This window comes from Rhinopithecus roxellana, chromosome 16 (assembly GCF_007565055.1).
Source record: "Rhinopithecus roxellana isolate Shanxi Qingling chromosome 16, ASM756505v1, whole genome shotgun sequence".
Taxonomy (NCBI): domain Eukaryota; kingdom Metazoa; phylum Chordata; class Mammalia; order Primates; family Cercopithecidae; genus Rhinopithecus; species Rhinopithecus roxellana.
This window is the reverse complement of record NC_044564.1, coordinates 9484673-9553105: the sequence shown is the minus strand read 5'-3', so window position 1 is coordinate 9553105 and position 68433 is coordinate 9484673. Positions and strand designations below refer to the sequence as shown.

The 68433-nt window shown below is 59.6% G+C and overlaps 2 protein-coding genes across 5 annotated transcripts; one reads left to right on the top strand and one right to left on the bottom strand.

Moving 5' to 3' along the window:
• The first annotated feature begins 29369 nt into the window (after nt 1–29369).
• On the top strand, nt 29370–41442 carry EGFL7 (EGF like domain multiple 7). Of its 4 annotated transcripts, none has more exons than XM_030919538.1 (10): nt 29374–29509; nt 33807–33897; nt 37336–37457; nt 37618–37734; nt 38679–38794; nt 38991–39086; nt 39246–39407; nt 40020–40084; nt 40686–40848; nt 41021–41442. In XM_030919538.1, exons 3-10 carry the CDS (start codon nt 37378–37380, stop codon nt 41041–41043), a joined length of 822 nt encoding a protein of 273 aa, XP_030775398.1. In that variant the 5' UTR covers nt 29374–29509; nt 33807–33897; nt 37336–37377; the 3' UTR covers nt 41044–41442. The 4 variants fall into 4 exon arrangements, with proteins under 4 accessions (XP_010371018.1, XP_030775398.1, XP_010371016.1 ...); XM_010372714.2 differs by lacking the exon at nt 29374–29509 and adding an exon at nt 32041–32234; XM_010372715.2 differs by lacking the exon at nt 29374–29509 and adding an exon at nt 32063–32234 and having other exon boundaries at nt 40686–40809.
• Nucleotides 41443–41897: 455 nt separating this feature from the next.
• Nucleotides 41898–57353, bottom strand: AGPAT2 (1-acylglycerol-3-phosphate O-acyltransferase 2). Its single transcript, XM_010372713.2, has 6 exons — nt 57061–57353; nt 46346–46479; nt 45878–46053; nt 45228–45323; nt 43541–43613; nt 41898–42683 (listed from the first exon to the last, which is right to left on the bottom strand). Exons 1-6 carry the CDS (start codon nt 57240–57242, stop codon nt 42508–42510), a joined length of 837 nt encoding a protein of 278 aa, XP_010371015.1. The 5' UTR covers nt 57243–57353; the 3' UTR covers nt 41898–42507.
• Between the last annotated feature and the right edge of the window lie 11080 nt (nt 57354–68433).

The window sequence follows — 68433 nt, the reverse complement described above, 5'->3', positions numbered from 1 at the left end:
GACACCAAGAGAGTGAATGTGTCAGGAACGAGAGGAGGTGTCATCTCACCTCCCACAGACAGAGACAGTGAACATATCAGGAAGGAGAGGAGGTGCCATGTCACCTCCCACAGACACTGAGAGAGTGAATGTATCAGGAACAAGAGGAGGCGCCATCTCACCTCCCACCGACACTGAGAGGGTGAACGTGTCAGGTTTATTAACAGCTTTATGACCACAAATTTTCCAACTTAGATGACATAGAAAAATTCCTTGAAAGACACCAATTGTCAAATCTGGCAGAAAAAGTGCTCATCACCAGAATGGCTGTAGATCTAGTGAAGAAATTCTATTTATAACTAAAACTATCCCACAGAGACAATTCCTGGCCCACACGGCTTCCCTGATGGATGCAACCAAACATTTAGGGAAGAAATAATATCCATTCTACATAGACTCTTCCCAGAAATACCAGTTTACTAGGTCCCCGTTACCACAAGCTCAAAACCAGAAAAGATATCACGGGAAAAGGAAATTACAGGCCAACTTTCCTCATAGACATAGACACAAAACAGTTTCTAGAATACTTGCCTTAAAAGTAAATAGAGGCCAGGTGAGATGGCTCATGCCTGTAAACCCAACATTTTGGGAGGCCGAGGCAGGCGGATTTATTGAGGTCACGAGTTTGAGACCAGCCTGGCCAACGTGGTGAAACCCCGTCTGTACTAAAAATGCAAAAATTAGCCGGGTGTGGTGGTGGCAGGAACCTGTAATCCCAGCTACTCGGGAGGCTGAGACAAGAGAATCACTTGAACCTGGGGACAGAGGTTGCAGTGACCGAGATTGTGCCATTGCACTCCAGCCCAGGCAACAAAGTGAGACTTCATCTCAGAAAAGGAAAAAAATAAATAAATAAGTAAACAGAAAAAAAAATGTTTAAAAAGACAGACACAAAAGTTGTAACGAAATATTAGTAGATCGAATTGCACAATGTATAAAGAGGATAATACATCAAGACCAAGGGGAGTTTATCCCAGGAAGGCAAGGGATCCAGCTTTCTTTTTTTTCGGACGGAGTCTCGCTCTGTCACTGGAGGGCAGTGGTGCGATCTCGGCTCACTGCAGCCTCTGCCTCCCGAGTTCAAGCAATTCTCCTGCCTCAGCCTCCTGAGTAGCTGGGATTACAGGCAACTGCCACCACGCCCAATTAATTTTTGTATTTTTAGTAGAGACAGGGTTTCACCATGTTGGCCAGGCTGGTCTTAAACTCCTGACGTTAGATGATCCTCCTTCCTCAGCCTCCCAAAGTGCTGGGATTTGAGGCGTGAGCCACCGTGCCCAGCCGGTTTTTTTTGTTGTTTGTTTGTTTTTTTTGAGACGGAGTCTCGCTCTGTCGCCCAGGCTGGAGTGCAGTGGTGCGATCTCAGCTCACTGCAAGCTCCGCCCCCTGGGTTCACGCCATTCTCCTGCCTCAGCCTCCCGTGTAGCTGGGACTACAGGCGCCCGCCACCACACCCGGCTAATTTTTTTTTTTGCATTTTTAGTAGAGATGGGGTTTCACCGTGTTAGCCAGGATGGTCTCGATCTCCTGACCTCGTGATCCGCCCGCCTCGGCCTCCCAAAGTGCTGGGATTACAGGCGTAAGCCACCGCGCCTGGTCGCCTTTTGTTGTTTTAACACCAGTGACCCTCTATTGATTCTGACAACTTTCACATTCATGTTAACAGAATAAGAAGAAAATCCATGTAATCCCCTCGGGCAAAACCATAACCAAATGCGTCATCATTCACGGTGCAAACTCTCAGCAAACCAGTAACGGAAGGGAGCCGACTAAACCAGCAAGACCGTCTATCTGAAACCATCGCTGAAGTCATGGCTGACGGTGAAAAACAGAAGGCCCGGCGCCAAGGTGGGGAACAGAGCCAGGGGGCTTCTCTCACCACTTCCCTCTGCACCGTGCAGGACGTCCCAGGGCAATAAGGCAGGAAAGGGAAAGGAAGACATACATGATCCGGCATGTAGAAAATCCTTTTAAGGCCAGGCACCATGGCTCACGTAATCCCAGCACCTTGGGAGGCCGAGGTGAGAGGGTCTCTTGAGCCCAGGACTTGGAGACCAGCCTGGGCCACATAGCAAGACCCTGTCTCTATAAAAAAAAAATTTAAAAATTAGCTGGGCATGGCCCGGTACAGTGGCTCAAACCTGTAATCCCAGCACTTTGGGAGGCCAAGACGGGCAGATCACGAGGTCAGGAGATTGAGACCATCCTGGCTAACACGGTGAAACCCTGTCCCTACTAACAAAAAAATACAAAAAACTAGCCGGGCGAGGTGGCAGGTGCCTGTAGTCCCAGCTACTCGGGAGGCTGAGGCAGAAGAATGGCGTAAACCCGGGAGGCGGAGCTTGCAGTGAGCTGAGATCCAGCCACTGCACTCCAGCCTGGACGACAGAGCCACACTCCGTCTCAAAAAAAAAAAAAAAAAAAAAAATTAGCCGGGCATGGTGGCACGCACCTATAGTCCCAGCTACTTAGGAGGCTGAGACAGGAGGATTTCTTGAGCCTGAGAGGTCAAGACTAGCCTGGCCAGCATGGAGAAATCCCGTCTCTACTAAAAATACAAAAATTAGCCAGGCGTGATGGCACATGCCTGTAATCCCTGCTACTCGGGAGTGGGAGGCTGAGGTGGGAGGATCACATGAACCTGGGAGGTGGAGGCTGCAGTGAGCTGAGATTGTGCCACTGTACTCCAGTCTAGATGACAGAGAGAGACTCTGTCTCAAAAAAAAAAAAGAAAAAAGAAAAAAAATTGAACCTTAGCTTTATTTCACTCTGCACAAAAATGAAATCAAGATGAGTCACATAGACTTAAACATAAAATCCAAGACCTTCTGGAAGAAGGTGAGAGAAAATCTTCACAATTTGCAGTAGGCAAAGACTTCTTTCAGGTCCCAAATCACCAGATGTATAAGAAAAGAAATTGATAGCAAAGTAAATTTTTTTTTGCTGATCAAAAAACATCACGAAGAAAATGAATAGGCAATCCAGAGACTGGGAAAAAATATTAATCGTAGATATCTCTGAAAAAAGATTTGCATTCATGGCCGGGCGCAGTGCCTCACTCCTGTAATCCCAGCACTTTGGGAGGCCGAGGTGGGCGGATCACCTGGGGTCAGGAGTTCGAGACCAGCCTGCCCAACATGGTAAAACCCTGTCTCTACTGGAAATACAAAAATTAGCCGGATGTGGTGGTGAGTACCTGTAATCCCAGCTACTTGGGAGACTGAGGCAGGAGAATCACTTGAACTGGGAAGGCGGAGGTTGCAGTGAGCCGAGATCTTGCCACTGCACTCCACCCTGGGTGACAGAGTGAGACTCCATCTCAAAACTAAATAAATAAAAAATAAAAATAAAGAAAACATAGAAAAGTGCTCAACATCTGCAGACACCAGAGAAATGCAAATTCAAATTATAGTGAGATGCGGCCAGGGACAGTGGAAGGCCAAAGCAGACGGATCACAAGGTCAAGAGATCGAGACCATCCTGGCCAACATGGTGAAACCCATCTCCAAAAATACAAAAATTAGCTGTGCGTGATGGCGCGCGCTTGTAGTCCCAGCTACTCGGAAGGCTGAGGCAGGAGAATCGCTTGAACCCAGGAGGCAGAGATTGCGGTGAGCCGAGATCGCGCCACTGTACTCCAGCCTGGCAAAAGAGCAAGACTCCATCTCAAAAAAAAATGAAAAATGACAGTGAGTTGCCAGTACATACTGGTTCGTCAATGGTAGCAAACACATCTCACAAATATAAGATGTTAAATAATCAGGAAAACTGTGTGCAGGCTGTTTGGAACTGTCACGAGGCAACATTGCAACAAATTAAGCTTAAAAATCTTAATTAGCTTTCATTCATGATTCTAAAATTGGCTCAGAACCAGGACAAATTTGAAGACCCTGAGGCTGCACGTTTATGGAAAAGGAAGTGACGTGCAGAAGCAGTTTTGGTGGTGGCCGCTGGGCGCTTTGCCTTGAAATCAGCGGCCACTGGCAACTGACAGGATGGCAGCTGTGGTGACCTGGACCCAGTCCCTGTGACAAGCGGCCAGCCTTCCGTGGCCTTCAGGCCAGGCCAGGCTGCAGTTTGCAGTAAGGACTCATGCCCCAGACCTCCTCGGTGAAAACTTAGCAGGACTCTAGGGTTCATTTTGAAACCTTTTTGTAAGTCTTGGCCGGGCACAGTGGCTCACGCCTGTAATCCCAGCACTTTGGGAGGCTGAGGCAGGTGGATCATGACGTCAGGAGTTTGAGACCAGCCTGACCAACGTGGTGAAACCCTGTCTCTACTAAAAGTACAAAAATGAGAGGCCGAGCACTATAATCCCAGCTACTCCAGAGGCTGAGGCAGGAGAATCACTTGAACACAGGAGGCGGAGGTTACAGTGAGCCGAGATCGTGCCACTGCACTCCAGCCTGGGCCACAGAGCAAGACTCTGTCTCAGAAACAAACAAAAAAAAAAAAAAAAAAAAGAAGAGAAACCTTTATGTAAGTCTAAATGTATTCTGAGATTAAAAGTTGATGTAAAAATCTTTAAAACATAGCCTGCAGGCCGGGTGCAATGACTCAAGCCTCTAACCCCAGTACTTTGGGAGGCCGAGGCAGGCAGATCACGAGGTCAGGAAATCGAGATCATCCTGGCTAACACAGTGAAACCCCGTCTCTACTAAAAAATACAAAACAAAACTAGCCGGGCGTGGTGGCGGGCGCCTGTAGTCCCAGCTACTCAGGAGGCTGAGGCAGGAGAATGGTGTGAACCTGGGAGGCGGAGCTTGCAGTGAGCCGAGATTGCGCCACTGCACTCCAGCCTGGGCCACAGAGCGAGACTCCGTCTCAAAAAAAAAAACAAACAAACAAACAAACAAAAAAAAAACCTTGCCTGCAGTCACGTGGGGGAAGCCAGAGGAGGAAGATGGGTGAAGCCCAGCTCCGCTCCTGGGAGCTGAAAGCACAGGTATCAAAACCCCAGCCCGGAGCACGGCGGCACACCTGGTCCTGCCTTCCCCAAGTGCTCAGGACGGGATTTTCCATCTGTTTTATTTTTTAAATGTTTGTTTGTTTGTTTGTTTGTTTATTGAGATGAAATCTCTCTGTGTCACCCAGGCTGGAGTGCAGTGGCGCCATCCCGGCTCACTGCAACCTCCACCTCCCGGGTTCATGCCATTCTCCTGCCTCAGCCTCCTGAGTAGCTGGGACTACAGGCGCCCACTACCATGCCCGGCTAATTTTTTGTATTTTTAGTAGAGATGGGGGGGGTCACTGCGTTAGCCAGGATGGTCTTGATCTCCTGACCTCAGGATCCGCCCCCCTCGGCCTCCCAAAGTATTTATTTATTTTTTGAGACGGAGTTTCACTCTGTCGCCCAGGCTGGAGTGCAATGGCGCCATCTCAACTCACTGCAACCTCTCCCTCCCGGGTTTAATCGATTCTCCTGTCTCAGCCTCCTGAGTAGCTGGGATTACAGGTGCCCATCATCACGCCGGTTAATTTTTTGTATTTTTAGTAGGGATGTGGTTTCACCATCTTGGCCAGGCTGATTTTGAACTCCTGACCTCAGGTGATCCACCCAAAGCGCTGGGATTACAGGTGTGAGCCACACACCCTGGGCCATTTATTTTTTGAGGAACTGTTGTACTGTTTCCCACAGTGGCTACATCATTTTACATTCCACATCACACAAGGGTTCCCATCTCTCCACACCCTGAACAACACTTGTTACTTTGTTTTTGTTTTTGTTTTTGAGACGGAGTTTCGCTCTTGTGGCTCAGGCTGGAGTGCAATGGCGCCATCTCAGTTCACTGCAACCTCCACCTCCCAGGTTTAAGCAATTCTCCTGTCTCAGCCTCTGAGTAGCTGGGATTACAGGCGCCCGCCACCACACCCAACTCATTTTTTGTATTTTTTAGTAGAGCAGGGGTTTCATCATATTGGTCAGGCTGGTCTCGAACTCCTGACCTTGTGATCCACCCATCTCAGCCTCTCAAAGTGCTGGGATGACAGGCGTGAACCACCGCACCCGGCCCTGGGGTGGTTTCAATTACATCATTTTTCTCATCATAGGTTCCATTCTCCTGCTTCTCTGCATGCCTGGCAGGTCCTCTTCCCTTTGGATGCCAGCCCTTGTGAATTTCACCTGGCTGGGCGCCGGGGACTTTTCTCTTCCTGGAAATCTTGAGCTTTGTCCTGGATGTGCCGTTAAGTGATCGGGAGGCAGTTTGATCCTTTCTAGTCTTGCTTTTATGGCTTGGTAGGAGGGCTCAGAGCAGAACTCGGGCTCAGGCTATCGTCCCCCGCCGAGGTAAGCCCTTCCCAAGGGCTTCACCCAAGGCCCCGTGAGTTAAGAGATTGTCCTGCTTGGCTGATGGGGAGAGAGACTGTCCTCAGCCCTGCATGAGACGGGTCCTGTTCCCTCTCATCCTTCCAGGGGGCTTTTTACCAACCCTGGGGCGTTTCCTTATGGGAATCCGCAGGGCAGTCCTCTTCTGGATACTCCAGGGGTCCTGTCCAGGTCTTCAGGGTCCCTCCCTGTGCGACGCTCTCCACTCTGGTACTGTGTCTATGAACTGGAGCCGCCTCGGTCTCTCCAGCCCCGGGGGTCCGCTGGGACCTGTGTGGGTTCCTCCTCCCCACCCGCAGCCTGGACTGCCCTCCAAGGCAGTGAGCGCAGGTGACTAGGGCACGGCTGTTCCCGTCACTCAGGGTCACCGTCCTCTAATGCCTAGTGTCCCGTGTCTTGGAAGCCATGTGTCTGCGTTTTGTCTGGTTTTGTTTTGCTTTTTGGCTGTTTCGGGTAGGAGGGCAAGTCTATGACAGCCCACCTCAGCTGGACCGAGAAGTTTTTCCTAGAGGAATGGAAATATTCTCAATGTGGTTTTGGATGGTGGCTCCACAGGGTCTGCAGTGGACACACTCCCTGACCTCATTCGATCCGGCAATTCCGCAGCAGATCCTGGGACTCGTGGCCTCCACCATCACGGGAGCCAGTCCCTGTAATAAACCGCTTTCTCTGCTTACACACATCCTATTGGCTCTGCTTGTCTGCAGAGCTCTGAGGAATACAGTAAGGTCCCCAGAGTGCCAGATCCATAGACGGAAAGTAGGAGGGAAGGTGCTGGGCTGGGGTGGAGTGTGGGGAGCTGGCGTTTCACGGGGACAGGGCTTCAGTTTGTGAAGATGGAGGCGTTCTGCAGATGGGCGGTGGGTGACACAGCACTGGAAATGTGCTTAGTGCCACTGAGCTGTGCACTTAACCATGGTCAAAATCGTAAGTTATGTGTGTTATTTCCGTGATTTTACCACCATAAGAAAACACCCAGCTGGGCATGTTGGCTCACGTCTGGAATCTCAGCACTTTGGGAGGCCGAGGCAGATGGATCACCTGAGGTCAGGAGTTCAAGACCACCCTGGCCAACATGCTGAAACCTTATCTCTACTAAAAATACAAACATTAGCCAGGCGTGGTGGCGGGTGCCTGTAATCCCAGCTACTCAGAAGGCAGAGGTGGGAGAATCGCTTGGTCCTGGGAGGGGGAGGTTGCAGTGAGCTGAGTTCGCGTCACTGCACTCCAGCCTGGGTGACAGAGCAAGACTCTGTTTCAAAAAAAAAAAAGAGAGAGAGAGAGAAAGGAGGGAAGGAAGGAAGGAAGGGAGGGAGGGGAGACTCATTGACCGGAACTCCTTGGGTCCTGCGGCTGGGAGGCTGGGTGGCTAGGGAGAGACCACACCAGGCCTCAGCTGCATCTGGGGGTCAGGAGGTCTCTCCACTGCAGCCGGAGCTGCCTGCTGAGGTTTGTGAAGCGGCGACTGCCTAGTGGATGCTGCTGCAGAAACGCCAAGTGTCACGGCAGCCGGCAAGATGGCTCCATCCTCCTCATTCTCCCACAGGGCGGTACATCTGGCTGCCTGAGCTATCCCGGACTTGAGCTCTGGTTTTAAGGGAGGTTGATAAAGGGCATACTTAGCATGCCAGACTCCTTGGTAGGAGAAGGGGCTCCAGGAAGGGGTGGGACAAGTGCTGAGTGCCAAGTCCCTGCAGCGGCTCCGTGGCTCCAATGGCTGGATGGGAGACCAGGGCTTAGTGAAAGGACACACACCAAGGTCAGAGTGCCAAGGTCAGAGTGCCACGCCAAGGTCAGAGTGCCAAGGTCAGAGTGCCAAGGTCAGAGTGCCACGCCAAGGTCAGAGTGCCACGCCAAGGTCAGAGTGCCAAGGTCAGAGTGCCACGCCAAGGTCAGAGTGCCACGCCAAGGTCAGAGTGCCAAGGTCAGAGTGCCACGCCAAGGTCAGAGTGCTGATAAGATGCAATCCCCGGATTTTTCCCTGGAGCCAGGGGCTCAGCCACTGCTGCCCAGAGAGCAGCACCAAGGGGGCTCAGCCGGTGATAATTTTCTGTAGAAAAGAAAGAAGTGGGCCGGGCGCGGTGGCTCAAGCCTGTAATCCCAGCACTTTGGGAGTCCGAGACGGGCGGATCACGAGGTCAGGAGATCGAGACCACCCTGGCTAACACGGTGAAACTCCGTCTCTACTAAAAAATACAAAAAACTAGCCGGGCGACGAGGCGGGCGCCTGTAGTCCCAGCTACTCGGGAGGCTGAGGCAGGAGAATGGCGTAAACCCGGGAGGTGGAGCTTGCATTGAGCTGAGATCCGGCCACTGCACTCCAGCCTGGGTGGCAGAGCGAGACTCCGTCTCAAAAAAAAAAAAAAGAAAGAAAGAAAAAGAAGTGACCTGATTGGTTCCTCGTGCCTAAGATTGAGCCTCCAGGCCCCTCAGCCTGGTGCCCTTGAGCATCTGTCCCTGCCTGACCTGGGGCTGTCACTCAGCTCCTCCCTGTCTGCTATGCTGCACAAGCCTACCCCACACACCAGACAAGACCTCCTCTTTTCCCCACGTTTCCCATGGACATTTGCACACCAAGGCTCAGTTCAGGGCCTATTAACTAAAAAAAATTAAATGACTTTTTTTTTTTTATTTTTTTTTTTTTTGAGACAGAGTCTCGCTCTGTCACCCAGGCTGGAGTGCAGTAGCCAGATCTCAGTTCACTGCAAGCTCCGCCTCCCAGGTTCACGCCATTCTCCTGCCTCAGCCTCCCGAGTAGCTGAGACTACAGGTGCCCACCACCGTGCCCCGCTAAGTTTTTGTATTTTTAGTAGAGAGGGGGTTTCACCATGGTCTCGATCTCCTGACCTTGTGATCCGTCCATCTTGGCCTCCCAAAGTGCTGGGATTACAGGCTTGAGCCACCGTGCCCGGCCTGATTTGATTTGATTTGATTTGATTTTAAGAAAAGGTCTCACTCTGTCACCCAGGCTGGAGTGCAGTGGCACAAACACGGCTCCCTGCAGCCTCCTTCCGGGCTCAAGCGATTCTCCCACCTCAGCCTCCCAAGTAGCTGGGACTACAGGCAGGTGCCACCACACTGGCCAATGTTTCAATGTTTTTGTAGAGAAGGGGTCTTGCTTGCTGCCCAGTCTGGTCTCAAACTCCTAGGTTCAAGCGAGTCTCCCCCCTCAGCCTCCCAAAGTGCTGGGATTACAGGCATAAGCCATCACACCTGGCTGTGTTTTTTTTTAATTTGAAAGCAATGTGTGCACCTAGTTTAAAAGTTTCCCCAAGACAGAGAGAAAATAGCAACTCCAACTCCGGAAGTGATCACTTAAAATTCTTTTAGCCAACTTAGCTCTTCTGGCCAGCATTACCTCCCTATTTTGAAATAATACGCTCATCGTGCAGGTCCTTGAAGCTTCCTGTTGATTTCCTACCAGAAGATGAGGATCTCACTTTCCCATCTTTCCCGGACCAGTGCATCCACTTCTCCCCTCCCACCTTCAAACAGATGACGGATCCCAAATTCTTCACACAGGTAGGCAGCGCTTGCATTAATATAACTATGTCATTGTTCACACTTGAGCCAAGTACTATATGATAAATGCGTTTCCTTTTTACAACTTTTTGTTTTTCCTGGAATTCGTAACTACATCCTTTTTCACTTGCTTAGTTAGAATATTGGTTAAGTTACTGAGGCAAAGAACCAAAACGCCAGGAATCTAAACATGATACAGCTGGTTTCTCACTCACATGAAAGTCCTGAGGCTGATGGGCTTTCCTGCCACTCTCAACACACGGCTTCTGGCTCAGGATCCGAGGGGCTACTCCACCTCTCACCTCTCCCTGCCTGTAGGAGGGAGGGAAGGGTCAAGAAGACAGTGACCCTGGCCAGGCACAGTGGCTCACGCCTGTAATCCCAGCCCTTTGGGAGGCCGAGACAGGTGGATCACAAGGTCAGGTGTTCGAGACCAGCCTGGCCAATATGGTGAAACCCCAACTCTACTAAAAATACAAAAATTAGCATGGTGGCGGGCCCCTGTAGTCCCAGCTACTCAGGAGGCTGAGGCAAGAGAATCACTTGAACCCAGGAGGTGGAGGTTGCAGTGAGCCGAAATCACGCCACTACACTCTAGCCTGGGCGACAGAGTGAGACACTGTCTCAAAAAAAAAAAAAGAGAGAGAGAGAGTGACTCTTCCTTTTTTTTTTTTAAAGTTATGGGACCAGGTTTGTTAATAATGTATGTTATGAGAACAGTTGATTGCAGTCTCACCGTGAAGGCAAAAACAAACAAAAAATGAAACCCAAAGGATATACAGAAACAATCCTGTCCACCGAATAAACTGGATGGTGTTTATAGCTGGATAACCCAACTAAGTAATCTTTCTCCCCGCTTTAACTTTTATGCACCACCTGCCATTCTAGATATTACCACTCACACTAAACAATATTTATAATAAAAACCAAGGCTGGACGCAGTGGCTCACACCTGTAATCCCAGCACTTGGGAGGCCAAGGCAGGTGGATCACCTGAAGTCAGGTCAGGAGTTCGAGACCAGCCTGACCAACATGGTGAAACCCCGTCTCTACTAAAAATATAAAAATTAGCTGGGCGTGGTGGTTGGCGCCTGTAATCCTAGCTACTTGGGAGGCTTAGGCAGGAGAATCACCTGAACTTGGGAGGCAGAGCTTGCAGTGAGCTGAGATTGCGCCTTTGCACTCCAGCCTGGGCAACAAGAGTGAAACTCCGTCTCAAAAAAAAAGGAATAAACGAAAAAATAAATAAAAACCAACCACCTTCAATCTGATAATTCTAGGCAGAAAACTGGATATAGTTTGGACCAGATCTTTGAGAAAAATTCATATACACCAAATTAACTAGTTCTGTTAAAAAGTTGCTGTAAAGGCCGGGCACGGTGGCTCAAGCCTGTAATCCCAGCACTTTGGGAGGCCAAGACGGGCGGATCATGAGATCAGGAGATCGAGACCATCCTGGCTAACACGGTGAAACCCCGTCTCTACTAAAAAATACAAAAAACTAGCCGGGCGAGGTGGCGGGCGCCTGTAGTCCCAGCCACTTGGGAGGCTGAGGCAGGAGAATGGCGTAAACCCGGGAGGCGGAGCTTGCAGTAAGCTGAGATCCAGCCACTGCACTCCAGCCTAGGTGACAGAGCGAGACTCCGTCTCAAAAAAAAAAAAAAAAGTTACTGTAAAAATACACATCATCACGAAACATACAGAACTTTAGAATCCAGCTAAGAGTGGAGAAATACTGAACTTCTTAATTTATCTGGAGGGAGCTATAAATCCAAAGGTGGAAGGGCGTTTCAGCATTCTGGCATGTTCAGAGATTCTAGTGTACAGTATCTCTCGAACACACAAAGACCATTTTGAAGGTGCTTATGGCCAGGAAACCTCAGGGTGCGTTCTCCCGGAGAAGGACCCTTTCTTTTCATGAGAAGATCGGAAGTGACACCTCCCACTCCTGCCCTGGCCTGATTGGCCAGAACGTGGTCACAGGCTAAGTCAGAGGCTGCAAGGAGGCTGGGAAACATGGTCTTTAGCTGGAGAGCCTTGAGTCCGGTGAAACTCCTTTTACCGTGAAAGTGGAGAGTACAGCTTGGGTGACAATCAGAGGTCGCTGTGGCATGGGTGGTCCTCCCCCAAGCTCTCCCACAGAGCCACAAGGCTCGTCCCCTTATTCTCTCACCCATCAGGTCACCACTCCTTTCCATTTCTTTTCTTGAAGGTGTCTACCGGCCTCCTGGAGACCTTTGCCCCTACCCCCCTCTCCTCTGGACTGGCCACTCTGAGAGCCTCCCCTCAGCTGTGACTCTGCCACTTCTTCTCAGTCATCACGGGATGCCCCCTGTGCGTTTTCCACCTTTGAATCCCAGAGATTAAGGAGCCGGTCCCTCTCCAGAAGAGCGCGGGGTCCTACTGCCCCTGCGGAATCCCCTCGCCAGCCGCAAAGCCGGCAAGCAAACCCTCACCCCAAAGTGTCTGGCATCCCCTGGTCGCCTCAGGGCAGTCCAGGAAACACAGGAGTGGCTGGGACAGCCCAGCCTGCCTCCCTCCTTGACATGCAGGACGTGCCGCTGTGTGACTCCAAGGATTCAGGAGTCAGGGGGCCAGAGTCAGCAGCCGGGCTTTCCCTGGAGGCTGTGCCCAGAGCTCCCCCAAAGATGGAATGTGGTGACAGCGGCGCCAGCTGGCTGCTTGCAGGACCCTGGCAGTGACCCCGCAGGCAGGGCCCCCAGGACAGCCCCTGTGGAGCGCCCAGCCTTGCAAGTGGGGAGGGAGCACAGGATCCCAGGGTCCCAGGCCCCACTTCCCAACCAAGCCTAGGTCCTCTCCCCGCCCCTCTCCTCGAATCTTAAGCGCCTTTGGAGAGAAGCCACGCAGGGCAGGACGCACAGACTGTCAGGGTGGGAGGGATGCATGTCCCAGGGAACCTGGCTCAAGGCTGGCAGCGGCAGGGGAGAGGCCACCGGTCCAGGGCAGCTTCCGCGGGGAAACACTGCCGCCCTGTGTGCATTGGGGGGAACTGCAGTCGCCGCCCCATGTGCCGGCTGCAGCGGGGCGCGGGTGGGGCCCATGCCAACGGGCACGGATCCCCGGAACCCCTCAGCCTTTGTCCCAGGGGAAGCTCCTCACATCCCTGAGTGCCAGGGCCCTGGGAGCCCGTGAGACCAGGGTTCTCCCTGCCCAGACTCTTCCTTCAGGCTGGAGGGAACAGTGGGGGTGACAGGCACTGACCACCAAGCAGGCAGCAGCAGGGCGGAGCCTGGGGTATGAGGGCGCAGAGGTGATCGGGTGCTGAGCCCTCCCCGATGAGCTCAGCTCGGAGGTGGGAGCCCCTGACCCTTTCCCAGGGCTCTGAGTCGGCCTTGGAGAGTGTGGTTTTGGGCCCAGCCACAGAGGTCAGCAGATGGCGGGCGGCTGGCGCTGGGGCCCCGGCTGTGCAGGAGGGTCAGGCCCCGGCACACCCTGGCATTTCCTGTGCAGACCCAGTTGGGTGAGGTCAGCTGAGAAGGGGAGAGGCCACAGGGGACTTCCTCCATCCTCTCAAGTTAGTGGAGGCAGGGCCCCAAGCCAGGCCAGGGCCTACGTGGACGTGCTCTGGATGTGGCAGCCTCTCCTCTCCCAACCCCCAGGGAAGCAACTCTCAGCGACAGCCCCAGCCCCGGCGGATGGATGGGAAACTGAGGCACGGCCAGATCCACAGATGACAATGGGCCCGGTCAGTGACCGCGGGTGGCCCTGCGCTCTCCGGCATGCAGGTCACAGGCTCCAGCCACGGCCAACAGAAAATGACTCTCCCGGTCTGGCTCCCCCACTCTCAGTCAAGGACACAAAGGTCCCTCCCACAGCAGGGCCAGGACCTGAATCGAGCCACTGGGCTCCGGGAAGCCAGAGAGAGCCCCGTCACCACGGAACGGGTTAGAGGGGCACAAGCTTCTGCGGGCCTCTCCCACGTCCCCCACCCCCCGTGCTTCTGCAGAAGTGGGGGCCTTCAGGAGCTCTGGTGCCTTCCCACAGCAGGTGTCATCAGGGTGGGAACACAGTCCCCACCACCCACCCATGGGTTTCACATGCTGGGGGCAGTCATCACCCCAACCTCGACAAGCCAAGAGGACTGGATGTGGCCCCAGCACCCCAGCAGCAGCCATGTCCTCCCAGGGAGGCAGCAGGGAGGTAGCGTGACTTACGCCTGGGGTGGAACAGGCTGCAGGGCCTGCTGGGAAACCGGCCCCAGACCCCCGCTCAGTCCTCTGGCAGATTCACTCGGAGGAAAGTAGTGTCGGTGACCTGGCTGGTGCTAGGCCCCCAAGCCCTCCCGCCAGCATTCTTCAAGTCTGCACGGCCGAGGGCAGGAGGGAGCGTGGACCCCGGCAGCCCCGCCCTAACTGGGGTGGCCCCACATCCACCAGAGGGCAGCTGGGCCCAGTCCCAGCCATCCCCTTCAGGAGCCAGCACAGCGGGAGGGCCCCTTGTCAGCCAGAGCCTGGGTGGATGGCAGAGCCCCAGGGGTCGCCTCTGGCCTGAGTTTGTGTCTGGCTCCTCACCTAGCTAGAACCTGACATTGAGAGGTCACTGTCGCCCTGGGCCTCAGTTTCCCCATCTGACAGGTGGGGAGAGCGTTAGCATCCACATCACGGCGGCCCCACAGGGCAGTGCAGCGTGAAATACTCAACTAACCCTCCAGACCCCAGAGGCCAGGCCTCCCCGCCCCGCTGCCCCTGCCCCATCCTGCACATCTGCCCCCACCTGGCTCCCCTCGCTCCCCTCGGCGTCCTGCTGGGTGGGGGCCTCCAGCGCCTCTGGGCTTCCAGGCAGGAAGGCGGCGGAGAGGAGCGTTTCCGCGCAGGCTGCTTTGCTGGGAGTGCAGCCCCTGATAAGGACACGCATGGCCGGCTGCACGTCCGCCTTTTGTCCCTGGCTCCCGCCAGCCCTTCCTGCTTTGGCCTGCAGGGTGGGGACTGTGGGCCCAGCTGCAGCCCTCCCCCAACCCCCGCCTCCACTCTGCCCCTGGCTCCACAGCCCCTGAGGTCCTGGCTGCCCTGGGGGAGTTTGAGGCCCCCAGTAGCAGCAACGGCTGGGGCCCTGGACACACTGGGGGTGTGAGAGCTCTGGGAAATCAACCCCGGGGGGCTGCTGAGGCCAAAAAGAAGCAGCAGCCCCAACCCAGGAGGGCCAGACGTTCTACTCTCCCTCCCCCAGTTTCGGCTGCCAGGAGGGTCCCCACCCAGGGTCCCTCTGAATCCTGCACAGGCCTAGGCACAGGCTCCCTCCTGGGCTGGACCGACCACTGTCCTGCTTGAGGTCCTGGAGAGGCGCTGGCCTGGCCCGGCCCATGTGCCCCACGGACACCCCTGGCTGCTCCTCCGGCATCTGTCTTGAAGTACCAGCCCAGCGTGAGCCCAGTGTCAGTGACTGAGGGGCATCCATCCTTACCCCCGACTGCCCGTGGTGCCCAGGCAGCAACCTCACAGCCACTCTGCTGAGCTGGACTGAGGAGAGGTTCCACCCACCTCAGAAGGAATCCACTCCCATCCCCTAAACTCCAGGAGCTGCCCTTGGCCGAGGAAGGACTGCAGAGGGCACAGGGCAGGCTGAGCCCAGGGTGGCAGGGGCTGCACGGTGCCCAGGATGCCTGGCAGGAGAGACTGCAGCCCAGAAGGCTTCCCCTGCAGGACTGGGGGCCCCTCAGTGCTCACACCTCCCACTGGCTCCCAGGGCCCCCTACAACATGGCCCACGTCTCAAGGGATTGGAAGGAGCTCCCGCAGAGGCCATCGACAGAGACTAGAGTGCAGCCCAGTGGGGCATCCACCAGTGTGATCAGGCACTCAGCCAAGATGATAGGAAGCATTCAGGTCTGAGGCATTTCTTCTTTTTTTTTTTTTTGAATAACACCTTTATGGCCGGACGCAGTGGCTCACACTTGTCATCCCAGCACTGTGGGAGGCCGGCAGGGGATCACCTGAGGTCAGGAGTTTGAGACCAGCCTGGCCAACGTGGTGAAATCCCGTCTCTACTAAAAATACAAAAATTAGCCAGGCGTGGTAGCAGGTGCCTGTAGCCCCAGCTACTCAGGAGGCTGAGGCTCCAGAATCGCTTGAACTCAGAACGTGGAAGCTGCGGTGAGCCGAGATCACGCCACTGCACTCCAGCCTGGGCCACAGAGTGAGATTCGGTCCAAAAAAGACTTCAGAAGAGACCCTGCCCCCTGGTGCTCTGTACATTCTTCCCCTAAACTGGGCCCAACTTCCCTGTTTTACATAAAAGTTGGGCTGATGGAATTAAGCCCTCAGAGCATTCAACTTATTTCGTAATTTTCAGAGCCAGTCGGGAGTGCAGGAGGGAGAACTTCCCTGTGGATGTCCTGTGTTCTCAGGACGCAGAGAACCCTCATCGGCCAAGGGGGACGTCACTTCCGGATCCACAGATGGTGTGTGAGTGCATGGCGAGCGCCTCCAGGACACACGTACTGTTCCTTCTCTCTGGCCAGACGCCAGCCAGACCCTGTGTGTGCATCGCGCTGCTCTCTGCAGCCGCCTGCGAGGGGTTCCTGCGAAGGCCGGCACCTCGGTGAAGAGCCGGGGGCTGAACTTGAACTCAGGGCTACCGGAGTCAGGCCATGCTTTTTCACCTCTGCCCATGATGTCAGAGCCTTTCCCTAGCAATGTTTAAAAAGTTACTTCTGCCGGCCGGGAGTGGTGGCTCACACCTGTAATCCCAGCACTTTGGGAGGCCGAGACGGGCGGATCACGAGGTCAGGAGATCGAGACCATCCTGGCTAACACGGTGAAACCCCGTCTCTACTAAAAACTACAAAAAACTAGCCGGGCGAGGTGGTGGGAAGTGATTCTCCTGCCTCAGCCTCCCGAGTAGCTGGGATGACAGGCATGCGCCACCACACCAGGCTAATTTTGTATTTTCAATTTCAGTAGGGACAGGGTTTCTCCATGTTGGTCAGGCTGGCCTTGAACTCCCGACCTCAGGTGATCTGCCTGCCTCGACCTCCCAAAGTGCTGGAATTACAGGTATGAACCATCGTGCCCTGCCTATGATTATTATTTATTTTATTTTATTTATTTGAGATGAAATCTCCCTCTGTTTCCCAAGCTGGAATACAGTGGGGCGATCTTAACTCACTGCAATCTCTGCTTCCCAAGTTCAAGAGATTCTCCTGCCTCAGCCTCCCGAGTAGCTGGGATTACAGGCGTGCACCTACATCACCTCCCGTGCTTGCTTTTGTTGTGATGAGCAATTTTCAAGAGCACAGTGTCTTTATTCACTAGAGTCGCAGCGTGTCCCATAGTCCCATAGATCTCGGCAAGGACTCCTCAACTGAAACTCTGTATCCCAGAGATCTGGGCAGCCGCTCCTTCTCAACTGAAACTTTGTGGCCTTCAGCCAACATCTGCCCACCCTGTCCCGCCCACCTATGGGAGCGACTGCCCCATGCTGGTTTGAGACCAGCCTGGCCAACATGGTGAAACCCTGTCTGTCCTTAAAAAATACCAAAAAATTAGCCGGGCGCGGTGGTGGGCGCCTGTGGTTCCAGCTGCTCAGGAGGCTTAGGCAGGAGAATGGCATGAACCGGGAGGCGGAGGTTGCAGAGAGCCGAGATTGCACCACTGTACTCCAGCCTGGGCGACAGAGTGACTCTGGGCTCAAAAAAAAAAAAAAAAAAAATCGTGACCTCCAAGTTCACACATGTGATCACAAGTGACAGGGTCTCCTTGCTGAAGGGTGGACGGTGCCCAGCTGTGTGTATCTGCCACACTCATTTATCCATGCATGCACTAACTTCGTTTCTTGGCTATTATGAACAGCACAGGATGCCCGTGGCCTGCAGGTATCTCTTAGACACACCGATTTCATTCCCTTTGGGTCTATACCCAGAAGAGGGATTGCTGGGTTATATGCAATGTTTAATGTTTTGAGGGGCCTCCACACAGTTTGCTGTGCCACTCTAGCCACTTTTAGGTGTCCCTCAGGGGAATTCTATTCACAATAGGATGCAATCACCACCACTATCTATGTCCAAAACTTGTTCACGCTCCCAAATTGAAACTCCATGCCCCTCAGGTGCGTATCCCTGTTCTCCCCTCCTGCGGGCCCTGGTAGCCACTAAGCTGCTTCCTGTCTCTATGGCTCTACCCACTGTGGACATCTCTTGTCAATGGAATCACTCAGGGCTCATCCACGCCACAGCTCCTACCACGGTGTTATTCCATTTATTTATTTATTTATTTATTTATTTATTTATTTAGAGACAAAGAGTTTTGCTCTGTTGCCCAGGCTGGAGTGCAGTGGTGCGATCTTGGCTCACTGCAACCTCCACCTCCAGGGTTCAAGCAATTCTTGTGTCTCAGCCTCCCAAGTAGCTGGGATTACAGGTGCAAGTCACCATGCCCTGCTAATTTTTGTATTTTTAGTAAAGACGGGGGTTCACCATGTTAGTCAGGCTGGTCTCGATCTCCTGACCTCAAGTGATCCGCCCGCCTCAGCCTCCCAAAGTGCTGGGATTACAGGTGTGAGCCACTGCCCCTGGCCTCCTAGTGTTAATTTTTTTTTTTTTTTTTTTTTTTTTTAGATGGAGTCTTGCTCTGTCACTCAGGCTGAAGTACGGTCGTGTAATCTCAGCTCACTGCAACCTCCGCCTCCCAAGTTCAAGCGATTCTCCTGGCTCAGCCTGCTGAGTAGCTGGAACTAAAAGCACGTACCACCACACGTGGCTAATTTTTGTATTTTTAGTGGAGATGGGGTTTCACCATGTTGGCCAGGCTGGTCTCAAACTCCTGACCTCAGGTGATCCACCTGCCTCGGCCTCCCAATGTGCTGGGATTACAGACGTGAGCCACTGCCCCGGGCCTCATTCCTTTTTTTTTTTCTTTTTTTAATACTTTTTATCCCTTTTTTAATATTTAATTGAGACAGGGTTTTGCCAAGTTGCACAGGCTAGTTTTGAACTCCTGAGCTCAAGCAATCCACCCTCTCGGCCTCCCAGAGTGCTGGGATTACAGATGTGAGCCACCGCCCCTGGCCAGAGCTTCATTCCTCTTTACGGCTGAGCAGTGTTTCACTGTACTGGTGGGCCTTGGCTTGTCGATGCACTCATCCGTGGATGAGCATCCGGGCGTATCCACTTCTTGGCTCCTGTAAGCACGCCGCTGTGTGTACATTGCACATCTGTTTGAACCCCTGCTTTCGGGGAATTTACCCAGCAGTGGAGTTTTGGAAAGTGTGGTAATCCTATGCTGAGTCTTGTGAGAAGTAGGGGGACCCTTTCTTTGTTTGCTATTGTTTTTATTTTTTTTTCCAAGCTCTTCTCTCTGAAATTAAAACATGTTCATATAAACTGTGGCCCTAAAGTCGGGCGTGGTGGCGTGTGCCTGTAATCCCAGCTACTCGAGAGGCCGAGGCACGAGAATTGCTTAAACCACAGAAGTGGAGGTTGCAGTGAGCTGAGATTGTGCTCCTGCACTCCAGCCTGGGTGATGGAGTGAGACCCTGTCTCAAAATATAAATAAATAGGCCGGGCGCAGTGGCTCACGCCTGTAATCCCAGCACTTTGGGAGGCTGAGGTGGGCGGATCACAAGGTCAGGAGATCGAGACCATCATGGCCAACATGGTGAAACCCTGTCTCTACTAAAAATACAAAAAATTAGCCAGGCGTAGTGGTGGCACCTGTACTCCCAGCTACTTAGGAGGCTGAGGCGGGAGAATGGCGTGAACCCGGGAGGCTGAGCTTGCAGTGAGCCCAGATTGTGCCACTGCACACCAGCCTGGGTGACAGAACGAGACTCCGTCTGTAAATGAATGAATAAATGAATGGATGAATGAATGAGTGAATGAATGAACTGTGGCCCATCCAGACTGTGGACTCCTATGCAGCAGGACCAAGTCACAGATAACACACAGCCCAGACCATCCCTAATCCATCGCGGCCACTCGCGGTGGTTCACGCCTACAATCCCAGCACTTTGGGAGGCCAAGGCAAGCTGATCACCTGAGGTCAGGAGATCAAGACCGTCCTGGCCAACATGGTGAAACCCCGTCTCTACTAAAAATACAAAAATTAGCCAGGCATGGTGGTGCGCACCTGTAATCCCAGCTACTCAGGAGGCTGAGGCAGGAGAATCACTTGAACCAGGGAGGTGGAGGTTGCGGTAAGCCGAGATTGTGCCGCTGCACTCCAGCCTGGGCAACAGAGTGAGACCCTGTCTAAAAAAAAAAAAAAAAAAAAAAATGCCATCGTGCTGGGCACAGGGCACTGGCCACTTTTGGTTCCCACAACACAAAAGTCCCAGGAGCAGCAGAGGGCACATTGGGGCTGCCGGGGGCCAGGCAGAGTATGAGGGGCTTCGGAGGGGTGAGAAACGTTCTATCCATCCTTTGCAGTGAAGATTACATGGGGGGGTGCTCATTTGCCCAAATGCATTAAACTGTCCACGTAAAGAGGGTGCCTCTCAGACGACTTCAGGGCAGAGACGTCTGTGCCCGATACTGTCCTGGCAGCCACATGCCCTCATACGCTTGCCCAGACCCTGAATGTGCTACACTGAGTGACCCCAGTTACACCGTGGGCCCCGGGTGACTGTGACATGTAAGCGCAGGTTCACCCACGTCACAGACAGACCGCTCCGGCGACGGGGGGGGGGGGGGCGGCGCACGTGGGGTCGGGGGCTGTGGCGTGGGACCTCTATACCGTCTCTCAATTTGGCTGTAAGCCTACAACTTCCCCCTAAAAATATAAAGTCTTTTTATTTTTTATTTATTTTTATGCAGCTCTCTTGTCCTTAAAATAAAGGCTCTAAAAATGTGATTCTACCTCCCCAAGGTTGAGCGAAAGCGCCGCGTCTGCGTCTGTCGCTGTCTTTCCCAGGGGCCGGCAGGGAGTAGGTGCCCGGCGGTGACTCAGCCCTGCAGCCTCCCAGCCTTTCCCCGTATGCCGGCAGGTGACGCGGATGCCTTTGTCCCTCGTGGGGTTTGTGGAGAGCGTTGATCAGCGCCAGCCGTCAGAACAGAACCTTCGCAAGGCCCCGCAGATGCCGGGCGCTGGGCCATGGTCTTGGTGCTGCTTCTCATCAAATCCACTGGCTCTTCGAGAGGAAGCATGTCGCAGCCCAGGTCAAACAACAAGCAAGAAAATCACTCTCCATTTTGGAATTGTAAAATAAAATAGAAATCATCCTCAGGCTAGAGTGACCTTGCTGTCCTACCCCCGCCATCCCCGACCTCCCAGCACCTGCACACCCCCTCTACACCCTCCACCGAAACCCAGCCCACCGCCCCCGGGCGGGCCGTGGAAGAGGCTGGAGAACGCATCCCCTCTGGCTCCCAGGGTGGAGGCCTGCTGTGGGTTGGCTGGAATCAGCCCCCCTCCCCCACGTCCTGGGTCCCTGCAGCCCTGCAAGGAGGACACCCAGCCACCCCTCATGCCAGGGAAGCCGGGGCCAGGGAAGGGCCCAAGAGGGTTCACTCTTCCTGCGGCATGTTGTTCTTTTAAAAATCCCTGCTGCTGGCCCGGCGCAGTGGCTCATGCCTGTAATCCCAGCACTTTGGGAGGCCGAGGTGGGCGGATCACGAGGTCAGGAGATCGAGACCATCCTGGCTAACACGGTGAAACCCCGTCTCTACTAAAAATACAAAAAATTAGCCGGACGTGGTGGCAGGCACCTGTAGTCCCAGCTACTCGGGAGGCTGAGGCAGGAGCATGATGTGAACCCGGGAGGCAGAGCTTGCAGTGAGCTGAGATCATGCCACTGCACTCCCACCTGGGCAACAGAGCAAGACTCTGTTGAAAAAAAAAAAAAAATCCCCAGCTGCTGGAGTGGTGGGGAGGAGCCGACTGCGGGTATGGACTGTGGTGCCACTGTGGCCGCTGCCGTCATGGTCACCATCATCAGCATCACCATCATCAGCTGCCATCCCTGAGCCCTCAGGCTTTGCTGGTGACTGGGAGGGAGGCCAGGGCCAGCATGGTCTGCTGCCCTGACCTGCTTCCTGAACTCTCTGGCCACCCAGGCCTGCGTGGAGTAGGGTCCACAGGCAGACAGACGGGCAGGCCCCTCAGGCAGAGCAGCCCTCCCCATCCCAACAGTGTGTGGCCTGTAGGGCAGCCTAAGAAAGGAGTTTCCAGTCATTGTCCAGGCAGGGGTGGCTCAGGAAGCTGCAGTCCTCCTGAGAGGCCTGATGGTGCTGGGTAGGTTTGCGGCATCCCCGCTGAGAGTCCAGCTGGTGTCACCTGGGCCAGGATGGTAGCAGTAAGGATACCCCAGGCATGGGGGTGATCCCGCCTGATGCAGAGTCACTGCCAGGGCCTGGGGAGGGACCTGCCCCATGTCCCCTCCATGCCTGGGGAAGGGCCCCACCACCTTCACATGGTCACCCTAGGGCACAATTAGGGAGTGAAGGAGCCGCTCCGCAGAGCAGGACAGGGCACTGGAATGGAGACATGCAGGACAGGGCGCTAGGATGCAGAGGTGCAGGGTGCTGGTGTGGAGAGATGCAGGACAGGGTGCTGGGGTGGAAAGGTGCAGGGTGCTGGTGTGGAGAGGTGTGGAGTGCTCGTGTGGAGAGATGTGGGGTGCTTGTGTGGAGAGGTGCGAGGTGCTGGGGTGGAGAGGTGCGGGGTGCTGGGGTGGAGAGGTGCGGGGTGCTGGGGTGGAGAGATGCGGGGTGCTGGGGTGGAGAGGTGTGGAGTGCTCATGTGGAGAGATGTGGGGTACTTGTGTGGAGAGGTGCGAGGTGCTGGGGTGGAGAGGTGTGGGGTGCTGGGGTAGAGACTGCAGGGTGTTGGGGTGGAGACGTGCAGGGCGCTTTGGGGAGCCTGGAAGCCATGGTTGGAACCCAGCACCAGCTCTCCTCTGGCTGCTCAAATTCCAGCACCAGGGACAGGAGGTGGGGAGGGCAGGAGCCAAGCTCCCTCAGAACAAACCAATTGCCCTCCTGCTCTGCCATGGGCCACTGTGGGGGTGGGCAGCATGTGGCCCGTCTGAGCTGCAGCTCCCTCCTGGAGCAAATGGACCCACCTCCCAGTGGGTTGCAGATGCCCTGAAGGACCCACCCCGCCAACTGGAATGTCCTAGATAGAGTCTGGACACAGCCTAAGGTTTAACAAGGAGGACAGAGGCCCGGAGAAGATGGAGGCTTGTCTGAGACCACCCAAAAAGCTGGGACCCATTTCCTGTACCCAAGGAGAACCTGGACACTCAGCCCAGGCCGGAGTGCGGATGTCCGCGATGCTGGCCAGGGCTGGTGGGCGGGGCCTGGCCTTCCTGGGCCTGGTCCAGTTGGGGGCTGGGTTCAGTTGGGGGCTGGGGCAGGAGGAGGAGGCCTGGCTGGGGCTACAGGTGCTTCCCAGTCATGGAGGCCAAACAAGGATGTCCCAACGGGCGGGCAGCTGCCTGCCCCCTGCCCCATCCACAAGGCCAGCAGCCCCAGGAGGAGGAGGCAAGGCCCCTCTGCAATCCGACCCCTGGCTGGAGTCTGCAGAGAGGTGCATCTAGCCTTCTGTGGCCCCTTGGACAGAGGGGCAGAGGCCAACACGGCTCTAGACCCCTGCCAAGCCTGCACCCCAGGTCCTGGCCCTGAAGGCCCCTCAGAGAGGAATCGGGACAGCTGTCTCAGGAGCTGGGAGAGGATGGACTCTAGCCTGGGCCCCTGCCCCCATTTGCTGACCCAGCCGGGGACACTGGCTCCTCAGTACTGGCACTCCCACCTGGCCACTGGGCACTTAACTGCCTCTCTCTCCACCTGCAGCCTCCTATCTGGGGAGGGCACCGGCCTGGTTCTGGGGTCAGACAGCCTGGGCTCCAATCCTCACTCTGCCTCTCACCGCTGGGGGGCCTCAGGCAGCCCCCACAAAGTTCCCCTACCTGCAGAGGGCCAAGGGACCTGCCCACAGGCTGTGCAAGGGTCCAGGAGAGCCTAGGGGTGCGGAAGCCGCATCTGGCCCAGGACACAGAGGGTCCCACAAGTTTACCACTCCATCCTCCTGCGCATGGGGTCCTGGCAGGACCCCGGATGTCTCTGCTCCTCCCCACCAGCTCCTCCAGCCTCCCTGGGGTTGGAGCAGGCGTGTGAGCAGAGAAGGTAAACGGGGCAGCTGCTGCGGAAAACAGTCCACAGCTCCTCCAGTGAAGAAGCGTGAAGCACCTGGGGACCACAAGACCCAGAAGCCCTGGGACCAGGTGTCCACCCGGGAGGAAGGTCGCATGTCCTCACAGACACATGTACACGCATGTTCGCGGCAGCACCATTCCCAGCAGCCAAGAGGCAGACCCAGAAGCCCCAGGACCAGGTGTCCACCCGGGAGGAAGGTCGCATGTCCTCACAGACACATGTACATGCATGTTCGTGGCAGCACCATTCCCAGCAGCCAAGAGGCAGACCCAGAAGCCCTGGGACCAGGTGTCCACCCAGGAGGAAGGTCACATGTCCTCACAGACACATGTACACGCATGTTCGTGGCAGCACCATTCCCAGCAGCCAAGAGGCAAGACACATCCCCAGTGTCCGTGGACAGATGAGTGAGGAGACAGGACGCCTGTCTACACCATGAAATGTTCAGCCGCAAAGAGGCTCAAAGTCCCAACACACATCACAACACGGCTGGGCCTCAGACACATGCTCAGTGCGAGAAGCTGGCCACAAAAGTCCACACGTGGCGTGACCCATCTACGTGAAATGTCCCGACCAGGCGAATCCAGAGACAGGCAATAGGTTAGCGATAGCCAGGGCCGAGGACAGACAGAGGGTGACGGCTAGGGGACGGGATCTTTAGGAGGTGGGAAAATGTTCTAAAATCCACTGTGGCAATGGCCACACAGCCCTGCAGCTCCACGAAACCCACTGAGCTGTGCACTTTAAATGGCTGGATTACTGTCTCAGTTACAGCTCAGTGAAGCTGTGAAATTGAAAAGAAGCACCCAGGCCGGGCGCGGTGGCCCACCCCTATAATCCCGACACTCTGGGAGGCCGAGGCGGGCAGATCGCTTAAGGTCAGGAGTTCGAGACCAGCCTGGCCAACATGGAGAAACCCCATCTCTACTAAAAGTACAAAAAATTAGCCAGGGGTGGTGGCACACGTCTGTAATCCCGACACTCTGGGAGGCCGAGGCAGGCAGATCTCTTGAGGTCAGGAGTTTGAGACCAGCCTGACCAACATGGAGAAACCCCATCTCTACTAAAAATACAAAAAATTAGCTGGGTGTGGTGGCGCACACCTGTAATCCCAGCTACTTGGGAGGCTGGGGCTGAAGAATTGCTTGAACCTGGGAGGCAGAGATTGCAATGAGCTGAGATCACGCCGCTGCACTCCAGCCTGGGCGACAAGAGCAAAACTCAAAAGAAAAGAAAAGAGAAGAAGAGAAGAGAAGAGAAAGAAGAGAAGAGAAGAGAAGAGAAGAGAAGAGAAGAGAAGAGAAGAGAAGAGAAGAGAGAGAGAGAGAGAGAGAAGGGAAGAAAGAAGCCTCCGGCCAGCCCTCAGTTCTCTCTTAGCCTCGGCCTGGCCCCTCCCGGTGTACCTGCAGGAAATGAGAGCCCCCCCAGCGCCACACACCTGGCAGGGTGGAGGGAGCACAGGCTGGTGGCAGCCTTGCCTCTCAGGCTGCTCCAGGCCAGGGTCAGCCCTACAGGGGTGACTTGGGAAAGCGAGTCTCGAGAGGTGAGGCGTTGCCTGGGGTCACACGGCTGGCAGGAACGGCCAGGGCTGGGCTGCAGGGGCCCGCGTGGCCCTCCCGCCTCCACCAAAACCCACTATGTTTATTCAAGGACGTGAAGGGGTGCCCAGGTCCAGCAGGCAACAAGGTGAGCAGAGCCTGCAGTCCCAACAAGACAGCCAAGGGAGCTCAGCACCCTCAGTCCCCCAGACAGGGCTCTTCCCCTCTCTGGGCCTCAGTTTACTCATAGGTGAAAGGAGGGCACAGTCAGATGGTCCCTAATGCCCCAGGCCAGCCTTGCCCTCCCCCACAGCCCCAGCAGCGGGGCATCCCAGCCTTTCATCAGGAAAAGGAGACTAAATTTATGCCTCAGGCCCCCTCTGTGCTTGGCAGGGCAGAGGTCAGGCTTCCGGCGGCCCCCACCCCTTGACGCAGTTCCCCTTCCCCTCTAGGGGGGCCCTATTGTTCTCGAGGGCTGGTTCCCAATCTCCCCAAACACTCACTTCCTGTTTCCTGACCGAGAGGAAACAGAGATTCCTGAGCAGGCAGATGCTTTTTTTCCCTTTCTCGCTTTACATTTTTTAAGGGTATTAAATAATAATAATAACATGACGGCAGCCTTGGTGCTGAGGAGCGTGGACTTGGGGGCTGGAGGAAGCCCAGGGCCACCTGCGTGGGGCTCTGTGGACCTCCTTTGAGAATCTGCTGGAAGCTACGACCCCTCCTCCCTCCCCACCAGGGAAGGGCCCAGGCACAAACTGTCTGCATTGTGACTGAGAACAGGGAGACCCCGGGACCCTCCTCAGGACTCCCAAAACCCTCCATGCCCTGATCTGACATGTGGGGAAACTGAGGCAGAGAAGCCTTCAGGGCACCTGTGGTCCCTGGCCCTACCGGAGCTCTATGACAACCCCGCAAGAGAGACGGGCACGAAGCCTCCAGGGAGGGCCCCCCACACCGTTCCCAGAAGCCCACAGACCCCAGAGGCACGGGCTTCTCCAGGGGAGGGGCCCCCAGCCACTGTGCCTTGCGGAGACTGGGGTCCCTGTGGCTCTGGGTTCCTGTCCGGCCCTGCTGGGGAAGGCCTTGGGAGCTTGAGGAGCCACTCCCATGGGGCCTCAGTTTCCTCGTCTGTAGATGGGGTCGGATCATTGCCTCTACCTCGCAGGGCCAGGGCAACAGCCCCAAGAGGAGACACCCGAACCCAGCACCCTGCTCACAGGCCTGTCCGTCTCTCCCACTATTTTCTCCCCTAAAGGCTTGGAGCGCCTGGCCCCCAGCTCTCCCCACGCGGGCGGGCGGGGAGAGGACAGGACGGCCCCCAGCTCTCCCCACGCGGGCAGGCGGGGAGAGGACAGGGAGGAACTGCTGCCCCTCCACTGGCTGCCCCATAGGCCCCGAGCTCTCGGGAACTTCTTCCGTCGCGGGAGATGAAGCGTTTTTTCCCTTGATGTTAACTGCTGCCCCATCTGTCGGGCCTGGAAAATCACAGCCCGTTGAGTGGGGCTTCTGTGCCGTGTACCAGTGCCAGGCGTGAGGGCAGCCTCAGGGGGCCGGCAAGTACCCCTTCCTCAGCCCCATGGGAACCTCAGCAGGGGTGGGAAGTAACCTCCAGGGTCTGCAGGAGCCGGATCCCAGAAGCTGGACACTGGGACCAGCCCCCTTCATGGGTCACGAGAGGCCCTGGCAGCCGCATTGGGTGGGGACTCCGAACTCACTCGAGGGGGTCACATGACCCTCCTTCAAGAATCTGCTGGAAGCTACTGGACCCCCCCCTTCCTCCCCCCAGGGAAGGGCCCAGGCACAAACTGCCCACCCTGTTACTGGGAAGTGGAGACCCCGGGACCCTCCTCAGGGCTCCCAAGACCCTCCATGCCCTGGTCTGACACGTGGGGAAACTGAGGCAGAGAAGCCTTCAAGGCACCTGTGGTCCCTGACCCTACTGGAGCTCTATGACAACCCCACAAGAGAGACGGGCATGAAGCCTCCAGGGAGGGACCCCCACACCCTTCCCAGAAGCCCACAGGCCCCAGAGGCATAGGCATCCCCAGGGGAGGGGCGCCCCGCCCACTGAGGGGCTCCATCTGAGGCTCACCCTGCTCAACAGGACTTCCTCGAGAGTCAGCCCCAACCACCAGTGCCCACCTCGTGAGCTGCCAGGTAGCACCCAGTGTCCATCTGGGGATCCCTCTCCCAAACTCACTCCCCAGTGGCACCCTCTTCTCTCTCTTCCCCTCCAGACTCCCCAGGTGCCACCAGGGACATCCACCAAGCCTGCAGCTCACACAGCCCCCCAAGGCCCACGCTGTGCTCTCACCCCAGCCAGGTGTCTCCCCTGTGAAGCAAGTCCCTCCCTAGGGACGGATTCTGCTGTTTAAAAAACAAGATTTTCTTCACCTTCCTATATGAACAAAAATAACAATACAGCAATACCATTGCAAAATCATCAGAATGGCTAAAATGAAAAAGACAACAGCAAGTGCTAGCAAGGGTGTGGGGCGGCCGAATGCTCTCGTGCAGCTGGCAGGGGACCTGAGAACTGCTGGGCATTCCCTGGCTTCCTGCCCCTCCTGGGACTGGGGACCCCCCAGGGACAGCATAAGGGGATTGCATTTGTCGGCAAATCTGCCAAGAGATAACATGAGGATGTTCAAAGCTAAGCCCCCAGGCTGGTAACAGTTCCGAGGTGCCAGCAGTGTGTGTGAAGAACAGGGGGTCTGTTCTCCTAGGGATGCCTCCAGCACCTGCTGCCAGCAGTGGGGCACGCCGGTCCCCTGGGGCTTGGCCAAAGGGCTGTGTCTCCTGCCCGGGCTGCCGGCCCCTCTCAGGTTCACTTTCCCGTTTCTAAACCCATGTCTCGCTGCAATTGGAGTTTGCCAGGCCACCACTGGGTGACACGCCCAGGGCAGTGGGGGACTCCACACCTTCTGCACACCTGCTCCGAGTCCCTCTCCCAGGTCCAGACCCCTGCCCTGTGGAGCGGGCACCCTGGCAGGGGCATGGAGCATGGGCAGGATTGGACTTTGTGCTGAGTGTGGTGGCGCCTTGGGAGGAGGTCACACGACCCAATGTCTCCCTCTGCAAAGCTCCCTGAGCACTGGGTGTGAAGGGCAGCGGCACCCAGCAAGGCCGAGGAGGGGCGACTGTCATCCAGGCAGGAAGCGGGGTGGACCAGACCAGAGTGGGGGCAATGTCGGGAGAAGGGGACACTCAGATGCAAAGCCGGTGGGGACCTGCCAAGAAGCCAGCCCACAAGGCCATGGACACCTCCACGCTGTCAGCTGGAGAAGTGGGTGGCCGCAGGAAGGGAGACAGGAGCAGTGAGGGCAAGGGTGAGGGGTCCCCTGGGAGACCCCCGAGGCTCAGGGCTCAGGCCCCCGGGCTCCAATCCTGGGCCTCCATTTTCCACCCTCGAACAAGCGGCTTCCACCCGTGAGCCAGCTGCCTCCTCTGAAAATGGAAGCCCCTCAACTCAAAGGTGTCAGGGGCTGGAGCAGGCAAGGAGAGGAGAGAGGAAAGACTGAGGACCCTCACTTCTCCCTGCCCACAACCTCACTCAGGAGCAGACAGCTCCTCTGCCCGCAGGCACCCCTGCCCGGCAGCTCCCTCCAGCCCCCGTCGGGTCCGGGACATCCTCTGATGGGAAGGTCCCACCACATCCGTGACTGACAGAGTCAGCCTGTCCAAGGCCGGGGGGCGCTCTGGGTAAACAGGAAGCCCCATCCCTCCTGCACTCTGCTTCATTCCCTCCTCCTGCACCTCCTGCAGCCCGGCTCCCACGGCCGCGCCTGGTGCCCCTCTGTCTCACGCCACCTAAGATGCCCAGGCTGGCCTCCGCCAGGGGCTTAGTCCACCCTCTCCTGGGGCTGCAGAGGCCAAAAGCACCCTGGTGAGGGGTTCAGGAGGCCCAGGAGGGTCCGGGGGGCTCTGCCAGGCCCCTCCACGCCTCTCTGCCCAGCCAGCACGCTCTGGGAAGGTAAGGCAGCCCTTCCCCTTATAACTAACCTCAGAACATTCCCAGGTGGCTGGAAGGCCACTGGGACAACCTGGCCCTACTGACAGGAGAGCCAATGAGGAAACTGAGGCCTGTGTGGGGCACAAAGCTGGGACCACAGCTCCAGCTTCCTGCCCCTGCCAGGCCTCCACCTCTGATGCCACCCAGGCAGGGTGAGGCCCCGGGCTCCAGACCTTCCAGTGCCCAGATGAGGACAGCTTCAGGCCTTGGGGTGGCCGCCTCTCCCACCAGGTCTCGCCCTCTGTGCTGGGCCCCCAAGGTGAGAGGAGGAGGCCAGATGGCCTGGCTTCTGTGGGGCTGCAGCCTGGGCAGGAGGCACTGCCGACTTCCAAAATGATTCCCTGCTGCAGGTCTGTGTGCCATGATCCCAAACACACGCCAGCAGAGAGAGCAGCAAGGACAGGGAAGGGGGCACTCCAAGGACAGGAGGATGAGGGAGGGGCCCGCCTGCCCCCTGCTGAGCCCCTGGGCCTTGGGCACAAAGTGTGCTCCACCCATACCAGAATCCGGGGGCAGCCCCAACCCCCTGCACCCCCAGTACCCTCTGGAGTCCAAGAGGGTATAGACAGAAACTACTTCTGTCCCCTGCCAACTCCTCGCCCCTCCTGTCCCTGCTGGGCCCCTGGCATTAGGGCAATACCCCAGTCCACCTCCTGTACCTGCCCCTGAGGCTCCAGGAGCCCAAGAGAGTGGAGTGCCCCTCCTGTGGTGGCTCCAGGAGACGGGATAGGGCAGAGCTGGCACTCTGGGCCTGAGCACAGGCCTCCTTCCCTCGGGGAGGGTCTGGTCTTGGCCTGGGGAGGGGCTGGGGGCAGGGCAGAGCTTGCAGGAGGGGGTTGCAGTGAAGAACAAGTTGGCAGCAGGCTGGGCCCAGCCCCCCAGGCTGTCACCAGGAGTCCAGTGCCAGGTGAGAGTCAGGGGGCTGAGGGAGGCACAGGGCGGCTAAGGGTGCGGCCAGTAAAGTAAGGGCCAGATCCCAGGGTGACCTAGTGTGGAGGACGTGGGGAAACAGGGTTCTGCCTATCCGCTCCAACCTCAGGGCAGGGGCCACCTCTGGATAGATGCCCCTCTTGCTCAGACCAGCAGTGCCTGGGTGCCAGGAGCGCCCCCTTCAACTATCTTAATGACCACGGAGCAGGTGCAGAAACTGAGGCCTGGAGAAGAGTGAGGGCCTGCCTGGCTGAGGCCCTGAGCCCTGACTACAGGCTGGTGCCCAGAGCAGACCCTTCCCCTGGCCATGGGTAGAGGGGAGCTGGTCCCTGCTTGAGGGGGAGGTGCATCACGTGTGGGTGAGACTTCCCAGCTGCCCTCCAAAGTCCAATGGGGAATTTCCCCAGCTGCCCCGCCCTCCCTTGGCCCAAGTTGTCCAGCTGAGTGGGGCTGGAGAGGTGGGGACACACTGACCGCCCAGGGCCAGGGAAATGGGGGTGTCCCAGGCATTAGGCCGACAGGGGCTGACCCCAAAGCAGGGCTCACACCCCACGGACAGCGGGGTTAGGAGAGACCCTGCTCTCCTGGGGTTCCAGGCATGCCCTCCAAAGCCACCCAGCTCCCTTCGGCACCGTGTCCCCTCCCACCCAACCCACTGTTGCCACAGCGGCTCGCTTGGCCTGAGGCTCCCATTGCCACCTGAACAGGGAAGCTGAGGGTCAGACCTGGGGGCTGGGACCCCAGGAATCTGACAGAGCACCCCCTGTGATCACCCACAGTGTCCCGCATCCCTCCCTGCACCCCCGGCCGCAGTCTGCTGCCAGCCTAGAGCACCCCTGTGAAGTGGGGCTGAGGGCATTGGGCCTGCTTGCCCATCTCCAGGGCAGGGGCTCATGGTCTCACTGGTAGCTCTCTTAGGGGAAAGAGTTTGGACTCTATGCCTGCTGCCTCCCGTCACCCCCTCACCATGGCGGACCTTGGGCCTCAGAGACCCACAGAACAGGCTGTTCTCAGACCACTCAGCCTGTCTTGCCACTCCAGTCCCTTCCGGCCAGGCCTTGCCACTCGCCACCCCTCACTGGTCAAGGCTCCAGTGTGGCTGGTCCCTGCCTTAGCCTGGGGCCCCTCCAGGCTCCCATGCTGTGTCACACACATCTGGGGGTGTCCTGGGGGAGAGCCCAGCATCCTGTGGCCCAAAGATGCAGCAGCTCCCTTCTGTCCAGCCACATGCAAGCGTGACCTGTGGACCCACGGTCCCGGGAGGGCCCTGGGCTTGTGTCCTCCATCCCACGCTCTCCGCAGAGTCTCCAGCAGGGTCCAGCCCTGGTTTCTGGCTGTTTTGGGGCTAGACTCTGATGGCCCATGGGACAGCTTCCCCACCCCCGGGCAGTTTGTCCAGGCCCCTCACACGGTGGCCCCCGCCCCCCTTAGGCTCCTGTTTGTCCGACGACACGTCCCCGTTATCAGCGGAGAACACACACAGGAAGTCCGGCTGGGAAGGGCCCATCCCAATCCCGATTACCCGGGACGGAGCATAAAAAGCCGCCCTTCCTCGCCCGGGGGGAGCCTCCCTGCACCAAGCCAGCCCAGCACGGCTGCAAGGGAGGCTCCTGTGGACAGGCCAGGCAGGTGGGCCTCAGGAGGTGCCTCCAGGCGGTCAGTGGGCCTAAGGCCCCAGCAAGGGCCAGGGTCCATCCCCGGTCCCAGGACACAGCAGCTGGCCACCATGGCTACGCCTGGGCTCCGGCAGCATCAGGTACGGCAGGGGTGGCCTTGGAGGGGCAGGGAGCGGACAGGGCAGGCCCCCCGTGCCCCTCACTCCCGCTGATCACGGTGCCCGCTGGCTGCTCCGCAATCTGCTTCCCGGCGAGGTCACAGGGAAGGGGGTCCCGGTCTCCTCCCCTTCTGCACAGAGGAGGCCACTGAGGCCCTTGGGCCAAACGCCTGCTAGCGGGTAGCTCAGTGTAGATCCCAATCCAGTCTGCTGACTCCAACACTTCACCCCAGCTGCCCTTCCCCTGAACCCCACCCTCTGGCCTTTCTCTCCCTCCGCAGAGCAGCCCCTGGGGTTAGCAGCAAAGTTCAGCTCAGCTGGGCCTGCTGTGAGGGGCTTAGTGCTACATCCTGCGGTGTCCCAAGGGCTGGGGTCTCCTCAGCTTCTCCCTAGCAGTGGGGTCTGGGAAGGGGAATTGGCCCCAAGGGAGAGGAACCCCAAAGCCAAATCTGTAGCCAGGATGAGCGGTGTGAACCCAGGGTGCGGGACGTGGGGCTCAGGCTTACGGATGACTTGGTAGGGTGTCGGTAGGGTGTCGTGGGTAAATAGGTGACTGTGGGCCCCCCTTGGACCTTGGAGAAGCCCTTGTTCTCCCTCTCCCCAGCCCCATGCAGAGTGGCTGAAGCCCCATCCCAAAGCCCCCGAAGTCATAGTGGGTCCCAGAAGGCCCCGCTTTTTGTCTCATACGTCCACACCAAGAGGCCTGTCTGAGAACCCCCACTTTCCAAACGGTGGGGCCTAGCCAGGATGGGGGTAGCGAGGGCTGGCTCGGGGCAGCCCCGGAGCCGCCCTTTCTGCTCCATTGCCTCTTCCAGATTCAGGCAGGAGACGTGGGGAGGCAGGTCAAAGGGTTAAGTGACCGCAGCTCCAGAGATGAGGCCAGGGGCAGGGGACAGGGCGGGGTGGCTCTTCCCCCCAGAGCCCCCCTAGGCTCCACTCTGAACACTTCACTGCCGGGGGCTAGGTAAGAGCCCTGCGTGGACTCAGGGTGTCCAGGAGGCCTAGGACTCCCCAGACAGATGAGGAACGCTCCCTGACAGCAGCTGCTCTGGCCATCCCTCAGACCACGTGCCAGGGGTTTCCAGGGCCCCTGGTCCAGAGCAGTGGCTACCGGATTGCAGGGTGGGGCGGCCTTATTTTGGGGGCTCCTCTCCAGGGACCTGGGCCCCTCCCTTCCTCCAACTCCCATGCACCAAGGTAGGACCAAGCTGGTGGCCCTCCCGGACCCATCTGCAGGCCTCTCGCCCAGCACCCTGGGTTTCGTGAACGGACCTCCAGCTCCGCTCACAGCAGCCTTTTATCCCCACGCCGGGGAGTCCAGGGCTGGGGGTAACAGCCCCATTTTACTGAGGCCAGGGGCTGTGGATCGGAGAGGACCATCAGCTCGGGACAGGATGGGGTCGGGGTAGGTACAGGATGGAGACCTGTAGGCCTAGTGCAGGTGGAGGTCCCACAGCAGCACCAAAGGCTGGACCCAGGCCATCCCAGCCCCCGGACATCAGGGTGACCTGGACTGTGCATAGGCACTAACCCACACCTCCTCTCCAACCGCAGCCCCCAGGACCCGGGAGGCACCGGTGGCCCCCACCACCCGGAGGAGCAGCTCCCGCCCCTGTCCAGGGGATGACGGATTCTCCTCCGCCAGGTGAGTCCCGGAAAACCCCTTGCTCCCAGGAAACACATCTCACAGACGCCCACGAGGGCTATGAGACAGGGCGCTGGCTCCTGCGGGGGTCTGAGGGGCTGCTGAATTGGGCTGAATTGCCGCGCCCGCAGTAACAGCTGTAACAATTGCGTTGTGGCCATGACCTCACCATCACTAGATCCCGGGGCTGTTTAGCCCCATCTTATAAATTTGGAAATGGAGGCCTGGAGAGGAGAGGTGACCAGCCCAGGGGCCTCTGGTGTGAGAAGACTCCCTGGGGGCCTGTGTATTCTCTGGGAGGAGTGTTCCGCGATGGCCCTGACTGTCCTGAACACAGCAGTGACCCCGTGAGCCCGGTGAGGGTGCCTGATGCCTGAGAGAGGGCTAGATGGGGGCCAGCACAGGGGCCCCCAACCTAACACGCTAAGGCTAGGAGGGAGGCCTGGGCTCTGCCATGTGGTCTTGGAGGAGTCCTGGGTCTCTGGGCCTGGGGTGGGGACGGTCATGATGCCCACTGCCTGTGAGGCTGCAGGACCGAGCTCAGTGCTAATCAGCACCGGGTGCCTACCGCGCGGCCCCCCAGCAGCTGAGATGGGCGTCCCGGGGTGATTTTCAGCCTGGGGGCTTGAGGACTACCAAAGGGCCCGCAGCCCCGTCAGTGTGGGCGCCCTGGGCGGCCTCTCCCGGCTCCTGGCAGCCGCGCTTGGTGGTCGTGCATCCGCTCAGCAAGCGCCCTGCCATGGGGACTCGGGCCCTAGGATTCCCGGAGGGGGATTGGGGGGCCGCGGCTCAGAGGCGCTTTTGCGTCAGCCCCGGGTTCCAGCGGAGTCACTGCCCGCCCGGGGGCAGCCCGCCCGCCGCGGGGCCTCAGTTTCCCCGTCTGCGCAATGGGGGCGGGGCGGGGCTCAGGCGGGGCCGCCAGGTGGGGCGGGGCCGGGGGCGGGGCGGGGCGGGGCTCGGGGCCCCCACGGCGCGGGCTCGGGCGGCAGTGTCGGCGGCGCGTGCGCGCCCCGGATCCGGCGGTGAGTGCGGAGCGAGCGGGGCGCGCCGGGGTCGGGGTCTGCTGGTCGCCCGGGCCAGGGCGAGGGCGGGACCCGCGGAGCCCCCGGGGGCGGGGGACCTGGCCCCGCACGGAGCCGGGGGCGGCTCCGGGACGAGGCAGCGCGACCGCGGGGCCCAGAGTGGGGAGCGGGCCAGGGCGTCCGCGGCTGGGTCGGGCCGGGCCGGGAGAATGGGCCCAGCGGCCCCGGGAACCGGCTCCCCCTGCCGGCGGCTGGCGGGCGGCGCGGCGGAGAGGGCGGGGGGCGCCGCGGCCCCTCGTCCTACCCGGCCCGACCCAGCGCCCCGGGGCCCAGCCCCTGCTGCCTGCTCCGCCCCCCGAACCCCGGAGCCGGCCGCGCGGCTGGGAGGGGGCGGCCGGCAGGTCCGTCTCGCTCCGCCTCTGCGCCCTCCCTCATGGGCCCCAAGGTCTCCAGCCCCGCTCCCGCCGCGAGGGGTCCGCCAGTGCCTGCGGCGCGGCCAGGCCCCTCCCTCTGCGGACCCGGCCTCTCGTGGGTGGGGGCTGCGGGGCTGCTGCCGGGCAGGTGGGGAGGGAGCCGGTGGGCGCTGGGGGCACGGGGACGGAACTGCTGGTCCACCTGGAGCCGCCGCCCCCTCCACGCCCTGCACCCCTGGGTCGAGGCTGTGGCCCCCACAAGGGAAATGGGGCTTGCAGCGCCAGCTTACAGAGCGCCACGGGCTGCTTCTGGCCTCGGGAAAAGCATGACTTTCAAAAATTGAGTCTCCACTTCTCAACACCGCTTCCTTTCCAGACGACTCTCAGGAATTCTGGGGGGTGCTGTGCGAATATGTGTGGGGGGCAATGAGGTCTGGGAGATTCGCCTCCCCCCAGGCCCACCCTGGCATCTCCCTGCCCACCCCAAGCCACCCGGCCGCTGCCCTACCTCTTCCTTCCCGGGTCCTCCTCCCCAGTGTCACCTGTCCCCCCACTTCGAGTCTTGCCTTGGGGTCGCACAAGGCCCAGCCCCTAACAGTGTCCTTCACCCAGGGCCCATCCCCAGAGTTAATCTCCAGCCACCTCTGACCCCTGGACAAACTCCTGCCCAAAAACTGCTGGGATGTCCCCCCGCCCCCCAGCTAAGTCCCCGCCCCTTGGCTGCCCAGGACAGCCTCTGCCTAGTTGGCAGCCTCTGCCCTGCCCTCTTCTCTCCAGCACATGGAGGACAGGAGGTCCAGGAAGGACCCCCAGCTACCCTCCCGCTGGAACTGGGTGATGCCGTGGCAGTGTCCGTGGGAAGCAGGTGTGGGTGGGAAGACACTCAGTGGGGCTGGCCAGCAGCGACTGAGGACAGCGTGACTGTTTATAGGACTGGCCGTCAGAGCCAAGGAGGGGCCTCAGAGATCCTATTCTCATGTCTGAGGAAACTGAATCCCAGAGAAGGGACAGTCTTATCCCAGCCTCTGCCCCTGAAGCCTGGCCTTTCCCTTCCGGGAGCCCTGGAGTACCTCGGAAGGAACCCACCCAGCCTTTGGGAAGCACCCTTGAGAGACCCTGGGTGGGACCCCGGAGCATGGCAGGGGCTCGCCAACTCTCCAGACCCCTGGCTGTGTATAGGATAGAATCCCCACCCCCGGCATTGTCACAGACCATTCATTCTGGGCTCTCTCATGCTCTCAGGAAGCTTCACCGGGTCCCTGGCTCCTGCGGCACAGCCAGGAGGGAGTTGGATTCTGGCTCTGGTGACACTGTAGGGGGCTGCTGCCCACCCCCAGGTGTGCACCTGTCACAGCCACTGTCCCAGGATCCCTGGAGGCTGATTGCACACATATCCCAGCCTGGGAGGGACCCCCTCTAAAATGAAGGCTGCCCCTCTGGTGGTCTTAGAATGTGTGCACCCCCGAACGGTTCCTGCTGGCTTGCAGCTGCTGGCCCATCCCCCGGGGCTGGTTCCACACTCAGAAGATGAGAAACCAAAGCCCAGAACAGCTGAGGCCAGCAAGTCCCTAGTGGGGCTGGATCCCAGCTCTGCCCGCGAACACCCCGTTTGCACAGACTGGGGTGCAAACTTATCCCTGCCCTACTGTGAGGAGGGCCCTGGAACCAGGCAAGACAGGAGAAACGGCCCCCCATTCCTGGAGCCTCGGGCGTCCGAGACATCCAGCAGGATCCACTCGATTCCTGTACCAAGAGCTCTGGACAGCATCCCCCACTGTGGTCCCCAGGCTGTGGCCCCAGCTGTTTGTGGCTGGCGAGGGTCTCGATAGCTGGAAGAGGGGGCCAGGGGAGGAGAGAGTGGGCACCACCGTGGGGCTCTCCCACTGGTGGAGGCTCCAGCGGAGATGAGCTGGGCAGGCCTCATGGAGCAAGTGCAAACTGCACCCGTGGCCTGCGGGCAGAGCATCTTCGGGGAGACTTAAGGGTCATGCTTTGTGCCCCAGGCCACCCAGAGGAGAAGGCCGCCCTGCCCGGAGGCACAGGCCATGTGGGGCTCTCAGGAGATGCTACTGGTGTGGCTTCTGGTGTTGGCAGCGGGCGGCACGGAGCACGCCTACCGGCCAGGGTAAGCCAAGCCCTGGCCTGTGAGTGCTGGGGTGGGGTGACCAGGAGCCCTCAGCACCTGTGGGGGACTCCTGCAGAAGGTCCTGCCCCAGCCGCATGTCCCCATCATTCTTGGGTCCTGCTCTGGGACTCCTGGGCTGACCCCTTGTCCACCCCCACAGCCGTAGGGTGTGTACCGTTGGGGCTCACGGGGACCCTGTCTCTGAGTCCTTCGTGCAGCGCGTGTACCAGCCCTTCCTCACCACCTGTGACGGGCACCGGGCCTGCAGCACCTACCGGTGAGTGCCCCACCCAACTGAGCCCACCCAGCCCCAGCCTCCCAAGGCCAGTCCCCCAAGTTGCCCCCATCTGCCACACATCAGCCTGTCGGGGGTGAATCCTGGGGCCTAAGATGGGAAACTGAGGCCAGAGCCACGAGAGGGCTGACTGAGATGGGTGACCCAGGGCGGTGGGAGCCCAGGGGTTCCATGGTCACCTCCAACGTCCTAATCCTTGCCCTTGTCCCAACACGTCTCAAAGGGCAGCACCTCTAAGGGCATCCCCGTGATTAGAGGGGTCGCCCATCCTGTCTGCACCCCTCCACTTCTGGGGGACTAACCCCTCCCTGCCCTGTATCCCTGGCTGCAAGGTCCCATCTCCACGGAATGGTACCCGACTCCCCACTGCACTGGGCAGCCCCTCCACGTGACAGCCCCCAACGGGCACAGATGAGGCCCTGAGAGGTCCTGTGGCCCACACAAGGGGCTCACACCCCCAGGTCTCAGCCTCGGGCAGAGTCCTCCTTCCCGGGTGTGGGAGATCCACCCCCTGCTGGGGGAGGGGCCTGGGAATTCAGTCTCCTGGAGGTTTAAGAAGTGCTCTGATGCCCAGGGCCCACACTCTGCCATGACCCGCTGCAGGCCAGGCATGCCCTCTCCTCTGGGCCTGGATGCCCCCACAGTAGGATGCCAGATAGGTGGGGGCACACACAGGCCTGGCCACTGCCTCTGCTCCATGCAGAATGTGGCTGGGCCTTCCTGCTGTGGCTTGAGTCCCGGCCAGCACCAGAAGGCCCAGGCAGGGAAACGGCTGTGCAGTGACCCCTCAGTGCCATCCCTTGGGGAGAAGACCCCTGGGGACACCCTGGGGTGACTCTGTCCACTCTGAGAGGGGACTCTAGCCGCCCAGTGGGTGGCTAAGGGGGAGTAGGATGCTCCTCTGAGCTGTCCCGCCCACCCCACAGAACCATCTATAGGATCGCCTACCGCCGCAGCCCTGGGCTGGCCCCCGCCAGGCCTCGGTACACATGCTGCCCCGGCTGGAAGAGGACCAGCGGGCTTCCCGGGGCCTGTGGAGCAGGTGAGGGCTACGCCCCTCGGTGCCCGGTGTTAGTCAGAAGGGCGACTACTCCCCAGTCTTCCAGCAATGCTCCTGCTGCTTTTCTTGAACCCGGAGCAAAGCACCACCTTGCCGCAGAGCACCCACTCCCTAGCAGCTGCCCCCACAGGGCGCCGGGGACCCAACTGAGCTGGTGACCAGCCTTCCCCACCCACAGCAATATGCCAGCCGCCATGCCGGAACGGAGGGAGCTGCATCCAGCCTGGCCGCTGCCGCTGCCCTGCAGGATGGCAGGGTGACATCTGCCAGTCAGGTGAGGCTGGCTCCACCCTGGGGGACCCTGGAAGGGTCCTGGGCACCTCTTTGCATGTCCTGGGGTTACTGCTGGCCCATGAGTGAGTGATTGTGAAGGGAACTATGTGGGCAGGACTCCTCCCGCAGGCATGGCCGCCTGACACCCCATTTCCTGCAGATGTGGACGAATGCAGTGCTGGGGGGGCCGGCTGTCCCCAGCGCTGCGTCAACACCGCCGGCAGTTACTGGTGCCAGTGTTGGGAGGGGCACAGCCTGTCTGCAGATGGTACACACTGCATGCCCAAGGGAGGGCCCCCCAGGGTGGCCCCCAACCTGACAGGTAAACTCAGCCCTGGCTGTGCCTGGCCTGGGGAGGCGGGCAGGCAGTGGACATTGCCATGTGGCTCTGTGTTAGGCATGGTGAGGGGCACTGGAACCTGGGTGGAAGGCGGTGGGGGCTCCCTCTCCAGGGAGGGAAGATGGGGCGGGAGGACAGGTGGGTTCCTGAGAACTGGGGGCAGGTTGCCTGGAGCCTCATGGTCAGCCAAGAAGGCAGAAGTGCCTGTCTGCATCCAGTGCAGCATTCTGGAAGACGCCACGCCTCCGCTGGTGATGGGACATTATTACTTTTGGTACGCGCTGTGACACTTCAAACTCGTACCGTGAGTAATAATGCGCTGTCCACAGCACCGCATCGAAAGCGCCGCTGAGACCGCAGCTCCGACCTCCCTCAGCGTGGCCGGGACCCTGAGCAGCTGGGCAGAGCCATGTGCCCCGATGTACTTAGGTGGCACAGCCCTGAGACCTCTGGCCAGCGCCAGGCAGGCGTCGGGGCTGGTAGAGGCCTGGATCTGAGTCTTCGGGCTCTGCCTCTCCCTGGGGACAGGAGGGAGCCTGGGGGTGTGGGTGGGGAGCCGGCCGACCCTGACCCAGCGCCTGGCTCTGCCCCCAGGAGTGGACAGTGCGATGAAGGAGGAAGTGCAGAGGCTGCAGTCCAGGGTGGACCTGCTGGAGGAGGTGAGGCCTGGGGTGGGGCAGGTCCTTGTGACAGCAGAAGGCCAGGCCAGCATATAGGCTCCATAGTCTCCTGGGACACGGTCGCGACCCACAGATGGCTGGGGGTGGTCTGAAAAGGTCCTGGCCCTGGGGAGGCAGCTTCCTTGCTGCTGACTGCCGAGGGGGCCCTGGCCTGGATCCATGCCGGGCAGACGCAGCCAGACACTGACCAGGACCCCCAGGGCTGGAGGAACCAAGCGTGGCAGCCTCCCCAGACCATACACACAGCCTGGACCCAGACAAGACTTCCCCACCCCTCACCACCTTTGTCCCCACCAGGACAAAGAGCTCTTGCCAGTCTTTCCCACTGGCCAGTGGTCCAGCCGTCCCTCTAGTTCTGCCGGGGACCCCAAGGCTGGGACCACCCGGCCAGCCTGATGCCCCAGGCATCCACTCTGCCGCAGGCTCTTCTGGCACGGCAGCCCCCTCTAGTGGACACCTGGAACCCTGCCACAGGGGCTGGGGCTGGAGGCTTGTGGAGCCCTTCCGGGGTCCTCCCTAGACCCTGGTGGAGCAGAGAGGGTGGGGCCGGCCCGGAGTCACCACCCTTCTGCACCCGCAGAAGCTGCAGCTGGTGCTGGCCCCACTGCACAGCCTGGCCTCGCAGGCACTGGAGCACGGGCTCCCGGACCCCGGCAGCCTCTTGGTGCACTCCTTCCAGCAGCTAGGCCGCATCGACTCCCTGAGTGAGCAGATCTCCTTCCTGGAGGAGCAGCTGGGGTCCTGTGAGTGCCCCCCACCCTCCAGAGCCCTCCTCCCGGGTCTGCGCCCAGTTGGCCTAGAGGAGCTACCCAGGCTTGGGGGTCGGGGGTGACCAAAGGCCAAGGGATCAGATCTGGCTGGGTGGGGAGGCTATGGGGAGCAGTGACCTCTGACCTTAGCCTCATCCAACCCTAGGCTCCTGCAAGAAAGACTCGTGACTGCCCGGCGCTCCAGGCTGGACTGAGCCCTTCACCCTGCCCTGCGGCCCCCATGCCCCTGGCTGACATGCTGGGGGTCCAGACACCACTTCGGGGTGACTGAGCCTCAGGGTGACTCAGTGGAAGGCCAGGCAGGGCGCTCTTCCTCTTCCTCCTCCCCTTCTTCAGGAGGCTCCCAGGGCTCTGGCATGGGGTGGGCTGGGGTCTTGTGTGTCAATCCACCCCTAGCCAGCCCAACGGCATCCCAAGGCCAGGTGGGCCCTCAGCTGAGGGAAGGTACGAGCTCACGAACTCTGCTGGAGACCGGGACCCGTGGCACAGGCCAGGCAGCCCGGAGGCTGGGTGGGGCTTCAGTGGGGGCTGCTACCTGACCCCCAGCAGAATAAAAATGAAATGTGAGCTGCTGTGTCAGTGGATGGACTCGGGGCCTGGGGGGAGGGCTCTCACCTCCTGGCCACCCTACCCAGACCCGCTGCCGGGTGCTGGCTGGCAAAGGGGGCCAGGTGGAGCAGGCAGTGGGGTGGGGAGGGCACTGCAAGGGAGAGGGGGTTTCTTTTGAGGCCAGAGAGCTTTGTCCTGGGGGATGTGTTGGCCCCAACCAGAGGCCAAAAAGCAAATCTCTGGCCTCCTTCGCGGTACCCTGAGGATCCTGGCACACCTGCCCCAATTAGGCGACACCCCCCACCCATCGATGGAAGTATTAGAGGGTGATGTGGGCCCACCCCTGGAAAGGGAACGCGGGTGGGTAGCGGTGCCTCCACCCTGGGCTCTTAGGGAGAACAGCTGGGAAGACACAGCATCGGCTCTACCACCCTGGTCACCCTGCCCGCCCTGTGAGTGACCACAGCTGCTCAGCCACTTCCAAGAGTGTGTTTATAAAAAAACAGCAACGGAGTACAATGCTGACTCCACAGAGTCCTCCACGCCGGCAGGAGCAGCAGGTCCTGCTTCCCGGCTCCCTGTGGCCCAGGGTGCGTGAGTCTGGGACTCCCGGCCCTCCAGGCGCCTTCTCTCCTGAGAGCCTGATGCAGCTTGTGGGGTGGACCCTGGAGCCCGACTGCATCCGAGTGGGTCCCAGGTGGCCAGAGCAGAGGGCTCGGGCAGTGAACGTCGGGCCTTGGGGTCCTCCCATCTGCTCCTGGGCCATCCGGGGGCCTTGTGGCTCAGCCCACCTGCCGGCCACAGCCTCAGGCCTCATCCTCATCATCCCAGCTCCGAGAGGTGCCGTGGGGGCAAGTCCCTGCCCTTGAGCCTGGGGAGGGTCCAGCTGATCCCCCTGCAGCGGACGCCAGGGGCCCATGTCTGAGGCCAGTGACAGAAGGGACTTGCTGCTTCCAGGGCTGAACGAGAGCCAGGGGAGCCGGACACGGTGTTTGGAAGCCTGGGTGGGGGTCCCCTCTGCCCATCCTCCAGCCATTGGCTTCCCACCTGCCCTCCCCAGGTCCTGCCCTGCCGTGGTCTCGGCTACTGGGCCGGCTGCACGCCAGGCCCCGCAGTGGCCCCATTCTCCTGGGGGGTCTTGGAGATGTGGAGGAAGGTGGTCCTCATGGCCCGGTGGCAGGTGTCCACGAGTGCAGGGACATCCGCCACGGTGAGGCCGCTGGTGGGGATGGCTTCCAACACCTGTACTGTGACTGTTCCTGCCGGGGGAGCAACAGACCTCAGCAGCCTGTGGGGAGCTGGGGCCCACCTCAGCCTGCTGACCTGGCCTCACCTCTCCCTGGCCCCCCATAGCCACTCCCTGGGAAGCCCCTGAGGCCAGGCTCTTCTCCTGGACTCCCTAGCTGTGGTGGGTTATTTTAATTGCAGTAATGTTGGTGCAGTAAAACCCATAGCTGCCTGGCCTTCATGCCACAGTTTCGATAAGTCTGTGCTCCTGTTACTGCCCCCAGAAAGCCCCCCTTCCCGATCGCCCCTACCCCACCGTCTGGCCTCTGCGTTCCATACGGGGGCTGTGGGAGAGGTGGAGCTGGGTTCCCCCACTGCTTTCCAACTTTGACCCCACTGTCCCACCTGGGCACCAGGTACCCACGTTCTGGGAACTGGCTGGAAAGGGCAGAGGCTGTGAGCCTCGCTGCCTGTGCCCCTGGGCTGCCTGGACTCCATCTACCCCATGCAGGCATCAGCCTGGACGCATGGGCTCAGAGGCTGCCCTTCAGCCCTGGAGGAAGCCGCCTCAAGGCCCCCAAGCTGTGTGTACAGCTGGGGTCCATCCGTGTGAAGTCAGGCACCCAGGCTATCCTCTTGGAGCCTCAGTTTCCTCATCTGAAAAATGGGCCCAGCACCACCCATCTCACAGGGCCACTGGGAAGGGTGACCACCATGAGACCACAAAGCCCACAGCTGGGACTCCAGCCTGAGTCACTCATTCGCCACATGGTTACCATGTGGCCACGCCATGGTTGCCACCCAGAAATGGGAACGATGAGGGGCCCAGGGCTCCGTGACCATAGGGTGAGGCAGGGCGTACACCCCAGGTGCACACATGTGGGGGTACCTGAGGTGAATAACTTCTTCTTGGTGTTGTAGAAGGAGGAGAAGGAGGAGTACACCACGGGGACGATGGGCACCTGTGGGCAGGGAGACACGCGGCTGAGGCAGCCCTGGGGACAGGCCGGGCACACCCCAGGCTGCATATGGTTGGGGAGCCCTGTCCAGTGGCCCACCTGCCCCTGCCTTCGCTGCTGCCATGGGTCCTTGTGGCTGTCCTGCCCTTGGGACCTGGGATACCCGTCCTGCTCTGGTTGGCCCAGAGTTGCAAAGCTCATCCTGCAAATCTTTACTTACCTCCTCTAGGAAACCCTCCTGAGCTAGCACTTGTTTGTCTGGTTCCCGCCTGTCCCCGTACTGGATGTGTAGCTAGCCAGTGGGGCAGGGCCCTGTCCGATGTAGGAGGAGGTTATGGCGCTCTTCCCTGCCCACGCCTCCCTCCCAGTCATCTCTCCATCCCAGGAAACTAGCGAGGGAGGCAGCTCTAGCCAGGGGGAGGGGTGGAGCCTGCTGGTGTTCCTGGAAGCCACCGGGGTCAAATCCAAGGGCACTTGGGGGTGATCATTAACCTGAGGCAGCCAGGGAACCTCCAGGGGGCTGGCAAGTAGGCTGGGGACTGGAGGCAGGGAGGGAGGGGGCCAGCAGGTAGGTGGGGACTGGAGGCAGGGAGGGAGGGGGCCGGCAGGTAGGTGGGGACTGGAGGCAGGGAGGGAGGAGGCCGGCAGGTAGGCTGGGGACTGGGAGCAGTCTCCTGGCTGCCGCCACCCCCAGCCTCCCCCTTCACAGCCGCCCATCTCCCCTCTCCTCTCCCAGAGCTGATCCAGCCGTCACTCCGCCCCCAAAGGGAAGTGACATCAGCCCCAGGCTGGGCAGGTGTGTCCTGCACCTGGGCAGGGCTGGGATCAAACCCAAGGATGCCCGCCCAGCCCAGTGCCTCCGGGGCTCCCCAGGCCTCACAGCCTTAGCTGGGAGCCTCCGGAAGGAGAGCCCTCTCCCACCCACCTTGCACAGGGTCAGGCACCGGGGGCCACTACAGGCCAGTGTGAGGGAAGGAACTGAGACCCCGGCCCTGAGTGAGACCCCACCCAGGTAAGGTAAAAGCTCCTTCTCCTGACGCAACTCTCCCCAGCACAGCGGCAGGGGCAGGACAGGTGCCGCGGGGTTGGCTATACCCTGGCCTCTCCCAGACACCCTAGGACGCGCTGCACCCCTGGAGGCTGGGGACCAGGAAGTCCAGAGTCTGCAGGTGCCACTCACAATGAGCTCCACCCACCCCAAGCTCTGGCCCGACCCGCCGCTACACCAAAAGCCTGGCTTGTCCAGACCCACTGCCCATGCCCTGAAGCCCACCTCAGCCAGGCCCAGAATGAGCCTCCTGAGAGCCTGGCGGGCAGAGTCCAGCGGCCCGGCTTACCCCCCTCTACCTGCCCAGCCTCGCAGGCCACGTCCTGGGTGCTCACCAAGGGCAGCTGGGCACTCTCTGTGTGGGCGAAAGGCGTAAGGGGCTGCCCTCCCTGGCCGGTCAGGGGGCAAGTGTGGGAAGGGGCAAGGAGGCCCTGTCCCCAACTCAGTGGGAGGAGTCCCTTGCCTGCCAAGGGTCCTCAGCTTGGCTGGGTGGTCACCTCCTGCCTTAAGCCAGCCTGACCCCACCTCCCCAGCCTTCACCCACCCCGGGAGGGCTGGGCTCAGTCTACCTGTGCCTGGACCGCCAGGTAGAAGGCGCCTTTCTTAAAAGGCAGCAGGTCCCCGTTGTCATTACGAGTACCCTCCGGGTAGATCCACACTTTGAGCTGCAGGGAGAGAAGAGCCTGGGCTGACCTCACGCCCAGGCCACCCCAGAAAGGCCGCGCTCCCTCCCCTCCTAAGAAGCCCCACTTTGGCCGGGCGCGGTGGCTCAAGCCTGTAATCCCAGCACTTTGGGAGGCCGAGGCGGGTGGATCATGAGGTCAGGAGATCGAGACCATCCTGGCTAACCCGGTGAGACCCCATCTCTACTAAAAAATACAAAAAACTAGCCGGGTGAGGTGGCGGGCGCCTGTAGTCCCAGCTACTCGGGAGGCTGAGGCAGGAGAATGGCGTGAACCCGGGAGGCGGAGCTTGCAGTGAGCTGAGATCGCGCCACCACTGTACTCCAGCCTGGGCGACAGAGCGAGACTCCGTCTCAAAAAAAAAAAAAAAAAAAAAAGAAGCCCCACTTTGTGAAGCAGCTGGCGTGGGACCCGATCTGCGGAGCAGGGTGATGTGGGGGTCTTTTTCCTGCCAAAACCAAGTCACAGGCTGGTCCCCGCCTGACCCCACCCGGGCCCCACCCCGACCCCACCCAGCCCTGGCCCTGCACACTCACGTTCTCCCTGACCATGCGCTCGCCCAGGTTGGCCATCACCGACATAGCAGTGCTAGAGCGCTGCCGGTTGATGAAGACAACGCCCCCGAGGTACATGATGAGGCCCACGGGGCCCAGGAAGAGCAGTTCCCGCTTGGCGATCTGCACGCAGCGCTTGGGAAGGACCTCCATGAGGCCTGGGAGACAGAGAGAGAGGGAGACAGGGAGAGGGGGAGAGAGCGTGTGCTGGAAGACAGTCGCTGAGCACCCACAGAACTGCCTGGGGCCCTGCCTTCTCCCTGGCTACCTGGGCGGGTCGTGTGGCCTCCGAGCCTCTGTGTCCGGCCCTGAGGGAGGTACTGAGGCCAACCTCGCCCAGGCACAGGCAGCCCTGTGTCTTCGTCCTCGGGACCCCGCCCCAGCCCCACACAGCCCCAGCTCAGCGGGCCCCACTCAGAATCCAGAAGCTGCCCTGGATGCCCGGCCTACCCATCATGTCCAGGATGCTCTGGTGGTTGGAGACGATGACGCAGGGCCGGGCCTCCTGCAGCCTGTGCTGGTCCCGCACCTTGAAGCGGAGCCCATAAAAGTACTTGAAGCTTCGCAAGAACCAGCTGATGATGCTGCAGGGAAGGCCACTGTGAACACGGGTCCCGCAGATCCCGCAGCCGAGGCTGGGGCGCGAAGGCCTGGGGGTGGGGTGTGGAGGAGGCCGGGGAGAGGCCCTCCTGGCGCAGGGCAGGAGACCGGAAGACACAGGGGAGGGAGCCCCTGAAGGGACAGAGTCCTGGGCCCGGCTCACCCACCTGGACGGCTGCCCTGCCTCCATCTCCCCTGCAACAGGGGAAAACCCAGAGCCTCTGGAACTCGGATGCTACGAGCATGGGCAGGCGCCCACTTCCAAATCCACGTCCAGGGGCCTGCCCAGCCCTCAAACACCCCACAGGGGACCCAGCCGGAAAGGAAGTGGCACTGGCTCTCACGTCCGCCACGAAGGACCCACGTCAGGGAGAGCAGCCTCTGCACCCCTGCAGAGGAGATGGGACCCCACACACCCTGGGGAAGGTCACTGGCCCCTCAAGGCAGGGCCACATCAGGAAGAAAGTGTCAGTGCCAGTGGACACCTCTGAAAGGACCTCCGAAAGCCTCTTCCAGAAAACAGCCAAGACCGAGACCCTCTCTCACCCCTACCTACAGAATCAGGCCGGGTTCCTTTTCCCCATGAATAGGCGGCGGGGGGCTCGGGGCTTGTCTGAGGTCGCACCAGGAGCAGGAACAGAACCAGGGTCCCGGCCACCAGAGCACCGGCCCCAGCAGCCCCAACTCTGGCAGGGGCCCAGCCCACTGGCGGCTGTCCTTGGAGCACCTGCGAATGTGAGGTGGCCTCGTCCAAGCAGCCCATCATGGTTGGGACCAGGGATGTCCAAGGGACATCCGAAGTCTCTGACCAGCTCCAAGCACCCCAAGCCTGTGCCCTGCTGTGCTGCCAGGAAGCTCTGGGCATACCCCAGATAGGGTACCTGCCCATCACGGGGCAGCCGGCAGGGATGGAGCCAGGAGGACGGAGCTCACCCCAAAGCTCCAGCAGGGGTGGATGACCAGGGGCAAGGCTGTGCCAGCACTGACCGGGGGGCTCCCAGTGCTGCTCCCCTCTCCATGCAGAGTAGTGCCACCCGCCATTTGATCCCCCAACAGTCCTAAGCGCCCTCCGCTTTGTACAGATGAGTCTGAGTAACTGCTCCAGGCCACAGAGCAGGGTTTCAAAGCCGAGGCCTCCTCTCCAAGCCATACTGGTGGGGATTTTTGTTGTTTTAATAGGGTCTTGCTCTGTCACCCAGGCTGGAGTGCAGTGTCACAATCTTGGCTCACTCCAGCCTCCACCTCAGGCTGCTGACTAGCTTGGGACCACAGACGTGTGCCACCACACCTGGCCAGTGTTTGTATTTTTGGTAGAGATGGGGTTTCACCGTGTTGGCCAGGCTGGTCTCAAACTCCTAGGCTCAAGCAATCTGCCCACCTCGGCCTCCCAAAGTGCTGGGATCACAGACCTGAGCCAACTTGCCCGGCCTTTAAAAAAAAAAAATTGGCCGGGCGCGGTGGCTCAAGCCTGTAATCCCAGCACTTTGGGAGGCCGAGACGGGCGGATCACGAGGTCAGGAGATCGAGACCATCCTGGCTAACATGGTGAAACCCCGTCTCTACTAAAAATACAAAAAACTAGCCGGGCGACGTGGCAGGCGCCTGTAGTCCCAGCTACTTGGGAGGCTGAGGCAGGAGAATGGCGTGAACCCGGGAGGCGGAGCTTGCAGTGAGCTGAGATCCGGCCACTGCACTCCAGCCTGGGCGGCAGAGCGAGACTCCGTCTCAAAAAATAAAAATAAAAAAAAAAAAAAAAAAAATTGTGGTAAAATCCACGTAACATAGAATGTATCCCCTTGGCCTTTTCTGGGTGCACAGTTCACAGGCGCTGGGCACATTCGGTGTCCTGCAGCTGTCTCCTCCCTCGTCTCCAGAATTCTCCACCTTCCCCGGCTGATGTCTGTTCCCATACGACACCAACACCCCCGTCCCCTCCCTGTCCCTGGCGCTCTGCCCTTCCATGTGTGAGCCCAGGCCTGTGGCAGCACCACCTCCGGCGGATGGGGCAAAGCTCATGACCCCGGTTGCAGATGGGGAAACTGAGTCAAGGGGGGCCTAATGGTTAATTCTGATGATGAGTCCAGCCGTCCGTCCCTGGACTTAGAAGCCTGGGGCCTCCTCAGATCTGCCCTCCTCAGCCAGCTCCGGAGACATCTCTCCAGGCCACGCCGGCCACCGCCCCCTCCCACCCAGAAGGCGTGCCCGGGCTGGCAGCACCCACACGCTCAGGGGAACGGCAGGGCTGTTTTGCCTCCACACTCATCTGCACGATCCAGCTTCCCGGACCCCTGTGACGCTCCAAGAAGATGAGGAGGCAATAGCCGGCAGTTCACCAACAGAAAACACGGAACTGTCTTGTGCTAGCAAGACGGTCGCGTCACCAATCAAAGAAATGCAAATGGAAACAAGAGACCGTCCTTATCCTTCCCCGGGCACAGATTAAAACGCCTGATAACAGGAGGTGCCAGCCAGGGCGTTGGGAACGGGCCCAGCAGTTGGCAGGAGTGGGGAGTCGCACAGACACAGATGCTTCCGGAGGGCAGGTTGGCAGGCCCGGCCAGAGCCCTAAGGAAACCTGGCCCCTCTCCTCTCAGAATCTTCCAGGAATTCACCCAACGCCTGGAGAAGCTTGTGGTGCTCAAGTGTGCGGTGAATTAGGAAAACCTGAAAATGCTTAAATGTCCACCGGTAGGGAGAGCGAAAGTAAATTAGGGTCCGTTTCACAGCCAGCTGCGACAGAGGGGAAGAACAGGGCAGGTCCACACTCACATCTTGTGAAGGACACGCGTAAGATTTCTAGCAGCAGCCAAGACGCACCTGCAATTCCAAAGCTAGCTGCCTACAGAAGTCTCGGGTCACATCTGAAAGGGACAGTGGTTCCCTCTGGTAGTGACACTGGCCAGTTCCATCTTTTATCTACTTTTTTATTTTTGAGACAGGGTCTCACTCTGTCACCCAGACTGAAGTGCAGTGGTGTGATCTCGGCTCACTGCAACCTCCACCTCCCAGGCTCAAGTAATTCTCATGCCTCAGCCTCCTGAGTAGCTGGGATTACAGACGTGCGCCACCACGCCTGGCTAATTTTTTGTATTTTTAGTAGAGATGGGGGGGGGGGTCTCACCATGTTGGCCAGGCTGGTCTTGAACTCCTGACCTCAAGTGATCTGCTCGCCTTGGCCTCCCAAAGTGCTGAGATTACAAGCGTGAGCCACCACACCCAGCCTTTTTTTTTTTCTTGTTTTTTCTTTTTTTTCTTTATTTTTTTTTGAGACAGAGTCTCGTTCTGTCACCCAGGCTGGAGTACAGTGGCACCATCTCGGCTCACTGCAACCTCCGCCTCCCGGATTCAAGCAATTCTCCTGCCTCAGCCTCCGAGTAGCTGGGATTACAAGCACATGCCACCATGCCTGGCTAGTTTTTGTATGTTTAGTAGAGACGGGGTTTCACCATGTTGGCCAGGCTGGTTTCAAACTCCTGACCTCAGGTGATCCTCCCGCCTCGGCCTCCCAAAGTGCTGGGATTACCGGCATGAGCCACCACAGCAGGTCAGCTGGTTTCTTAGTGTTGACAACTGCATCTTGGCGATGTAAGACATTAACAAGGGAGGACTGGTGAGGGTCATATGGAGTCCCCCTGTAATATCTCTGCAACTTCTCTGTAAATCTAAAGTTATTAAAAAATGAGATGTGCATTTATTTTTTATTTTTCTGAGACAGAGTCTTGCTGTCACCCAGGCTGGAGTGCAGTGGCGTGATGTCATCTCACTGCCATTTCCCCCTCCCGGGTTCAAGCAATTCTCCTGCCTCAGCCTAGCAAGTAGCTGGGACTACAGGCGTCCACCACCACGCCGGGCTAATTTCTGTATTTTGGGCAGAGATGGGGTTTCACCATGTTGGCCAGGCTGGTCTCAAACTCCTGACCTCGTGATCCGCCCGCCTCGGCCTCCCAAAATGCTGGGATGACAGGAGTGAGCCAGGCACCCGGCCCTCATCTGTTTTGATTGTGGTATAACACGCATCACTTAAACATTATCATTTTACCTGTTTCTCAGTGCATGGTTCCATGGCACTCAGCGCATCCCCTGCTGTGCAGTCAGCACCACTCTCCAGCTCTAAAACTTTTCCTTTTTTTTTTTTTATAATATCTAAGCTGCTCAGGGGATGGATCGTGCACTGATACTTCTCTCAACTGTGCAACACACAGGTTACAAATCCCCGCCCAGCAGGCAGCGCCAAGCAGACGCTCTGTCCTGCCGCCCATCACCAGCCCCTGGTCCTCAGGCCAGAAAGATGAGTGGATGGAGGCTGCCCCAGGCCAGAAGGAGGCTGTAGCTCTCCAGAACTCTGCAGCCCACGGTGTGGCTGGGGGAGAAAGGTATACCCTGGAGGCAAAAGAAAGTCCAAGTTGATGTCCTCAAGGGGACAAAGGGCCACCTGCACCAGCCACGTGGAGCCACCGCACTTCCTCCCCTAGTGTCCCATACATAGTTCAGAGCTTTCTGAAAGCTGGTGGGAAAGTATAGACTCTCACTTTAAAAGCGGTTCCTGGCTGGGCGAGGTGGCTCACGCCTGTAATCCCAAGACTGTGGGAGGCCGAGGCAGGCGTATCACCTGAGGTCAGGAGTTCGAGACCAGTCTGGCCAAAGCGGTGAGATCCCATCTCTATTAAAAAAACAAAAATTAGCCAGGCCTGGTGGCAGGTGCCTGTAATCCCAGCTACTCAGGAGGCTGAGGCGGGAGAATCACCCGAACCAGGGAGGTGGAGGTTGTAGTGAGTCGAGATGGTGCCACTGTACTCCAGCCTGGGTGACAGAGCAAGACTTCATCTCAAAAAAAAAAAAGTGTTTCCTCAGAGAGGAAGGGCCTGAACCTTGTAAGCCCTGCAGAAGCTCCTGCAGCCGAGGACACCCCGGGGAACCCAGGCAGAGAAAAATCGCCTTCTAAGCACAGAGGCCCCCTGTACCTCCTGTGTGCAAAGCCCCGAGACAAGGGTTCAACATGAGTCACCCTTTCGTTCTGAGGGTAACCCTCCAGGGTAGGTACGATCATAACCCCCCTCTTCAGATGAGGAAGCCGAGGTTCAAGGTTCAGCAAAGTTAAGTGACTTCCCCAAGGCCACACAGCAGGGAAGCCAGAACAAGCCTGAGCGCCCCCTCGGAACCCTGCTTCTGAGCTGGCAGAGTCGTGCTGGGGTGGTGAGGGCCCCCATTAGGACTCCAGGAGCCGATCCTGAGGCTCCCTCCCTCCCCCAGGCTCCGCAGCCCCCTCAACCCCTCAGCAGGCTGGGAGCCTGCTCCGGCCTCCCCCAGCAGGAAGCTCAGAGTGGCCAGAGCAGCCACTGTCCCCAGGCTTCCCCGACCAGCTTGTCCTGTGCCAAACACCCCGCCTCACCCAAACTCTCCTCCCACCCACCACAGGGGGACGAGAGGCTGCCCTGTCCTTTCCCCAAAGCCTGGGGCAGGTGTCGCTGTGCTGGTCCAGGACACAGTCACACGGACCCCAACTCCAGGTCCTGGACTCCTTGCCTCCCCAGGGTACCCCAGCAGGGGCAAAGCCAAGGTTGCCGGAAGCCTGGAGCTTGGGGAACCCTGCTGGCCGCTGCCAGGCAGGTGACTTGTGCCAGCTTTGCCCAGCAAGGCAGGAGGCCCAGGAAGCAGCCCAGTGCCCAAACCAAGCAAGGCTGAGCCCAGACTGGGCCCTTCCGGTGGCATTGGAACAGCGGGCTCCTGCTGAAAGCCCAGGTCCTGCCCCAGTCTCTTTCAGGAGCCCTCGGACTGGAGCCCACCGGCCTTGAGCGAAGCACCATGAGACCCCTCTGGGGTCTGTAGGAATCCAGCCTCCTCAGACCATCTGAGCTCAGCCCCCGGACACCTGGGCTGCTCCCACACCCAGGCTCTGGGCCAGACGGGGATTTGGATCCCATTTCCCTTCATCCCAGCTATGGCCTCGGGCAATGCACTTGACCTCCCAGGCTCATTTGGAAGGGTGTACGGGCTTACACTCTATAAGGCCCGACACCCGGGGCACCCTCAGGCCAGGACAGGACCTCCACCAACAGTGGCTGTGATGAGGATGACACAGGAGGGAAAGAATCCAAAATGGGCGGGCCTGGGTGTGGTGGCTCATGCCTATGACCCCAGCACTTTGGGAGGCTGAGGCAGATGGATCACTTGAGCCCAGGGGTTTGAGACCAACCTGGGCAACAGAGTGAGACCTTGTCTCAAAAAAAAACAAAAAAACAAAAAAATCCAAAGTAAATCAAAGCGAAAGGCCCCTCAATGTGCCTAAGTCCCCGGTCCCACCAGCAGCAGGTTCAGGCAGCTGGGAGGTGGGTCTAGGTCAGGGCCCAGGCCATTGGCCAGGCTGTCCTCATGGAAGGCCACTCACTGACCCTTGCCCTGGCCCTGGGCTGGGACACTCCCAGGAGACCCAGCAGCCCTCTGAGCCAGGACTTGCCCATCCTCAGCTGTGTGAGCTCATTCAGGGCAGCCTCCCCCCAACCCCCGGGGCTCGATGGGGCCACGCAGAGCCATCAGGGATGCTCCGGGGACAGGGGCCCCAGCGAGGAATCTGGTGTTTTCCGATAAGTGTCATCCGAGCTGCAGCACAAGGCAGGACGGGTCCATAGGGGTGAGGGGTCCAGCCCACACAAACACCTGGACGTGGGGGGGTCCCCAATTACTCCTCAAAGGGGATGTGTGGGAGTGCAGGTATGGCGGGCTGGGAGGAGGTGGGGCCAGAGAAGCCCTCCCATCCCTCAATCAGGACAGCTCCAATTTCTGGGCCTGCAGAGAGACACCTGGAGAGCTCTGGAGAACCAAGGTCACAGTCTCCCTTGGGACTAAGACCCCAGTGCTGCAGTGACATAGGGCTCCCCGATGGCACTGTGTCCCCACCGGACATCTGTCAGGGGACCCAGGACTGTGCACTGGCCAGCAAATCTGGATCAAACCTTGCCCAACATCCCAAGTCCCCTGTGCGTTCTTCCCACACTGGGCGTGTGGTGTGGGCACCTGCTCCACGGGACAGGAGCCTGCCCTGCAGCCAGGAGCTGTCACGACCACTAGGTCCTGGCCTCCGGATACCAGCAGAGCATGGGGTTCAATTCGGGGAGCATCCTTAAGAGGAAGAGTACCCCTTTTCTCTCTAGGACACGGAAAATGGTAGGAACATAGGTCAAAGGAGCCGGAAACTAACTGCTGTTTCCCTAGGCTGCCCATCTGCTCTGCTTTTCTGCATGAAAAAGTAAACTTCGGCTGCGCGCGGTGGCTCAAGCCTGTAATCCCAGCACTTTGGGAGGCCGAGACAGGTGGATCACGAGGTCAGGAGATCGAGACCATCCTGGCTAACACGGTGAAACCCCGTCTCTACTAAAAAAAAATATAAAAAACTAGCCGGGCAAGGTGGCGGACACCTGTAGTCCCAGCTACTCGGGAGGCTGAGGCAGGAGACTGGCGTGAACCTGGGAGGCGGAGCTTGCAGTGAGCTGAGATCCGGCCACTGCACTCCAGCCTGGGCGACAGAGCGAGACTCCATCTCAAAAAAAAAGAAGTAAACTTCTCTGTGGATTAAGCTGCCGTCTTTAGGGTTTTCTGACCCTGTAGCTGAACCCAGCTGTAGGACACAGAGGGGCTCTGGGCTTTGCTTTCCTCTGTCGAATGGATGTACCAGGGCATCGGCCCCTGGTGAGGAAACCTGCCCTGCAGCTCCACCCTAACTGTGCACACAGGGAAGGGCTCGGGGACAACCCCTGCCTGCAAGGGGTCCATGGTCTCAGCCCCAAGCCCGGTGGGAGCAAAGGCTGCCTCAGCGGTTCTAGTCCCATCACCGACCCTCACATGCTCAGAACTACAGTGTAGACAGCAGGGGGCTCTTGGGCGCCGCCTGGAACCACGTGGGGAGGGGCTGGGCCTCAGCCAGGGCAGCCATTGCTCAGGGGCAAGACGGAGCGCCCCTCCCAGAGCTCAGGCCTGCCACAGGGCTGCCCTGATGGTGCCAAGCGCTGGGCTGGGAACGGCGGGGAAAGGGAAAAGCAGGTACTCTGGAGTCACTGTCAGTGGGTTCGAACCCCAGTTCCACCCCGTCCTGGCTTGGGCACCCTGCCCCAGTTTCAAGTTGCTTATCTCAGCCTCAGTGTCCTTATTTATAACACCGAGCACATGCGAATCCCTGTTCCCGAGGCTGGAGACACCCCTGGCGCACAGCAGGAACAGAGGCCAAGTATCCCCTCCCTCCCTTCCAGCCCCCCGGGGTCCCTTCCCTGGAGTGACAAAGCGCCTCCTCTTCATCTGCCTTTCTCGCCCCTCCCGACGGCCCCCACGGAGTGAATGCATGTTCACAACAGCCCCACTCTTAGCCATTGCTGGGAGTCTTGGGAGTCATCAGGGACCCCGGGGCCTGGGGAGCCCTGCAGAGGTGTGGGGAAGGCAGCCATGGAGTCCCAGGCCTCTCCTCCAGACCGCCCCGCCCTCTGGCCCTCCCTTCTCTTCAGGGACCAAAGCCAGAACAAAGCACCTGCTGTTAGCAGCCAGTGTCCCGGAAGCCACTAGTCCGCAGGCCTGAGCCTGGGAGCTGCCCTGAAGAGGTCAGGGTGGCAGGAGGGTCCCATCCAAGCACCATGAGAGGCCCCAGGTCGCGAGGACACCCGGGTTAGTCAGAATCTCCAGGCTGAGATGGGGACAGGGCCGAGTGGGCGAGTGGGGCAGCAGGGCCAGTGCCAGCCAGCCCAGCCAGCCAGGTCCATAGAAAGGGCAGCAGGTGAACTGCGATTTGGCCCCTGGGAAACATCCATGAAGTTCAGGCAGAGGACCCTGCAGAGCAAGCCAGGCTCTCACACGAGGAGGCTGCCGATGAAGAGGCCCATGGCCTGGGGCCTAGCTCAGTAGTGGCCTAGCTCAGTAGTGGGGTCTGCTCCAGGGTCTCCTAAGTCAGGTGCACCATCACTTCTGCTGAAAGAACAGGATCCTGTCCCCTGTCCGGACCCCAGGACACACCCGGCCCAGGATGCCCTGCTGGCGTCAGAACCACACATGCCATTTCCTCGGGGTGGGGGGCACCCCCCCAAGGAACCCACAGACTGGCCCCTCCTCAGCTGGGAAAGCTGCACCCTCGCTCCTACTCTGAATCACCCCAGGGGCTGAGGGGGGGCCCTTCACAGAGACCCCTGCCCACAGGGGATCCCAGGGCCAGAACCACAGGTGAGGCCTTCAGATATTCCAGCACAGGTGCCCAGAGCCCAGCCCCTAGGAACTCCCTGTTGCTGGAAACTGCCTTCCTCCCTGAAGGGCGCTCCACTGGGGAAGTCCGCGCCAGTCACCACCTGGGCCAGCCCTGGAGGGTGCGCTCCCCGGGACCCCGGCCTGGGCCACCCGGCCCACATCACCACCAGTCACACACATGTCCGGCTGAGCAGCTACCAGGCCCTTCTCGGACTCTCCATGCTCACCATCAGCCCCAGGGTCCTTCTTCATATTCCTGGAGCTTCTGGGGCTCCGTGGGAAGCCATGGTGGGGGCGGGGGCGGTTCATGAATGTAGGCCCCTTCCAGGAGCCTCAGCGCCCTCCCAGGACTGGCAAGGACAGCGATGTGGGGAGGTAGCAAACCTTCACCCACTGCCCCTGGAACCACAGGGAAGGGGGCCTCTGGGGCCGCAATGCCCCCACCTCAGGCCATTGCAAAAGCCACTGGCTGGGCAGTCCAAACAGGGCAGAGAGAAATGTAGCAACAGCCTGGGGATGGCTAACAGGAAGAGGGGGCAGGCAAAAGCCTTCTCCAGCAGCCACCCCGCCCAGGAGCAGCCAGCCCCCGCCGTCCTTGGCAGCCCAGTCTGAACTCTGGCCCCCAACCCCAGTCTGGCAAAACCAAGCTCCCACTTTCTGGAAGGCGTCCAGGGGAACATTTCAGCCCTGCCACACCCTAGTCCTAACTCTTCCTTCCCTTCGGGTGGAAGCTGGACCCCCAGAGCTGGAGGCTAGCGTCGCGCTCCCCAGCACTGAAGCAGGTCCCCTCCGGGTCCCCCACCTCCCTGCGAAGAGGAAGGGGAGAGAGGGGAACCCGCCTCACAGGTGCGCCCATCACCAGGCCGACGGGCAGGAGGGCGTCGGAGGGAGGCCGAGGGGCGCCCCACGCCGCCGTGCGCCCCAATGAATGGCCCTGGGGCAAGTCCCCGCAGCCCCGGCCTCGGTTTCCCCGCTCAGGAAGCAGGGCTGAGCCTCTCCCAGCGCGGCCCGGCCCCCTTTCTCTCCGAAAGCCGCTCCGCCCCCGGAACCCCACGCCGGGCTACAGGGACGCGGCGGAGGCCGAAACTGGTGTAGACGCCCGGGGCCAGGGCGGCGGGTGGGGTGCTGGGCACTGTGACGCCGGCTCCGGGATCCCCTGGCTCCTGGACCCCCTCCCTCCGGAACCCCCTCCCGTGCCCGCCACCGGCCCAGGCGAGCTCTCCCCGGAGCCCCGGAGCGGAGCGGGGCGGGCCGGGCGGGGCAGGAAGGGGGGGGAACCCAGAAGAAAGTTAGGGAAGCGGAAGCGGCGCGGCGGTTCCCCGACCCCTCCCGGCGGCCCCCGGCCTTGCCTCATGTTCTCCACCGTCCGGCCGCCGTGGCGCAGCAGGCAGACGGGCGAGGCCATGACGGACATCGCGAAGCACAGCGCGCAGTACAGGGCGACCTTGGCGTAGAACTCGGCCGCGCGGCTCAGCTGCACCAGCAGCAACAGCAACAGCAGCGCCGCAGCCAGACACGGCCACAGCTCCATGGCCCGGCCCGGCCCGGCGCCCGACGGCGCGGCCCCGCTCACTCCCGCTCCCGCTCCGGCTCCTCTCCGGCGCGCTCAGGCCCCTTATTGCGAGGGCGGCGCGGCGGGGCGGGGCGGGGCGCGGGGTGGGGCGAGGAGCGCGCGGCAGGGAAGGGCTAGGTGAGGCGCCCCGCCCTGACACTGTCCCCAACCACGCCCCGACACGGCCCCCTCACCAGACCCCGCCCAGACACGGCCCCCCAGCCCCGCCCGACACTGTCGCCAACCCCGCCCCGACACGGCCCCCGCCTTCCCGCCGTGGGTCACCCGGCCCCTCCCTCCACGGTCTCTCCCCGCAGCCCACTGCCAGGTCACCGAGGCTCTGGAGCTCTGCTCCCACCCTCCCGGTCCCAGGGCCACCCCCATCCTGGCTTCCCGGTCGCTCGGTCTGTGGAGCTGACCCCCACGGTCTGGGCCTCCTGCCCCGCCCCGTGCCCCCTCGCCCCGCTGCCGGGGCAGCCACAGGCTCCTGCGCCCAGAACCACAGCTCCCCAAGGGCGGAAAGGCAGCGGGGACGCGACCGCCCGTGCCAGGCCGGTGGCCACGCAGAGGGCCGCTCGAACCGCCCCCGAGTGACCAGTGGCCACCTGGCCGAAGGCCTGGCTCTTAGGGTGCCCTCGGGCCCCTGTAGGGAGACTCTTGGGGGCGGGCAGGCAAACTGGGGCGTGTTTCCGCGCGGGGCTGGGATGCCCCACACTGGGTACCTGAAGTAGCCTTGTCACCAGGGACGCTCCCGGGGCAGGCAAGGTGGGTGTCAGGTGGCAGCGTTCACATCCGGTTGGCAGCACGGCCAGCGTGGCGGGGCAAGGTGCGGCTGGGACAAGGGCAGCAGTCACCTGGCCCAGCCCCGACCCGTCGTCCCACCTCAGGGAGCAAATGGAGATTGAAAAGCAGTTTCCTGACCGGGCGCGGTGGCTCACGCCTGTAATTCCAGCACTTGGGGAAGCCGAGGAGGGCGGATCATGAGGTCAGGAGATCGAGACCATCCTGGCTAACACAGTGAAACCCCGTCTCTACTAAAACTACAAAAAATTAGCCGGGCGTGGTGGCGGCGCCTGTAGTCCCAGCTACTGGGGAGGCTGAGCGAAGAGAATGGCGGGAACCCGGGAGGCGGAGCTTGCAGTGAGCCAAGATTGCACCACTGCAGGCCAGCCTGGGAGACAGAGTGAGACTCAGTCTCAAAAAATAAATAAAAATAAATGAATAAAAAATAGAAAAGCAGTTTCCTGGGGTCGCTCCTCATAGGGACTCTTGGGTTTGCTGCAGTTGCTGGAGTGCTGGCTGCCCCGTGCTCTAAGGGGTCAGCAGGGGATTACAGCCCCTCTTTTTTCAGATGCAGAGTTGAGCTACTAAAACATTTCCCTGAATATTGTAACCACCCCCCCAAACTGTGCTGAGACAATGACAAATACAGAAACTGCTCTTCAAATGGGGAACTGCAGTCCTGAAGGACGTGGGGTCTCGCTGCCTGGGCTCAACAGCCGGTGCCCAGGTGGTCCCAGCTTTTCTTGAGCATCCTTTTGCCTTAGGCCTGTGGGCATCTTACAGCAAAACCCAGGAGAGCATTCTCCAGCCCGATCTCCTTCCAGATTCATTTGGGCTTCATCTGGAATCAGCTTGGAGGGCCTGGTTTGACCTATTTCCACTCTTGGAGCCGGAACTGCACACCCCACAGCCTGGAGGTCTGAGAGCTCCACTGCTGTGCCTGGGAGGTTGAGAGGTGGCTGCTGAGGGCTGCGGGGTTTTCACCTCCCAGGGCAGATGTGGTGGGTGCACCCTGTAGCCAGGAGTGCCACTGCTGGAAGCTGGGGGATGTGGGGATGGGGGCTGGGGTCCCAAGTGGACTTCCTGGAGGGGTGGAGCTTCACAGCACCTTCAGCTGGAGGCTCTGTACCGAGCCTCCCAGGTCCCGAGCAGGTGGTACCCTGGCTGTGGAATCCAGTCCTCACAACCCTCAGGCCTGTCCAGGGGCTTTATGTGCCAGCCCCCTTCTTCTCCTTTACCTCCCAGCCCACTGACCTTTCCAGGGTGGCCGCCATCTTCCCGCACCCGCGGGTGACTGTGTGTGTGTTGGACGCCTCTCCCTCCTCTCCTCCCCCTGGCATGGAGCCCGTGGGGCCTCGTCTGTTTTGTGCACCATGTATGACCAGCACTCAGGCCAATGCCTGGCACATAGCAGGTACGCAGCACACACTTTCCATAGCAGCAAATGCATCCCCATTTTACAGAGGGAAAACTGAGGTTCTCAAGGGTGAACACCAGACAGCCGGGACTGACTGGTGGAAAGAGGAAAAGAGCGAAGGCTCCTGGCACAGCTGGCTGGAGCAGCGCCAGGGCAGCACACGGTGACCCTGTTGCCTCCCCAGACAAGTGGGGTTTTGCCCACTGCTCTCCTGAAGAGGGTGTGACCCAATTTCACCTCCTCCCTCCTCTCTGCACCTTGCAGAAGGGTTGAGAGAAACGTCCACTTTTCCTCCGACAAGATCTGAGAGGAGGTGGGCTGGGGACTCGGGGAGTGATGAGGAAATATTTTGTATTTTAATATAATGCCACATTTGGGAAGCTAACACAGTCTTTGTTTCTAGAAGTAAAGCTCCAGAGAATCTTATGGGCGGGCAGAGATGCCAAGAAAAGAGATTTTCTTTTCTTTTTCTTTTTTTTTTTCAGATGGAGTCTTGCTCTGTCACCCTGGCTGGAGTGCAGTGGCGTGATCTCAGTTCACTGCAAGCTCCACCCCCTGGGTTCAAGCAATTCTCCTACCTCAACCTCTTGAGTAGCTGGGATTACAAGCACCCGACACCACACCCAGAGATGGGGTTTTATCATGTTGGCCAGACTGGTCTCAAACTCCTGACCTCAAGTAATCCACCAGCTTCGGCCTCCCAAAGTGCTGGGATTACAGATGTGAGCCACCTTGCCCGGCCTAGAAAAGAGATTTTCTCTAAAATGAGTGCTTCTCTCCTAGGGAGGGCTGGCGTGGGCTCTGCTGGGTTTATCCCAAGGGTGTCGTGAGGAACTGGGAGCCTGGTTCTGTTGTGTAGGGATGGCCAGTGCCCTGTCTGACCCTTGAGATGCCCTCAGCTACCAGGGGCAGGGGGTGCTGGGCTGGTGGTGGCCATGCGGCTGTACCCGCCCAAGGACAGCTGAGAGTCCTCCTGGGCATTTGCTGGGACCCAGCCAGACAGCACATGACACCAGGTGACAGTGAGAGCTGAGCTGGCTCCCGGGGAGCCCACAGCCCAGGAGCGGGTGAGGACGGAAGGACCAGCCAAGCCTCTCCAATTCCAGGAAGCGGAGATGAAGCCAGCGCTGTGTGGCCCAGGAAGGACTGGCGGAGCAGGGCAGCCAGGCTTTGAAGACCAGTCCATCTGGCTTTACACCCTGAGTTAGCCAAGGCACCAGAGCCTCGGTTTCCTCATCTGTAAAGTGGAGACGCGATGCTCACTGCGCCCAGTGCGTGACCGGAGGCAGCTTCTGCGCCGGCAGGGCTCGTGGCCCTGACTAGGCCTCTCCCCAAAGACTTGCTCTGGAGAGACACCGGGACAAGAGCCAGGGAAGGGGAGAGGCTCTTAGCAGCTGGAGACACTGGGACATGTGGCCAGGGGGCAGCCACAGCACAGCTGGGCCTCGGGATGGTCCCCACAGGGGCTCCCTCCTTCCAGGGAGGACATCAGAGCCAGGCCTGGAGGCTGGACGGAGAGGCCGGGCTATGCTGGGATCTCAGCCTGCGCAGAGCCACTGAGGTCCAAGCCGGGCATGCCTGGGGCTCTCGGGCAGAGTGGACCCGGGCGGATGGGTTGTCCAGCCTTCTGGTGGGTGTGCTGGGCGCAGTGCCATTCCCACCACCTGTAAATAAAGCAGCCTGTGAATCTTTCATGGGCTTGTGCTTAAAAATAGATGAGGTGAGCCCTCTGGGCTGGCTGCCTGGGACTCTGCAGCAGGCGGGGCGGTCCACACTCTTCCCTGGGAGTCAGGGAGGGCAGGCGAGGGCCCCGAGGGGTGCTGGCCAGGGCACGTGGGACCTGGGGACATGTGGCCCCAGACGTGGGAGCCAACAGGAGGTCACGCCTTTGGATGTCCCAACCAGAGCATTTATATCCCAGGCCGGGGGGGGGGGGGTGAGGGGCAGAGTGCACCCCACAGGGTCCTTCTCCTGCCAGGAGGATGTCTGGGCTGGGAGACAGAGGACAGAGGTGGATGGAGAGGACAGGGGCAGGAGGTATCAGGAGACATAAGGGAGGAGACGGCCCAGGGAGGAGGGGCCCATGCTGCAGTAGCCCTTCCCTGCCCAGAGCAGCTGTGCCCTATGCACGGCCTCTCGCACCCGGGACACCCGTGTCTAAGTGGTGCATCTGAGGAACAGGGAGCCGGGGCAAGTCGGGCTACGCGGCAGGAAGCACCAGAGCAGACGCAGAGCTCCGGCCTCTGACACTGCCATGGCTGGAGCTCACACAGGACAGGGAGGCCCAGAGGGTGGGGCGTGCATGGGTCCCAGTCCGAGAGAGGGGTGTGGTGTAGGGCTGAAGAGCCCAAGGTCAGGGTCAGGCAGCCCAACCCAGCCAGGAGACCCTGGGTGACCTTGGATCGGCCCTGCCTCTCTAGGCCTCAGTTTCCCTTTCGTGCAGGGGGTGTGTGATGATTCAGTGGGACCGAGGCTCAGGACGGCCCAGGCCAGCCCAAGCAAGGCAGGGACGAAGGCCCAGCCAGCAGCCTCCGCCTCACCCCATGGCTTTTTACTCACTGCTGAGAGTGATGTCCAATCAGGCCCAGGGCCTCCAAGACCCCTCCTCTCGCATCTCCTCTAGGGCACAGGACGGAGGCAAGTGCCCCAGAGAATGGGCTGTTCAGGAACCCCCTCCTATGCCAAGGCCGCCCCACCCGCCACAGCGGGCTCTGTTCCCTGAGACCCTCCCAGGGCCTCCCAACTGTGGGCGGGGCTTGGAGCAGCTGATCCCCCTGGGGCAGAGGGGCCGAGGTCCCAACCCCAGCAAGCTGGGGCAGAGAGGCCTGGGCTGCAGTCGGCTCCTCCCTTCACCCTTCCCCCGAATACCTCCAGAGCACCCATTTCCCGCCCGCGGTGGTGTCCAAGGGCTTGGCTCTTGCAGGGTGGCCTTGGCTCTGGCCCTGCGCCCTGCCCACAACGCGGTCGGAAGGGCCTTTAGCAGCACCAGTCCAAACCTTAGCAAACCCAGCTGCGGGCTCAGACTCGCCCCCCAATTTCAGGAGCGATTTCACCTTTCCACAGGATCATCCTCTTGGCAAGATGAGGCTGAGGCTGGGGGTTAGGGGCTCAGCATCACAGTCACAGCCGAGGCCTGAGTGCCACAGGCCGTGACCTGGGCAGGTCCCTTCTCCTCTGAGGGCCGCAGTCCCCTCTTCCACCAAATGAGAGAAACAGCAAGACCTCAGCAAATGGCCATCAGGTGCCAGACGAGGCTGCAGTTTCCTTCGGTGAAGTGTCCGAGGGCTGGCTCTGGCACCTGCAGGGGCTCCCAACGCTGGATCCTTCTCAGGCTGAGCGCCACACTCTGGGCCACCCGGGTGGTGCACACAGTTTCCAGGGGGTCCAGGCAGCCCCCAGTGGACCTAGTGTCTGTGTTCTCCACTGAACCACGCCAGGCCTGGGCCGTGGGAATCTGTGCTGCCGTGTGGGGCAGGGGCCTGTGTCCCGGGGCCATGCCAGGCCTGTGCTCCTGTGGGCAGAGGCAGGCGGGCTTCCCTCCCCACCCAACCGCACACCCAGGGGTTCGCTTCCAGCACCCTCTTCTCTGCTCCTGGCCCACAGCAGGTGCCCCACGGCAGGTGCCCCATGGCAGGTGCCCCATTGGTGAGTGAATGTGTGACTGAAGGAGGGAGGAATCTGCCCTTCCGATCCCAGTGGCAGTGTGGACTGTGGGGAGTCTGGAGCCCTCAGTCATCAGGGGCTACCTGGGAAACGACTCACTGAGAGCCTCTGGACGTCCTGGGAAAGAGCGGCCTTCGGGGATGGTGGGTGGGCTTCCGCCAGGGCCAGGGGCAGCCTCCGATATCCAGACACGGCAATGACTGGGCCCCAGTGAGACAGGAGAGGAGAGTCTGGAGCCTGGGTACCTAAGGCGGATTGACACCACTTCCTAGAACAAAATCAAATGGAAACACATCAGCTACGACAGGAAATAGCCTCTCCGTTTACATAGGGCATAGACCAAGTAACCAATGGAAACCTCTGGAGCGTATTTAGACCCCAGGCAGTTCTGTCACAGGGCTCCCGAGCCTCTGTGCTCAGCCACGCTCCCACTGTGGAGTGTGCATTCATGTTCAATACATCGCTGCCTTTACTGCATCCTTCTTCCGTTGCTTTGTGCATTTTGTTCAATTCTTTGTTCATGACGCCAAGAACCTGGACACCCTCTGCCGGACATGAGGCTGTGCTGACCTGCCCTCGGCTCAGCCGGTGTCTGCCCCACACTCTCCATTTTCTTTTCCATCCCAGAAGGTTGGGGTGTCTGAGCCCAGGTTGAATTCTAGGTGGAGTTGTGACTTAAATGCAATCAAGGAAACTACAGAAGGTTGGGGTGTCTGAGCCCAGGTTGAATTCCAGGTGGAGTTGTGACTTAAATGTAATAAAGGAAACTCCAGCAGGAGTCCAGAGGCCACAGTGAGGGCAGGTGCACGGCAGATAGGGAGAGAGGGAGGGCAGGACCTGGGTAAGGAGGGAGCCAGAGGAGCTGCCCCGGATGCCCAGCCCGGCTGTGCAGGTTGTGCACTGCACAAGCCTAGAGGGTATCAGTAACACTAACTGCAACTGCAGCCGTGCCTTCCAGAGCAGAGGACACAGGGCTCTGGCCTTTGACCTATACCACGGCCCTCACCACCGCAAGGCCTCAGCACAAGAGCCCTGAGTGGAGCTGAGTGGGTCAGGTCCTCTCGCCTCTGGGTAAGAGGTGAGGGTTAAGGTCCAGCAGCTCAGCCCCCCAGCTCCCACCCTCCCCTGCCCTGCCACATCCAGCCTGAGTCACAGCCCCACCTGAGTTACAGCCTCGGGCAGGTGTGGCAGTTAGTGGCCATCCCTGCTGAGCTAGCTGCAGCCCTTCCTGCTCCTGGGAGCCGCCTTCCAAAAGCCTGCAAATCACCTACTCCTGGCAGGGTTGCTAGATTTAGCAAACAAAACAAAAACTCAGGCTCAGGTTAGATCCGCACTTCAGGTAGGCGAGGAAGAATATTTTGGCATAAACATGTCCCGTGTAATATGGGGACTTACTTATACTAAAAAGTGTTATTTGTTGTTTATCTGAAACTCAGATCTAACTGGGTGTCCTGTATTTCAGCTGGCAACCCCTTCCCCAGCCCAGGGCCAAGTCCCCCAAGGCCACCCTGGATTCTCCCCCAGGCCTCTGAAAAGGGCTGGGCGGCACTGCCCTCTGGTGGACAGGCCTGGGGGTGGGGGTGGGTTGGGGTGGAGGCGGCACCAGGCCACAGGGCAGAGGGATGGAGGGAGGACACGGGACATGTGGCCCCAGATGCGGGAGCCACAGGAGGTCACGGCTTTGGATCTACCATCCTTGATCCTTAAAGCGTCCCCAGGGACACTTGCCACTTGCTGTACAATAACCTTCCGCACAATCCGAGTCCTCTGATGAGCGCCGGGCCGGGTGGGTACCACCCCAGGAATCCGGGGCCCCCCCAAAGCTCAGCAGCACCAGGCAGGAGCCTCCCAGCCCCACCCACAGGGTGTGTCCTCCAAGCAGTGGGTGCCCCTGGGCCACTAGTGGGAACCAGCATGGAGCGGCCCTGAGACTGCGGCTCCGCCCACATGACTGGAACTGCACAGGCGCCTCTGGGCGTTTGGGGTGCACTAAAGTTCCTCCCCTCTGCAAGTCCACCCATCCTAGTTTCTGGGCTTGGGGAATTAGTTTTCCCTCCCTCCCTCCCGCCCTGCCTTCTCTCCCTTTCTCCTTCCCCATTCCTTCAAGTTTTTAGGTATCTTTCATCCGCATTTCCAGAGCCCCCAGTTGGCCACTGCCCTATGGCCAGGACCCTCCACACAGGGCGCGATGGAACCTGGGGGCCCAGGCCCTCTGCCTTCATGGGCTCCTTCCTTGATAAAAATACATTGAAAATTATATTTTATGAGTGTGTTGGTATAAAGACAGATACAATCTTCCGCCCTAAAATTTCATTTCCAGCCGGGTGCGGTGGGTCACGCCTGTCATCCCAGCACTTTGGGAGGCCGAGGAGGGCAGATCATGAGGTCAGGAGTTCGAGACCAGCCTGGCCAACATGGTGAAACCCCATCTCTACTGAAAATACAAAAATTAGCCAGGCGTGGTGGTGGGTGCCTGTAATCCCAGCTACTTGGGAGGCTGAGGCAGGAGAATCTCCTGAGCCCGGGAAGCAGAGGTTGCAGTGAGCCAAAATCGCGCCATTGTACTCCAGCCTGGGTGACAGAGCAAGACTCTGTCTCAAAAAAACACTTTCTTTTTTTTTTTTTTGAGACAGAGTCTCACTCTGTCACCCAGGCTGGAGTGCAGTGGCTGGATCTCAGCTCACTGGAAGCTCTGCAGCCTCCTGCCTCAGCCTCCCGAGTAGCTGGGACTACAGGCGCCCGCCACCGTGCCCGGGTAATGGTTTTTTTTTATATTTTTAGTAGACATGGGGTTTCACCGTGTTAGCCAGGATGGTCTCGATCTCCTGACCTCGTGATCCGCCCACCTTGGCCTCCCAAAGTGCTGGGATTACAGGCTTGAGCCACCACGCCCAGCCAAAAACACTTTCTTTAAATGACATTAACCTCTCCCTGTTGTTGCTCAGTGACCTGCATAAATAAAGGCAGACACACTCTCTTGCCAGCGCACTGCACTGCCCAGCACTGTGGGGCCTGGCTGGGCACAGGGCCCGGGCCCTGGGCCTTCCCCCTCCCCAGCCTCCCAGGGAACCCTGCTGAGAGCACCTGGCTACAGCCCTGGGGCAATGGCGGGTGGCTCTGTTTTCATGCCACCTTCTTTTTTTTTTTTTTTTTTTTTTGAGACGGAGTCTTGCTCTGTCGCCCAGGCTGGAGTGCAGTGGCCGGATCTCAGCTCACTGCAAGCTCCGCCTCCCGGGTTTACGCCATTCTCCTGCCTCAGCCTCCCGAGTAGCTGGGACTACAGGCGCCTGCCACCTCGCCCGGCTAGTTTTTTGTATTTTAGTAGAGACGGAGTTTCACCATGTTAGCCAGGATGGTCTCGATCTCCTGACCTCGTGATCCGCCCGTCTCGGCCTCCCAAAGTGCTGGGATTACAGGCTTGAGCCATCATGCCACCTTCTTAATAAGCAGGCAGAAGCCAAGCGGGCCAGAAGAATGTGTCCTGGCTGGCAAGACAGACGGTCAAGAGGCCTGGCAGGAGCCCAGCGTCTGCCTGGTGAGACCACAGCTGGTCAAGAGCCCGTCCCCACAGGCCCAGGGTCATGGCAGGCTACACCCCCTGGGGAAAGCCTGCCTTCAGGGAGCTCAGTCTTATGGGGGAGTCCCAAATGTCCCCCCAGGCAGGCTCCCAAGTCCTGATCTGTCTGAGCTTTAGGTGAAACCCCCGCTTCCCTCTGTGCCTCCAGCTCCATCTCCCAGGTGCACCTTCTGTCGAGGAGGGCTGAGTGTCCCCCGCAGAGTGGAGCATAGCAGGGCCAGGACTCTTCTCGGGGACCCCCATGCCAGCTGCACTCACGGCTCTCGGCAGGGCTGGGAAACAAGTTCCCAGGAGGAATTTACACACCGCGGGCTAGCACGGCCAGTGCCAGTGTGCCCTGCTCCCCTTACGTGACATGGGATGGTGACAGGTATTCGGCCACCTGCTGTCTTTGCACGTCCATGAACATCTCTGGCCAGGGCCACCTGGCACCAGCTACTGTCTATGCCATAGTACTAGGTCTAACCAGCCCCATTGAGGGGCCCTGGGTGCCCGGGAAGTCACACACCAATACTCCCACCAAGGGCTGTGGGTTGCACAGACCAAGCCCAGAAGACTGTGGGAGGGCAGGAGGTGACAGATGCTGGGAGGTGAGGGTCCCTGGGGCCCCCTGGGGCCTGGCCGCCGCATACCCTGTAGGACACACTAGGTCTCAACAGGCAGGCTGTGATTAAAACACAACAGGAGGCCTGGAGACTCGACCCGGTGCAGAACTTCCCTGGGCGACACCAGATCCTGCAATACAGGCCCTTAGCAGATTTTCACCACAGCCCTGAGAGCAGGGTGGGCTCCAGGCTGTGCAGGTGAACAGCCGGGGTGTCAAGAGGAGGAGCTGCCCCCCAAGTCACGTGGTTGAGGCGGTGCAGCCAGGACTGGGATCTGCTAGGCCAATCCAGGACTCAGCTCTCCACCATGCCTGCACCTCCACCCACCCAGCCTGGCGGAGCCTGGGAGGCCTGGGGTGCAAATGAGGCCCGAAGGTGTTTTTATTCAGATTGCAAGATTCCTCCCCTCCTCCTTCTTCCCCCCTCCTTCCTCCTCCTCCTTCCCCCTCCTCCTCCTTCCCCCTTCCCCTCCTCCTTTCCCCTCCTTTCCTCCCTCTCCCTCCTTCCTCTCTTTTCCCCTCTTCCCTCTCCCTTCTCCTCCCTCCTCCATCCCTATCTCAACACCCTTGTTGGTCTTGCAGGAGCTTCTAGAGGGAGGAAGAGAAGGTCACAGCTCCACTGAGTGACCCTGATCAGGCCAAAGTCCAGCCAGGCTCAGGCAGAGGCTGACGGGACCCTGGACTGGGAGTGTCAGGAGCCGCAGGGTCAGTGGCCTGAGCCCAAGGGGCCCTTTGTAGCAGAGCTGAGCAAGCCCCAGGGTGTGTGCGCGTGTGTGAGTGTGCGTGTGTGTGAGTGCGTGTGTGTGTGCGTGTGTGTGAGTGCGTGTGTGCGTGTGAGTGCGTGCGTGTGTGCGCGTGCGTGCGCACGTGTGTGCGTGTGTGAGTGTGTGAGTGTGCGTGTGTGAGTGCGTGTGTGTGCGCGTGCATGTGTGTGCATGCGTGTGTGTGTGCACGCATGCGTACACAGTATGTGAGTGCGTGCGTGTGTGTGCGTGCGTGTGTGTGCGTGTGTGTGTCAGTGCGTGTGTGTGTGTGCGCGCGTGTGTCACTGAGCTCTCCAGAAGGAGTGTGTGTCCATGAGTGGGCATGAGGGAGCTAGCCCCTGTGTGTGCCTGTGTGTGCGAGC

Excerpts from the sequence above, each read along its gene's own strand:
- EGFL7 (XM_030919538.1), top strand. The coding sequence starts at position 37,378 with ATGTGGGGCTCTCAGGAGATGCTACTGGTGTGGCTTCTGGTGTTGGCA. Across the intron at positions 38,795-38,990 it reads TCCCGGGGCCTGTGGAGCAG|CAATATGCCAGCCGCCATGC; the intron begins GTGAGGGCTACG and ends CCCCACCCACAG. Across the intron at positions 40,849-41,020 it reads GGAGGAGCAGCTGGGGTCCT|GCTCCTGCAAGAAAGACTCG; the intron begins GTGAGTGCCCCC and ends ATCCAACCCTAG.
- AGPAT2 (XM_010372713.2), bottom strand. The coding sequence starts at position 57,242 with ATGGAGCTGTGGCCGTGTCTGGCTGCGGCGCTGCTGTTGCTGTTGCTG. Across the intron at positions 46,054-46,345 it reads GAGCATCCTGGACATGATGG|GCCTCATGGAGGTCCTTCCC; the intron begins GTAGGCCGGGCA and ends TCTGTCTCCCAG. Across the intron at positions 42,684-43,540 it reads GAAGAAGTTATTCACCTCAG|GAACAGTCACAGTACAGGTG; the intron begins GTACCCCCACAT and ends CTCCCCCGGCAG.